General features: G+C 41.3%; 3 protein-coding genes across 3 annotated transcripts in view; 2 read left to right on the forward strand and 1 right to left on the reverse strand.

The window, feature by feature from the left end:
- cltrn (collectrin, amino acid transport regulator) overlaps positions 1-2,626 on the reverse strand; it is a gene marked incomplete at both ends in the record, with an annotated part of 5,678 nt that extends 3,052 nt beyond the window's left edge. The window contains 4 exons of the mRNA XM_079245710.1: positions 392-505; positions 621-706; positions 2,134-2,192; positions 2,560-2,626. Coding sequence (XP_079101836.1) covers positions 392-505; positions 621-706; positions 2,134-2,192; positions 2,560-2,626 — 326 coding nt within the window. The remainder of the gene's footprint in view (positions 1-391; positions 506-620; positions 707-2,133; positions 2,193-2,559) is intronic.
- Positions 2,627-10,515: 7,889 nt separating this feature from the next.
- On the forward strand, positions 10,516-42,762 carry reps2 (RALBP1 associated Eps domain containing 2; the record flags this gene model as incomplete). Its single annotated transcript, XM_079245505.1, has 19 exons — positions 10,516-10,695; positions 17,238-17,361; positions 17,779-17,954; positions 21,359-21,470; positions 21,688-21,794; positions 23,272-23,413; positions 23,491-23,554; positions 25,803-25,971; positions 26,075-26,128; positions 26,556-26,634; positions 27,019-27,093; positions 27,379-27,427; positions 27,540-27,676; positions 27,942-28,003; positions 28,439-28,528; positions 36,418-36,504; positions 36,601-36,734; positions 39,930-40,035; positions 41,717-42,762. 19 exons carry the CDS (start codon positions 10,516-10,518, stop codon positions 41,783-41,785), a joined length of 2,016 nt encoding a protein of 671 aa, XP_079101631.1. The 3' UTR covers positions 41,786-42,762.
- A 15,664-nt stretch (positions 42,763-58,426) lies between these two features.
- Positions 58,427-72,089, forward strand: part of nhsa (Nance-Horan syndrome a (congenital cataracts and dental anomalies)) — a gene marked incomplete at its 5' end in the record, with an annotated part of 80,712 nt that continues 67,049 nt past the window's right edge. Inside the window, one exon of the mRNA XM_079245439.1 lies at positions 58,427-58,706. Coding sequence (XP_079101565.1) covers positions 58,427-58,706 — 280 coding nt within the window. The remainder of the gene's footprint in view (positions 58,707-72,089) is intronic.

Raw genomic sequence — 72,089 nt, forward strand, 5'->3', positions numbered from 1 at the left:
GTATTTCTCAGGCAGTGAAGCTAAAGCTAGTATTAGCTTTAGCCAATGCTAATTAGCTAAGCTATCCATCCTATAACTAAAACCTTAGGTGATTTGGGTTAAATCAAATATATGGAAAGGTACAGGTTTTTATTTAAAGATCCAACATACATAAAATCCATGTTTAATATAATGTTTTTGCTACTAAACGAAGTCATATAATACATTTTTTGTTATCTTTGTCAGATAAAACTAAAAAGTTGTTTTCTTTTCGGAGGGAAAACATTGTAATTCAAGATATTTAGAGCAATATGGGTTTGAGAATGTAACTTTGGTCCACCTGGAGAAAAAATCTAACATACATAATTAGCATTTTCAATATAAACTCTGTGAATCATGATCATCGGTTTACCTCACGGCTTTTTCCACCTCTTCTTTCTTAATGAGTGACATGTCGAGCGGCGACGTCACCATAAACCAGAAGGACACTCTCTCAGTCTCATTACATGTGAGGATGTTTGACACACTGTTCCAGTGGACAATAAAGAACACGTCACCTTCATAAAACAGGACTCACACATCTCATCATGTGGGATGACAAAGAAAAGCAAACAGAAAGATGAAAACTGTGACAGTCTTACCTAAAGTTCTGTTCCTGGATGTGATTCCTCATGGCGTAAGCCAGAGCTGCTTGGAAAAGGAACTTTTCATTTTCATCCCACTTATACTGCAACATCAACATCAGAAGGCTGCATTTCATTAACAAAATTCCAGGTTTATAGATTACATGTCCTCACATCTGTCAGGACAATTCTGGACAATGTTCAATAGATTATTAGAACCTTTAGTTAAAAAGAGATGCGGGATGTGGAAGTAAGTTTAGAAATATTTGCTTATCTTTTCGCCTTTGCACAAGACAACATTTCAGATTCTACTAAACATTGAAAAATGTGTTTTGATATAGACTTTGACACCGGCAGCGCCTTCAGAAAGAGAAAGAAATGGACTGAGTCACATTTAACAATGTTTTGCATCAGGAGTGTCCAGCTAGAAGGCCACAGTCCTGCAGGTTTTCCATGTATCCCTGCTGCAACTCACCTGACTCAAATGAATCAGTCATAATGCAGAACTTCATTGGCTCTTGGATCTATTTAATGTAAACCAGCGGTGTTGGAGCAGGGACAACTTGAAAACCTGCAGGACAGCTGGGAGGACCAACTTTAGATATTTTACAGGAACTTTGGGACCTGAGGAGACGGGTTGCTGCAGGTTTGACAGTGAAATGTTTTCAGATTTCAACTCTTCAGATTATTAGTTCAGCATCTTTTAGACATTATTAAGCATTAATGATGCATTTTGCAGGTGTAGAAACTCTGAAACACCATGTGAACTAATGTCTCCATACGCCGGGGTTTCCAAAGTCGGTCCTGGAGGTTTCAGAGGTTCCCAACTGCAGGACAACTCAGACAGATAGGTAGGTCAACATGTTTGTGCAGAACTTGACAACAAGCTGCTAAAGAGAGACTTTTTGTTTGGATCAAGTGTTTTTAAACCAGAGAAACATCTAAAACCTGCAGGACTGCAGCTCTTGCAAACCGGAGATGGACACCCCTACATCATACTGGCATGTATGCTGGTCTTATTTCAGCTATTTTCTGTTTCAGAGGTAAATAATTCCTCTGTTTCACACGTCCCAACCTTCTATTTAAAGCATGTTGCTGGAATTATGATGCATGTTTGCACCCAACTTTATTATAAAAAAATATACTTTGGGATTTTTTACAAAGGCCCCAAGTAGTGAAGAAAATTGTCAATAATTATTTACAATTACTTAACAGCTCAAACAAAATTAAACAGGAAGTTACTGAATAAGATCAGTCGCTGCCGCATCCTGTAAACAAGACAGAAACATGATCATGGTGGTAAAATGATGACGCTGCTGGGATGAAATGGTCAGAACTAAAGGGGTTGTTGGTCCTCTACCATGGATCGAGGACGGAGGTTCACCTTCCAGTGTGAGGATGACCTCAAAATACTCCTAAACCTTCCAGAAGTGATAACAATGATGTGTTGATAAGATGGCTGAAAGGATGGGTTTGATCTCCCTCCCTTTCTTTATCTAACAAGACTCCATGTAGGATGATAAGTACGTACAGCTTGTTCTCCCAGAGCAGTTTTGATGCTGAGTCGAACTTTGTAGGCATCTGGAGCATCTAAAAGACAGAACATTTTGAAAGTTCTCCACGTACATGAACTGACTTCCTCACATTTTGTCTTAAACCATCCAACCCGAATCATCAGCACTGTTTGGTGAAGTCAGCTTCATCTCTTCTGTACAGTTTTATCCCAAACCAGCATGTGCTTCATCATTATTGATATGTCATGAAACTGGCTGTTTAGAGGCAAACATCTGAGTTATGTGTCTAATCTGACTTTGCTCCAACAACCAGATTAGAAGCTGCATTCCTGCCGCCTAACAATACTCGAGGTTTCTGATAGTGAACAAATAGAAATACAACATGTGGTAAAGTGAGAACACAAATGGTTTAACCTAAAGGTCTCTTTTATGAGGTTACTTACTTGGTTCGCAGGTTTGTGCTGCCAAAGCAGGAGCCAAACAGAGCAGGAGGAAGATATTTTCCAGCATTTTTCCAGAGAAAGAGACAAACTGAGGCTGCTAAAGCTCGAATTAAAACTCCCACAGTTCACTGATTTACGGAAGTCAGCAGAAGAACTTCACTGTCTCAAGTTTAATGGTTAATCCAGGACACACCTGAACTAACCCTCCTCTGTTAAAGAAGTGACGGGCGCTGTGCCGTAATACGTGGATACTGTGAAGTGGGTTGTGCAGTAAATGTGCGCCTGTTTGCTCAAGCTTCCTAAAAGGGGTCTGTTAATGCCAGAGAAGCCGAGCTCCAGGGGAAAGCACAAAGCACGCTTTGCCTCTGTTTACTTGCTGCAGCACCGTGTTGAGTCTCAGACTTTCTGACTTTAATAAGCTGCAATATTTTCCTTTTTCCTGAGCACGGATGCAGAAAAAAAGGCCTCATTTATCGAATACGGCTACCGTATCTGCTCAGAAATGCAGATAAGAACAGCAGCTACATTCTTTGCAGGGGAGAAAACCTTGGTTTGGCACACAGATTAGAGCAACTCGCTGTTAGTTTGTGTCAAACTAAGCATATTTATAAAATACTTTAACAAGTTGTACTGTTTTCACTCCTTGTTTCTTATAAATATCACATCTTACTTCTATTTGCTATACAATGACGAACAAAAACTTCCTGCTGTTTACTGATCTCAGCATGTTTTCTGAAAAGTAATCTCCACCAGACAGCAGAAAAACTCAGTAAATCATTAGAGTTTCTCAGATGGGACACGTTGTATGCTTAGAGTTAATAATCCATTTTACACTTGACAGATTTTTGGTTAAATTTTTAGCCACTTATATAATGAATAGTGCTCAACAGTTGTTTATGAGACACAAAGCTGATGGAGGATCTTCTTTTTGCCTTTTAAATCCTATTTCTTTAGTGTCAAATCCAAACCAGAGGTCACCACTAAACTGTGTTACTGGCAGGCAGTAAATGATCTTTTGCTCCCATAAAATGGTTTTCCGTAAAACAGACAACACCCAAGGTGACACACAGATGATGTGAGATTTAAAGTCAAAGCATTGATATGATTCATCCACCTGTTTCCGATAAACAAAACTGCTCTTTGCTCCCCCGTCTGAACTGTAATTCTGCCAGTTGAAGAAGATCTGACGCAGTTTTTACCAGATCTGATTGCAGCAAATGATACTGTTTTATTACAACCAAAAAAAGTTTGAACCTCATGTACTCTCTGATAAGCAAATCTCATGAAGACATATTTCATTCCCAACAGAAGATAAACAACATAACCCAGACATTTTATCATTTCATGGAAAATATTAATACATTTTTAACATGATGGCACCGACACATCGATGTAAAGCTGGAACAAAAAGCAACAGTAGGCTGGAAAAGTCATTTGCACAAATTAAAAACAACTGTAGGAGTGTCTCACAACTAATTATCTTACCTGGGTGAGTTTAAAGGAGCATTTCAGGGAGGCAGAGTCTTTCAGATGGAAATAAGGACAGAGGTTCACCAACACGAGTTAAACTGCATCTAAAATTTGTAGAACAATACGAAAGTTTGGATCACCAGAAAGATTATATCGACGAGTGTTTCGAGCGGGTTGTCATGGGGGAGTCCGGCGCAGCGGCATCAGATCATAGACTGTATGAAAAAAGATTTCTCTTTCCTTCTTTTGAATTCTTTTTCTGCACTGAGAGGGTTATTGTATCAAGTTTAGACTAAAGAACATTAATCACAGCTGGTCTCAGGGGTTATAAGATGGTTTTCTGTTCTTTTTTGGGAATAAATGTTTTCTTTCTTTTCTCCTATCTCTTTTATCCATCTTTCCTTTTTTTTCTTTCCAAACTTTCACCTCATCACTGCTGGTTGCAACTGTTGTTTATTTAGTATTAGTAACGTAAACATCCACAACACCTGTAATGTCCATCATGAGACAGTATTAAATTAAGATGCCTGCTACACACAACAGCCCTCATACAATTCCAAACATATACAAAATAAATAGAAAAATAAAAATGAATATCAAGGTTAGCAAAGTAAATTTGCTCAGCAGAACACGGCATCCAGATAATCATTCTGCTTGCTTAAAGGCTGGACAAGACAAAAAAAAAAAAAATTTTCTTCAATAACTGTGATGGACAGGTGACCTGTCCAGGGTGTCCCTGCCTCTCGCCCAGTGATTGCTGGGAAAGACAGCTTCCCCGCTGATCAGGCGGTCTGTCTAAACAAGGACTAATGGGTTATGAAAATGAATGAATGAATGTTTTTCAATACAGGGTTGTGAAGGCATTGAAGATTCCTCCATCTACAGTATTTAAAGAAATTTAGAGAATATGAAGGAATCTCTGTACGTAGGGGACAAACCTGATGCTGTTTTAAAACTAGACAGGATTTACAACAGAAAAACACTGCATGGACTCAAGAAGAAACCCAGAATTTATTGTCTATGAACACATTTCACCCTGAAAGCCACACATGCAGATTAAAGCTCCATCATGAAAAGAAGAAGCTAAATATGAACAGGATCCAGAAACAGCCAACGTCTTCTCTCGACCAAAAATCATTTAAAATAGTCTGAGCCAAAGTGAAAAACTGTTCTGTGGTCAGATGGATGAAGATGTGGAATTGTTTGTGGACAGCATGGACGGCGTGTCCTGCAGACTAAAGAGGAGAGGGAGCATCCAGCTTGTTATCAGCCTGCATCTCTGATGGGATGGGGTTGCATTAATGCCGATGGCGTGGGCAGCTTCCACATCTGGGAAGCTCCATCAATGCTGAAACATCTGCTCCCATCCAGACAACGTCTCTTTCAGGGAAGAACTTACAGATTTCAGCAGGACCATGCTGAATTCATCACAGCAGCATGGTGGAACTGGAGAACTGGTCTGGCTGCAGTCCACACCTATCAGCAGTACAAAACATCTGGAGCATCATGGAAGAAGGAATCCAGCAAGAAGGTCCAGCAGAGAAGCTGCATCAGACCAGAATGGGACAACATTTCTCTCCTAAAACTCCAGGAACTGGTCACCTCATTTCCCACGTGTTTACAGATGTTAAAAGAAGAGGAGATGCTACACGATGCTAAACATCTGCCTGGAACTACGTTTTACAGATGTGTTGCTGCAAACAGACTCACAATTTACAAAATATTTTACACAAGTTGACAAAATGTCTGATAAGTTGTTGATGTTTTCTTGGGAATAAAATACGGCTTGATGAGATGAAGAAAAAGTTGCATTCAGTTTTTATTTTCATTGTGAAAAAAAGTCCAAACTTCTTTTGTATTTTCAAAGAAAATTTAATCCAAAATTAAAACAGTAAATATTCCAGCTATTTAGATTTTATTGTCTTTATTGTCGTTCCCATTACAGGTGCAAATTTTCCATTAAAGTTCCCGTCATTCCAGCTTCTCATTAACCTGTGAAAACATGCAGCTTCTCATGTGACTCTGACGTCACCTGATAACACGAACCTCATTTGCCACTCCACATGAGACCCCACTGATTCCACATGGTTCCTTGTGCTTCACAAAACCATACTTCCCATTGGCAAAATGAATAAATAAAAAAAAACATTCACATGTGGAAACAACATGATCCATGTGCTTTTTTTTTGTAAGTGCTGCACATTCTTACAGGTAATAGTTGATGTAGTTACTGAACTCTGCTTATTTTCCAGCAGATCAGCATAAAACTGTGTTTTAAGACTCATTATCATGACTTCAGTCTGGCAGTTCCTGCTCTAACATAGAGGAATCCATATAAAATGGTCTTCTGCTTATTAGAGAGGCAGTGAATCGTGAACTCAAGGGGAGGATTATCCTTCACAACACTCGCTTTAAAGTACGAGCTGCTGACTGTTGGTGATAGTGCATGAAGTTCAGCCATTGTAATGGTGGAATTAACATGCTACAGAAGATTCCTGGCTCTCCTCGTTGGAAGATACGTACAGTTCTCCCTGCCTTGGAAGAGCCCAGAGCTGAAACTTGATCTCTGTGTCCAGTTTTTAATGGGATCGTTCAGTACTGGTGGAATGGGAGAAACTGTCCCCGGTTTTTTAACTGTCTCTTCTGATTACTTTCTGACGTTGCAGCTAAAAGTTTGCATTTAATTTTCACTACACCATGTACAAGGACAATATAGTTAGGGAGTCTGTTCTGTTCTGCTGATTTATGTCTTATTGTTGGCATGCAAAAAGCTGAATCTAATTTGAACTCATTGATTTACAGGCTGACCGTCTTAAGTCTTCGTCCTGACAGAGATGTCAGCGAGGTGACAATCGTTCAAACTCAACAAGATGAGCTGGCTTCAGAGGTTCATTATTTCAGCTGATGTTCATAATGTTTGACTCAGATCTGTCAAATCACCACTGCTGCAACAACTGCTCTTAATTTACGTTAATAAATATTCAATCGGTTTGATTAATACCCATTTTAACATGCTGTAACCTTACATTCACCTCATCACTCACTGGCTTATTTATTGGATATTTATTTCCCTCTAGAACTGCTTTGGTTCTTGGATTCATGGATTCAATAAAGTGGTGGAAACATTCCTCTGAGATTTTGCTCCATATTGGCATAAAGCATCACACAGCTGATGCACATCACCATGAGAATCTCCCGTTCCACCTCATCATGATGAGAATCTTGTGTTCCACCTCATCATGATGAGAATCTCCCGTTCCACCTCATCATGATGAGAATCTCCCGTTCCACCTCATCATGATGAGAATCTTGTGTTCCACCTCATCATGATGAGAATCTCCCGTTCCACCACATCATGATGAGAATCTCCCGTTCCACCACATCATGATGAGAATCTCCCGTTCCACCTCATCATGATGAGAATCTCCCGTTCCACCTCATCATGATGAGAATCTCCCGTTCCACCTCATCACGATGAGAATCTCCCGTTCCACCTCATCACCATGAGAATCTCCCGTTCCACCTCATCATGATGAGAATCTCCCGTTCCTCCTCATCCCAAAGCTGCTCTGCTGGATGTAGATCTGGTGACTGTGAAGGCCGTTGGAGGACAGTGAACTCATCGTCATGGTGGAGATGATGTGAGCTTTGTGACATGGTGCATCATCCTGCTGGAAGTTTCCATCAGAAGATGCTACACTGTGCTCAGAAAGGGATGGACATGGTCAGCAGCAGGACTCAGGTAGGCTGTGCTGGTTAAACCATGTCATGTTGGTACTAAGGGGACCAACATGGGACCAGAAAACCTCCCCCCCACCATTCCACCAGCAGCAGCCTGAAGCGTTGATCCTGACGGCAGGATGGTTGTGTGTGAAAATCCAGGCAAACACTCAGACCAACAACCATGCTGCGTTCAGTCACTTTAATCTCCTTTCTTCCTCGTCGTCTTCACCATGTCTACATGACTAGATGCAGTGAGCTGCTGCCATGTGATTAGTTAATTGAGATATACGCGTTATCCAGTCTCTAACTAATTGGACCCAATAAATTGATTGTTTATTTGAACTCAACCTCTTGTGCTGATAAATTAATATTTTTCTATCTGCTGCATGTAGATTTCAGTGTCCAATAAATAATTAAAAGGATCAAATGTTACAGATCCAAAAACACATTGTCTTTCTCAGGAGCTACCTGTCTGAGAATAAAAATATTTAAAAACCTTTAAAGGTCTCCCATATGTATATGTATATGGGAGTCCCAAGCACCACTACTGAGACACAAACTACAGTTTGAGAACTGTTAGGCAAATGTATTATGTGAGACTGTATTTTATTTTATTTTTCTGTGTGTGTGTGTGTGTGTGCGCGCGGATGTGTGTGTGTGTTTTCTTTATATATGTACACATTTTTCTTTTGTTATCGGTTTTTTATCTGTACAATTCTGTTTGTTTTTTTGTTTGTTTTGTTTTGTTCTGTTTTGTTTTTGGTTTTGTTTGTTTGTTTAAAAAAAAACAAAAAACCTTTAAAGGTTTTTGTTGCCATTGCACGTTTCTATATGATGGAATTGTCTTTGATAGCAATAAAACAGCAGAAAAGAAATAAATGTTTGGATATGGTATGACAATTAATACTTAAAACGTCAAAGACTGTAACGACAGGAGAGTTTCGGTCATTCTGTCCAACCCTCCTGACAGAGGAGCGAGGGTTTTACAGACCGTGTCCAGACTCCATCTTTTCCTCTCTGCTTCTCAGCCTGGCGGAGCAGTTGTGTTTCAGTGGTGATCTGCTGCAGGTCTTTCCTGCTGCTGGGCAGGAGTTTCTGTGGAAGACACGTTTTTCAGAGGGTCTACTGAACATTTTTGATGTTCGTTACTGCATCTGACAGACAAACATTTATTTACATGAAACCCCTCCCCTGTGCCATCTCCTCTCCACTGACCCCCAGACCCACCTGCATTGTGTACCTGTGTTTCCTGCAGTCAACAACAAGCTCCTTTGTTTTGTCTCCACACTGACAGCAGGACATGAGGGTGTGGATCCCATCATCCCCACTTCCCCACATCATCAGCAGATGCAGAAGTTTAGTTTGTGCGACAGATAGAAATGCAGTCCTGTGAAAAGTCAGAAAAGCTGGAATTAAGGCACAGCTTGTTTACTGTGCAGCACATTTCATGTACCTGACAACAAGAAGTGCTAAAAACATTACAACATGGTGCAAAAGAAACATTAAACTGAAGAATTAAAGGAACAATAAAAGAAGATGAAAGAGAAGCAGAAGCAGCTAAAGTAGAGAGCAACAGACATCAGAATGCAAAGAGTGTCGTGCATACAGACGGACGTCTGTCTTATCGTCACGTCAACGTCAATGTACAGCTTTTAGAAAATAAAAAAATATATATATATAACTTCATTTATTTAATTATTTACTTATCTATCTATCTATCTATCTATCTGTCTGTCTGTCTGTCTGTCTATTTATTTATTTATTAAAGAACTGGCAAATAAAAGAGTTCCGCATTTTGTTTATTTTTCATGTATTTGAATTTATCTTTTTATATCTTCTATGTACGGTGTGTTTATTCTTCTGTTCAGCTCTTAAGTCAAATGTGTTTGTTTTTTTAAGTCCTTATAAAGTTAGATTAGATTAGAAATACCTTTCAGATTATGAAAAAGCTTGGTTTATGTGTTTAATGTGTTTACTGAGGATATAAAGGTCTAAAAAGCTTGAAAGAACTCGGTGTCAGTTTCACTTTTAAATTTATTATTCAGGTTGTTTTTATTTATTCTTATTTAATATAATTTTCCATTCTTCTTTTGAACCTTCCTTGTAATATTCTATGTAGACTATTTTGAGTTTTCTTGTCATTTAAATTTGCTATAAACACAAACCTGCTTTGCCTTAGAGATAGTGATTTTTTTTTCAGCTTTTAAAATTTATATTATTTTTTCGTTAGAATATTATCATATTGTCATTACTTAGTTACTATTTAATAATATGTTAGTTGTTATTGATAACTCATTGTATCTATTTAATAAGTTTCCTATTTTAATATACTAATGACTCATTTAATTAATCATTTCTTGTATTTTCTTATAGTATGGCAGTTTTTTTCTTCCACTTTTAATTAAATTAACATTTTAAAAAAAACAAGCCATATGGAAAACAAATTATTTTGTTCTGTGGTGTACTCTGGATCAGGCTCTTCCCCCTCCTGTGCTCTGTCGCCCCCTGCAGGCGGTCGGAGGTACTGCAACAATCAGCTACAATAGACAGTAGGAGTGGACCAGCGAGTCTGAGCCGATCAGGCGGTCTGTCTTCACGGGGATCAGTCCTACAGGAGGTGATACGGTCCGCTGCTTTCCCAGGACCCCCTGCCTTTGCTTGTCGGAGGTGAAACAGGACACGGCCCCTGGAGCAGCATGTATTGATCTTTTTGGCTTCGGTGCTTCTCCCGAGCAGCGGATCCTCCATGCGTCAGCCCCGGGAATGGATCAGGAATCCGGTGCGGCGTCTGCAGCCAGTTTCATCTCTCTGAATGAACATGAGCAGAGGTATTACTCAGGTCTCTACGGTCTGTGCCAGCTTGACAGTTCAGGAAAACTGTCGTCCAGCAAAGTGGCAGAGCTGTTCAAGGCGTCTCAGCTCCCTCCTGAATCCCTGCATAAAGTGAGTGTATGCATGTGTGTGTTATATGTGTGTGTGTGTGTGTGTGTGTGTGTGTGTGTGTGTGTGTGTGTGTGCTGCTTGGTCATCACGTTATGAGGTGTGAGATGGGGGGGGGGGGGGGGGGGGGGGGGGGGGGGGGGGCTGTGTTTTCTGTGATAATGAGAATGAGCAGTGTGGTGTGTTGGGTCTGCTGTGACCATCCAGCCCTCAGCAGGCAGTGTGTGCAGATTTATGCTTATATATTAGGTTAGATGTGTATTCCTGATGTGTGATGGGAGGAAGTTGTAAATGTGTGAAGGGTTATTGACAAGCAGAGTTAGCACTACACACAGATTTAGCAGTGGGATAATGTGTTGTATATAACCTAAACTTTGCACCAGTCACTTGACTGAACCTGATTTGTTGTTATTGAGCTTTGTTTTCCAACTCAGCCACTGACTTCCAACCCTTTTCAGCCAGTACGACAATCATCGATCTGTTGTGTAAACCATCACAGAGGACGTCTACGATGTTCTCACAGTCACACTGCAGGCGTGATGGACTGGTAAAGATGTCTGATGAGTGACCGTACATGAGCGAATGGGTCTTACAGCTGAATGTCTGACATCCTGCATCAGAAACAAGTCTAATTCAAAACAGACAAATCAAAGCTTCCTTTGCTGTTCGTAATGTTTAAAGGCTGATTGATCCCATTCAGGAGGGAAATACCAGTGGTGGGTGATAAACAGTTATTTTGCTGACCCATCACAGGAACAAGAAGACATTTTTCCAGCTCAGATGCCACCTCGCTTTCACGCCACCCTCTCTCCCGAGGGGCCGGCGCCCGGCCATGGCAGCCTATTGTGTGTGTGTGTGGGTGTCAGGAAGTTTGGCATTGAGCTGCGCTTCCTTCCTGTCCAGCCTGGATCGCCGCCACCACACGGGGGTGACTGACACACTGCCCTCTGGGCTGTGCTCAGCCCTGCAGCAGGATGCCTGCACGATCACTCTTGAAGCCACTGCTTTCTTCTGAGGTCATCGTGTCACAGGATTACAGAGGCTGACTTCCTCTTGGCTCTGATTCACATCTCTTGTTATGATTTAGGATCCATATGTTTCACTGTAAATACCCTCTGATATTTGTCAAAACAGAGAGCAGTCTCCGCTATGAGCCGTGTACGTAATGTCTGACGAGGAGGGATCTTTTTGTCCACGCCGTGTTTACTGCTGATGAATGGAAAAGCATGACACTTCCTGCTGCAGCAACGTCATACATTTCGACGCATGTAGACGCAGAGTTGTGCTGCTATTGGCTGAGAGTATTTGTATTTCAGACTAGGAAAGCACTCCCTGTGACACTTTGTAACAAAGCCGTGATGAAAACAAGAGCAGCGAGTGTTTGTGCTGGGAGGCATGTTCAGGTACTGAAGCAGCACGGATCAGTTGGTGGATGAAGCTGCCAAACCAGTCTGACTGAGCGAGGTGTGGTCGGAGCTCTGCTGGTGTGACTTCCAGGTCTGATGATGCCACAGCTACTCATTGTGGAACAGGAAGCACTAAGATCCCTTTTAATAAGAAAAGAATGCAGAAATATTCCTGAAAAAGTATAATTATTAGTTGTGTTATTAGTACTTTACACCCTATACACTTTTGGACCATAAAAGTTTGAGAGTAGTTGCAAAGTTGCTGCACAACATAAATATCTAATGAGCAAACTACATGGCAGCTACTCAATATATGCTTTCTGAAGTTCAAACTGAGCATCAGAATGAGGAAGAAAGGAGATTTTAGTGACTTTGAACGCAGCATGGTTGTTGGTCTGAATATTTACTGGGATTTTCACACACAACCATCTCCAGTGTTTCCAGAGAAGGTCTGAAGAAGAGAAAATATCCAGCGAGCAGCAGTTGTCTGGACCAGAATGTCTGGTTGGTGTCAGAGGTCAGAGGAGAATGGACAGACTAGTTGGAGATGATGGAAAGACAACAGGAAGTCCAGTAAGCACTGGTTCCATCCAAGATCTGCAGAACATCATCTCTGAACAAACAACACGTCCAGCCTGGAAGCAGATGGTCTCCAGCAGCAGAAGACCACAGCGGGTTCCCTCCTGTCAGTAAGAACAGGAAACTGAGGCTACAATTCACACAGACTCACCAGAACTGGACAATAGAAGATGGAGTAACGTTGCTGGTCTGATGAGTCTCCAGTTCAGCTCCACATTCACATGGTAGGATCAGAATCTGCTGGAAACATCATGACAACATGGATCCATCCTGCCGTCAGGATCAACGCTTCAGGCTGCTGCTGGTGGAATGGTGGGGGGGGGGTTCTTAACCCACTTTGGTCCCCTTAGTACCTACATGACATGGTTTAACCAGCACAGCCTACCTGAGTCCTGCTGCTGACCATGTCCATCCCTTTCTGAGCACAGTGTAGCATCTTCTGATGGAAACTTCCAGCAGGATGATGCACCATGTCACAAAGCTAAGAATGAAGGCAGTTCTTATGGGAAAACAATTTTCCAACTCAGCAATGTGGCTGGTGAAGGTAGACAATATGAATAATGTGTTTAAGTAATTGTGTAAGTAAAATTTGCAGGTGTATGATCTCATGTATGACAGCAAGCATCCACATTGACTCATTATCAGATTTAAAGGTAAGAAAGATTTTTTCTAGGAGCATTTTCTACTATAGTTTTTAAAATTTTCTTCACACCCTGATTGTAAACAATTAAATAAACGTCTAACACAAGAAATAAAGCATTTAGTGACCTGTGGAACTGACAGGACTGAAAAAACACCATCCTATCATTTTAAGCGGCCCGTTCGCGATGATTGGATGGTGACTTGTCTCTCAAACTCAGCTGCCATTTGCTAGTATTGCTAGTTCTGCACTTTGGAGGCATGGCTTCAGGGGGAGGTCACAAAAAAGGGGTTTGGACCATAGACTGTATATAAAGAGATGGACGTAGTCTCCATGACGTCACCCATAGGTTTCTGAAGAGATGAATTGAAGCTCGGTGGGCGTTTCCTATTGTCGCCATCTTGGCAGCTTCGTCTCGTCTTCGTCTCGCCCGGAAAATACAAATATGGGCAAAGAGGTGGAGCTGAGAGGGGAGTCGTGAGCTTCATGGTGGATGATTGACATCGAGCGAACTCAGAGCTTTCTGTAGCTAAGGGCTAACCGAGCTAACCCCGAGATAACGGAAGCTAACCAGCTAACGGAGGTAAGCGGGCTAAAGCTAAGTCACGTTGTTCACTGGCTAAAAACCGCGGTTGTTCTACGTTCTTCTGACTTGAAGCCGGAGATTGGTACCTGTCAATCAAAAGGACACGCCCCTAAATATGCCAAACTTTGAGATTAAATTACTTTTAAACGGGCGAGTTAGAAAAAATTCACTCCCCCCACAGTTGTCATGAAGGTAAACCTGACCTACAGACCGAAAATTGATTTTTGTACCAGGCTGTAAACATGTTTATTTCTGCTGTGAAGTTGGTCTTTTTAACATGGGAGTCTATGGGGATTTGCTCTGTTTTGGAGTCCCTAGTGGATGAGGGGGGAACTGCAGTTTTATGCACTTCTGCATAGGCTTCACTTTTAACCACCAGAGGTTGCCGCTTGGTTTGGACTTGTGAGTTGTGTATAATATTTATGTAGCAAACCGGTTTTTCAGAATCTCTTACACTTCCTTTTAATGTTTGCACACAAATTCTAAACATATGATTTAATCATATACAGGAAGTGAAACCGGAGCTTGACGTTAGGATGTTGGCAATTTATCATCTCTGTTAAGCAACCTTCATTCTTAGATCCAAAGATCTGACCTGTCAGTCTGGTTCATCAAGGCCATAATCTCTTTATCATTACTTTTCCAGCGACCTTGTGCGCGCTGACTAACACAGAAGGACTGACCTCCACTGTGTGCTCAGCCTCTCATGAGATGTGCTTGTTTCTCATGTCCTGCCCCAGTAAAAGCTGCTAAATGAATACATTGCAGGTCAAGCAGAAATAATGTCTCATAAGTCAGAATGAGCTACGTGCACTCCACCAGCCCCCTCACCCTCTGTAGACAACAGGAATTAACTGCACTCCAACACACATGCCAGTAAATGCTTTCTTAAATGTGTGTTCATACAGGTTTTAGACAAGAGTACAGATAATCTAGAATCTGTTTGTGATGGTGATAAAACTCAGTTATCTTCCTGAGTTTCTAAATATGACCTATGGAGTTTGATTGTCTCGTCTCTGTGTAAACCCTGTGATGGTCGGTAACCAGTTCAACGTATACCGTGCTTCTTGGCTCGTAGCTGCTGGAGCTAAAATGGAATAAATGAAGAAGAAAATGGATGAATTAGGGAATGTTTTCATGGACAAAGACACAAATTAGATCATTTTTAAATATACAATATTAGAGATCCTTCAGTAGCAAGTTAGCTTATCCATCCAGCTTATCCACATTTTTAACATTTTCCCATTGATACTAATTACTGAAGTGATTAAACTGATTTGATCATTTGCAAACTTCTTTTGGACAGAGTTAGGAGACAGATTTCTCCAATGTTAACGTGTTTTCGTGCTATAAAGCTAACCGCTTGCTAGCTTAATAAGCCTTAGCAGAAAATGTAAGAAATGTTGCGTTCAATGGATTATTTTTTTTGCTGCAACAATGCTTATTGGCGGGAAATCTTATACCACTGGAAAGTCTGTTTTTTCCCCTTTAAATGGAGCCATGTTTGTCAGAACAATTAATCTGTGGGATGAGCAGCAGAGTTGAATTTTGGGGTTAAACCCCTATAAAACCTACCAGATCTTCACTACCAATGCTCAACAGTTAATTAACAGTTAATCTTGTATTATTTCTTGTTTTTAGCTTGCGGGACACCAGATGAGGACCATCAGGTGCCTGACTAGCAGCACCTGTGAGCTTGGATCCTGGTGTCTGCTATGACCTGGCCATTCATCTTCTTTTAACTGTTATAGGGGCTAATAGGGCATGGGTGAGGGTGGTTGTGGGTGGGTGAAAGGGGACCATGGGTGTATGTGTGTGTGTGTGTGTTTTATCTATTTTGATGTAAATTGTTTTATAATGTAAAGCACTTTGTATTGTTTTTAAGCACAAAAAGTGCTATACAAATAGAGTTTGATTTAATTGGATTTGATTTGCCACATATTACTGATCTGGATTGAGCAGAAGTTGGAAAGTTCAGTCCCAGAGAGCCGCTGTCCTGCAAGTTTCTGACATTTCGTGCTCCAATCCACCCGTTTCAAATTATATGGATAAAACAGCTTATCAAGTTTAGTCTCTGGCTACTTACAGCAGGATATCGGGTAACTGTCAATCAAAAGGATTGACCGGTTATGTTCGAGATGAAACTGGTTATAAACCGATGAGTTATGAAATAAATTCACAGTTGTCTTGAAGGTAAACCTGACCTATTAAACCGAAAATGGATTTGTGTACCAGGCTGTCAACATGTTTATTTCTGCTGTGTAGTTGGTCTTTTTTAACATGGGAGTCTATCGGGATTTGCTCTGTTTTGGAGCCCCTAGTGGATGAGAGAGGAACTGCAGTTTTATGCACTTCCATGTCGTCGTGTGCATGGTTCTCTACATGGTTCTCTACATCAGGAGTCCCCAAGTCTGGCCCTCAAGACCTACTATCCAACAACTTTTAGATGCAGGATCTAAAATGTAATAGATCTCCAACACACCCAAATCCAGTGAATGCTTCTGCAGAGCTGAATGGCGTCCAGATGAGGAGGTGCAGCTATGTGATTCAGGTGTGCTGCAGAAGAGATGCATGTAAGAGCTGCAAATCTCATGGGCCAGAATTAAGCAGCCCTGGAATAAATCATTAAACCACCAGTATTTTTTATTTTTTTATTTTTTTTTGTTCGGACTTCAATCACTGAATCCAATAAACGAATCGAAACAAGAGTCAGTTGCAGAATCAGCTGTTTTTTATGGGTTTAACCAACATACTCAGCTCTGCATTGTCCTGACAGCAAATAAACACACTTTCCAGCGGTTTAAGATTATTTCCAAGAAGCATTGTTACAACACAGAAATAATCCACCAAACACAAAATCCCTCATTTTTTCTGCTAACTTCTATACACCAGCTCTATAATCTACATGTGATTCACATGATATATTATTCCCGGACTGAATAAAACAGTTTTACTGTCTTTTCCTTCTTCCAACACTCATGTTGTTTCAGTGTATCTTTGCGATTCATTTTCTTTCCTTGATTGTCCTACAAACCCTAATCTGCTTTGCTTCCGAGCAGTTATTGTACATCTAATCAAGAAAGTGCAGGATAAACAGATCCCACTGGGCTGTTTATCCCGGGCATACGGTTTCCTCTATATTTATTCTGTAAAGGCTCATCATTTTGTACTGCACTTCATCTCGATTTGAGTCTAAAGTAATTGCATGCTTAAGCCAGCAGTGCAATTGTGTCTTTATTTTTAATTCCTCGGAGCATATTTGCTTAACGGGTTTTAATGGGCATCACTTTTCCTTTGATTTAAAATGTAATTCTATCCTTTGTTTATGTTTCAGGTGACTGAGGTGTGTGGAGCGAAGCATCTGGGTTACTTTGGTACAGCTCAGTTCTACGTGGCGCTGAAGCTGCTCGCAGCCGCCCAGTCTGGCCTGCCCATCCGCCTGGAGAGTGTAACCACCAGTAAGTCTGCAGCTCGGGGAGGAGGAGGCATCTTATGAGAGCAAACAGGGATCAGGAGATTATCTTAGCATGGCGGGATTTGGTCTAATCTGGTTGAAATGGGAGTCGCGTGGAAAGAACTAAGTGGGTTTGCCCTTATTACAAGACTGCACAACCAGTCGAACCCTGAGCAGAGAGAAAATCTGTTTCCCCGCATAGTTTGATGGATTATACGTGGAAGTGTGTTCAGAGGTTCGTACACACTGTGGTTTGCCTGTGAGGCCTGTAAGAGGCTCATCCCGCTTAATTCCTCAGTCTTATTCTCGTTGTATCAAAGGTCATCTTGCATGAGGCTCAGACACATTTGTCAATAAATAATCTGTCAGGTCAAAGCAAGAATTAAAAACAGAAAATAATCCTGATTTTGTGTCTCCGTAGCTCTACCTCTTCCCAGATTCGTTGGGCTGAAAAATGAGCCAGAGATGCGATACGTCCCCGTTCCACCTGCCGCAGATGCTCAGGGGGCTCAGTGTGGGTCTGCAGCTGGTGCTGTCACCTGGACCCCTGCAGACAGGAGCAGCTTCAGACACCTGGAGGCCAGCGCCGACCGAAAGGTGAGGCCAAAAACATCATGTGCATGGTTTTATAAGCGGTTTCTTCAGCCAGAAAAAATAGGGCTGTGACGATATGCTTTTGTCCCGATTCGATTTGATTTAGATTTTTTGGGTGCCGATTCGATTTAAATTGCGATTCTCAAAATTCTTCAATATTGATGATTTTTGTCGATTAAAAAATTTTTTTTTTTTTAAACTTCTTTTTGCTCGTAAGTTTTCTAGATTTCAGTTCGGAAAAAACAACCCAGTAGTCAGACTATCATTCTGCTTCTATAATGCCCAAGAAGACAAGTAAAAAGTTCAATAAAAAACAATGAAAACGACAAAAAATTGATAGTGGATTAATTTTATTCATTTAAAAAAAAAAAAAAAAAAAAAAAGATGTTTTTAACAAAATAAAAAATCGATTTTAAAATTGTGAAGAAAAAAAAATCCAGATTTCCGATTTTTCGATTAAATTTTCCCACCCCTTGGAAAAAACAGCCTTTTAGCCACATAGGAAGGAAAAATGTGCAGAAATGGTTTAAATCTGGATTTCAGGTTAATGTAACACACATTCACACACAGTCGGGTCGTCCCGTAACACACCTCACATCCCGTCAGTACAAACATCTCTGTTACTGACAAGAGATGTCAGTACAACATTATTATGCTCCATGAATTACAGAAAGTTCTGCACATACTCCACAACTGGTTAAACTGGTTTTGCATCAGATAGGAAATGTTCTGGGTGAATATTGTGTAAACATAGTTCAGGGGCTCCTTCTCACCGGTGACGTGGTGGATTACTTCTTCTCTGCCAGAATAACTGCGTTCCCCTCATTTAAAGCATAAATTCTCTGAACTTTACATTCAAAGCGAGAAACAGGAGTGTTGAGGTCAAAGTTCGGCAACTTGGATGGAGAAACGTTCAGTCTGTTCAGCCGTTCATGTGTTTGTGGTTTGCGTTTGAGCCAGAACACACTTTCCTCCTCGTTATATTCTCCTGCAAGTCTGCCCTCCAGGCTTGTAGCGCGTTGTGTGATTACTCGTTAGAGCGTCTAACAAACGTGTTGTAGAGCAAGGAGACATGCCCCCAGAGGAGCGCTCAGTGCACAGAGGAGGACGTCTCAGACTGTCCGACGTGCACCGTTTACTGCAGCTTCTAAATCAGGGGTGCCCAAGTCCAGTCCTGGAGATCTACCATAGATCATCTACCAGAGATCCTCTTCTGCATGTCATCCAGCTCTGCAGACGCCTGCTAACGAGACACTTATCTGATTCAGGTGTGTTGGAGAAGGGCTGCACCTAAAAACAGCAGGATGGTAGATCTCCAGGACCGGACTTGGCCATCCCTGTTCTAGACGTTCAGTGTGTTGTGCAGCTTCCCAGCATGACCATGAGGGGGGGGGGTGTGAGCGTTGGCAGAAATCACCGCTTGATGAGAGATTAAGGAAGAGCAAGCGCCGTGACGCTTAGCATCAAACCTCCATTTGATGCCAAGTTGTTCTGCGTTTGATAACGAATGAATAAAGGGTCAAAGTTGGAATAAAGGCGTCAATTTGATGTCTTAGTGTAAAAACACAGACTGATGTAAACATGTCATGGTTAAGCCGGGGGGGGGGGCAATCATTTGTCATATTTTTGCCAAACAGATTTGATCTGTCAAGGGAGACGTGTCATGTCAATGGCTGCCCTTCATATTCTAAATAATTTATCATCATTTTTATTGAAATCATCATCGGACTTGATAAGGCAGCGCTGGACCTGACAGGGGAAAAGAAAGAAAAGAAAATGAGAGGAAAGAAAGAGAAAAGAAGAAGAAAGAAGAGAAAAGAGTGTGTCTAAGCTGCTAAAAACACAAAAAAACAATAAAACTACTGCAGTATTACAGTACAACAAGATATATAACGTGCAGTTGTAATGATACGTAAAGAAAAAAAAGTAAACGCACACACACAACGGTTTGAACATTCCTGCAGAGAGACTTGACAGATAAACAGCAGCATTGAGTAGGAAGATGAACACTTTAGTGGGGGCTCTGGTTTCCATGCTGTACGAGGTCAGATGGGGGAAAAATGTATTATGCTGTTAAATAAACACACATACACTAAATAATTTATAGTTTCTTTTCTTCAAGAAGTTACAGTAAACATCATTTTAAATGTAAAAGTATGATAAAATGAAGTCTTTTAAAGGGTTTTATGTGCTGCCTGGAAGCAGCACTGGAATGTGGAACAACCCAATAATATGAAGAATCTAAGCGTCGTTTTTCGAACTTTATACAAACTACAAATGAGAGCAAAGATCCCGACCATTCACTGAACGAGTTTGATCATTATTCCTTCATTTTAATGAATATTTCCCGGCTTTCCCAACATGCGCTGCCATCATTTGTGATGCTTCTGCTCCATGAAACCTTTGTTTTCTGCCTCTTCTTCCTGGAAACGCAGAATGTGGCTGAATTCCTTCTTTAATGGAGGAAAATGTTTGGAAATGATGAGATAATAAGAACAGAATCATTGTAAGAGGAGGTTATAACCCACAAAACAGTAAATCATGTTCAAATTCATCTTAAAATTTAAAAATGAGCGCTAGAAGTACCTAAACACACACCTAAACACACGTTCTCAGACACACTCTCAGACTTCCATCCCTGCAGTATGATGTAATCAGCAGTTCCACTGAACTCAAAATAAATATTTTTATAAATATCTTTTTTATATTTTATGTCTTCATTTTTAATCTTCTGTGTGCCCATTTTCTTATTAATGTGTGTTTAAGCCAAGACGATCCTCAATATGTTGTTGTGCATAATGACAGTAAAGATCTTGAATCTTGAACCCCAACATTTCATGCAGTCATGTTGATTGCATAAAGAATCATTCATTCATTTTCCTAACCGTTTAATCCAATTCAGGGTTGAAAGGCAGGGTACACCCTGGACAGCTCGCCAGTCCATCGCAGGGCCATAAAGAATTAAACAAGTCCTTATTAATTCCCTATTAATTTGCAAATAACTTGCATTAAACTACTAAAAAGTAAAGGTTCACTTCCCTTGTAGTTGGATTGTTTTTCCAGAGAAAGGCAGCATAAAATGGTTTCTGTAGAGCTAAATAACAAAGCTGTTTCCTTTGAAGAGTTTCATGGCTTCCCAAAAGGCACGTATTCCCCATCATCATCATCTCATTTCAAAGCTATTGCGTCATCTTAAGGGATGCATTTTGGAAATGTGAACGGTGTGCTGCCTGAGGGCAACATGGTGCAGTAGAGCTGCAGAAATGCACAAGACTCGTGTCAGAATTTGAGCAGAAACGTGCATGAACGCACACTTTTTGCACAGTTTTGTTTAAGATTGCCTCCATAGAGGCTACGTTTCATTATCTGCATGAGAAATAACATGTTTTGTGTTTCCTCTGTGCTAGAAAGAGCCGTGGTCCCCGCCTCGATCCCCCTGTAGCTCGCCACCTCGCTCTCCGCTGGCCTACCGCAGCTACCCGTACGCCAAGCAGAGAAACGGGGTTGATACACACATCGGTAAGACAGTTTTCCTCTCAAACACAGAAACAATAACTTGCTTGGTTAGTGCTGCCAGCTCACTCCTACGTCTGCTGACAGCTCTTCTGCTTCGTTTGGCCTGCAGAGCGCTCGCTCTATCAGATTTTTTCAGAGGCGCAATCAGCAGGAAATCACTGCATGTCAGTTTTCAGGTCTCTCCCCTGCCTAAGCTGTGTTTTTCTCTCCTGTCCTTAAGCGTATGAAAACAAGCTTGCCTCGCGGCCGATGGTTCAGCTGGAGCAGCACTCCTCACCCAGCCACTACGGGAACAAACCCGCCATGGAGAATCCAGCTATGGCTCGGGTAACGCTGAACTTTATAAAGGGTTTTATAAACTTCAACCTTAAAGCTTCGCCAGATCGCCGGCGCTGAGTTGTTTCTCAGGAACGTTGGAGGAACTATGTGGATAAAATGGTGATCAGTAGCTCACTCTTAACCTTTTATAGGACACTCAATGAAATACCTTGAAATTAGAAATTTTAACCTAAAATTGTCCTTCTGATATGAACCAAGACCTCCGTTCTGTTGACATTTTTTTTTTATTTGTTTTATGCTGAAAATGAAAGAAAACAAAGTAATTAAAAAAATCCCTTGCCTAATAAAGGGTTAAGATGATCTACGGAGGTTTTCCAGGCATTTCTGTCCCATCCAGCAGCTTCACAATCCTGAAGACTGTATGGTAAATCCACGCTGACTGATCCATGATAACGCCAACATTTATCACATTTTTGCAATTATAAAACAATTGTTATCACTACTGTGTTGCTAAGCGACATCTATTTTAACCATAAAGTTATGATGGAGCCTCTTCCTGTCAAACTTAAATTGGTGGTAATGTCCAATCAGGAGCAGCCAAAGATCAATAAATGAGCAGAAAGTTTTATGTGTTTGAAACGAACCAAAGTAATGGTCCTCTACGGCTGGAATAAAGATGACAGGATGCAAAAACAAGCTGCACTGGAGCTGGTTTTGTAAAGATAGCAGGTAAATAGTAGCATACAGAGTAAATAGGAAAAGCCAGCTGGAGGGAGAAGTGTTAATATGTAAATAGTTTCTGTTTGTTTTCATGACAATAGTTTTTCTCCTGACAGCAAAGACTTGATAGAAGGATAAGCAGATGAGAAACGGTTTCGTCGCTGTTAATCTGTGTGTTATTTCTACAAAGTACTGTTAGTAAGAAATTCCTTTTTGTCCTTTTGGTGCCATATCTATTTATATATTCCTTTTGAATCATCTTAGCATTTAATGTCTGTTCGCTGACTTTCTCTTACAAGTGTTGATCTTCCTCTTTACAAGAAAAAACAAACAGAAGAACCAACGATAGAAAAAAAATCACCTATAAAAGTGGAGTATGTAAGATTTTCAATATTTTCAAAATAAATTAACTAATAAAATAACTACAATCGTAATTAGAAAGTTTTTTGAACATGTAGGTTCCAGTCTGTCCATATTTGATGCGTTATTAAATTACAAGTTTAATTAATGACAAATGACAAAAAGCACATTTTTTTTTACTGGTAGGCAAACATTTAAGAAGGGTCTTTGTCATTAATTAAACTTGTAGTTTAATAACACATCAAATATGGACAGACTGGAACCTACATGTTTTTAAAAAAACTATCTAATTATGATTGTAGTTATTTTTTAGTTAATTTTATTTTTTTTAAATATTGAAAATCTTACATACTCCACCTTTAAATGGTTAACAATGAGTGTTTTTTATGTCTTTGTTTGGTCAACATTAACTTGCGTGTTGTTTTGCCTGTCTGTACATGTGTAGGCCTCCTCAGTGGAGAGGCTGGAGCAGCAGGGTGCAGTGGACCACTCTAACGATGACCCCTGGAGGATCACTGAGGAACAACTGGACTATTACACAAACCAGTTCAAAAGCCTTCAACCTGACCTGGGAGCGCTCATCCTGGGTATGGAAACTCACACCACCTGTTAATGACTGCAAATCATCCCGTCCAGCTGTTTCACCGCTGTGCACTCTCCACAGGAGCTGTAGCCAAGAACTTCTTCACTAAATCCAAGCTACCGATACCAGAGCTGTCCCACATCTGGTGAGTGGTGATTCAGTGTCAGATGTTTGTTCACCGAGCGCCTCAGTGTGTCCGCTGAGGCAAACGTGGGCTGCTGAACACACCTGAAAGAAGGAGAAAGGATTTACAACAAAACACTTTGAAGTGTTTGATGATCTTCAGTTTTTTACAAAACAGATGTTTTCCTTTTCCTCCTGTTCCTTTACAGTCAGCGGACTTCTCTCTGCTCGCCGATAACTATTTATCTGTAACGATTCCACAGTCACCGCCTCTGCTGCCAGTTTTTTTTTTCAGTACTATCACAAAAGAAAGACGTGTTTTAAGATAAACTTTAGGGCTGTGACAATATGATTTTGTCACAGATTTTCAATTCAGATTTTTTGGGTGCCAATTCGATTTAAATTGCAAAATTTAAGTCAAAATGTCGAGAATAAAGTCGAAATGAGAATAAAGTTGAAAAAAAAAAGAAAAAAGACAGTGACCGCATGCCGTGTAGGCTACAACGTGTGTGCATGCAACTTCTTGACGTCAAAGTGCGTAGGTTACACACAAGGCATTGTGTTTTAAAGCTGTTCAAATTCATATTGAAAACTCGACTTTATTATTAGTATTTTGGCTTTGTTCTCGTCATTTCCACTTTATTCTCATAATTTCGACTTTATTCTTTAAACTATGTTTCACCTTTATTCTGGTCATCTCGACTTTATTCTCGTCATTTCGACTTTATTCTCTAGTGAAGCAGAGGAAAAAATAATAATCCGACACTATTTATTTTTCTCATTGTGGCCCTAATACTCCATCGTACAAAAAGGAGTGGGTAGAAGTAAATAAGTTCATGATACTAATAATGCACTAATACTCTTCCTTTGTGCAAATACATATAATTCAATATTATTCTAACGATGACCACTCGTTCACCAGTTTTATCCCATGACAGTCATTCTTCTCACTGCAGAAACACCTCCTTTCTCATTGAGTAGAAGCATCAGTGCACTCTTGTTCTGGTTTAGTGGGAAAAGGTTGAGAAGTAGCTGCTTTCCCAGCTCCCAGCACACCGACTTCTACTTGTTTGGATGATTGTGTCAAATGATGAAGCTTTTGTGAGAGCAGAGCTCATGGTTGAACATATGTAGACTACTTTTCAATGTGGAATTTGCACTACCAGTAAATTTTAGCACAAATAGCACAATTGAGCCTAAATTAACAGTTTTGCCATTATAATGCTAATTAGCGCTAATTAGCAAATGTTTCAGCTGTAGCGCCTTTCCACTGGAAATACAAGCTACTTTAGATCTACTAAGATCCCAGTGCGAGTAGTGTGTGTGTGAGATAGAATTTTGTGCGTGTGGCCGAACCACGGTTTGTGGGTGATTTACTAAGGGTTATTGTGTAAATGATCAGCTGTTAGTAAATCACTTGGGAATGTTTCGTGTGTGCAATGAGTTGAACACGTTTTAGCACACACAAACCTTTAGCAGATCTGGGTCATGGAGTATTTATTTGTGATTTAAAATAGTTTATCTTTTTTCATAATGTGTTCATGGCCACTTTCACACACCCATTATGAGTTAGATGAATGTTTCCTGAAAAACACGACACCACTCAAGTGTCAGTGTGAAACACAAAGTTACAGCTAGCTTGTTTTACAACAAAATGCTAGCTAACTACCTTAGCTTGGCAAACTTATCAATAATTATCTTATAGCTTTATAATTTAGGAATATATTTGTTATGTATGTTATGATTTAATGTGCTTTGTAAATCAATAATGGATAAAACAGTAAAATGTTTAATTTCACTGAGATTTCCTTCTCCAGATGCTCACGGCTAATACAGTATTTCTTCATTTTTCTTGTCTGTCATTTAGACTAATTCAATTTTTAGGTAATTCTAATAAAACTCCTGCAAAGAACAAAATATTATAGAATAAATTATATAAAAATGAGTGAGATTGGGGTCATTGCCAGCTGCAGGTGTTATCAAGTCAGTGCACAGCATATCAACTTAAGGTGGAAATATTTTGAAAAAAGTGAAAATTTATGGTAATGTAGTAAATTTTATGTTGAAATAATTTTTCTCTTCTCTCTGCTGCTCTTCTGTAATCAGCAGAACATGTTTAAAACAAAATGGTAACAAAGGAACAAACAGGCTTGTGTTGTTTTGAGACTATTTTTTCTTTGTTTTTGTTTTGTTTTGTTTGGATTTTCAGCTCCACCTTAAACAGACGTTCTTCATCTTGTAAATTGATGGGCTTCTTTTTGTTTTTTAAGGGAGCTGAGTGATGTGGATAGAGATGGAGCGCTCACCTTCTCTGAGTTCTGCATAGCCTTTCACTTGATTGTTGCACGCAAAAATGGTTACCCCCTCCCAGAGAGCCTTCCTCCAACCCTGCAGCCGGGGTTTGTGCAGCATGAAGAGCGCATACCTGATACCCCTGAAGTAAGAGACAAACCTTCAACTCTGTTCTTTTTTTTTTTTTTATTTAAGCTTGAATATATCTCTTAATTCAGACTTAATTGCTAATAACGGGTCTTTTCTGCAGAGTGCAGAGGCTTTAATTGTGTTTGATCATGCAGAGCCAAGACCCGGTCAGATGGTAAGACTAATCCTCAGCCAGTCATTTAAAGATATTGACGTGTAGTCATTTTTTACTACCTGCAGAGGGCACTAACAGGTTAATCATGACACAGATCTCACTCTAAAGCAGGGGTGTCAAACTCCAGTTCTCGAGGGCCGGTATCCTGCAGGTTTTTGTTGTTTCTCTCCACCAACACAGCTGATTCAAATCAAATGGATCCAGCAGCTTCTCGTCAACCTATTTATGAGTGTTGGTCAGGCGTGTTGGAGGATGGAGACAACAAAAACCTGCAGGAAACCGGCCCTTGAGGACTGGAGTTTGACACCTGTGCTCTAAAGCCACCCGAGCAGCAGCTTTAGCTTCCTTTAAATGCGCAGAACGCTTATGTCAGTCTCTGCAGGTTGTGATGGTGTGTCTTGCTGCACTGTATATTCCTTTTTTTTAGGATCAAAGCATCATAGAAAGGCTTCAACCCAGCTTTGTCACAGTACAACACGATTTAGAAGAAGAATCCAGCAAACAAGGTAAAAGTTTAGGTTAAAAAAAAACACTTTTATTAAGATTCTTACATATTTAATTAAATGGTTTTTAAGAGAGCTTGTCGCTTCTGTTATATCATAACTATATATTATCTGATGTTTTATAAGTGAAAAGTGTTTCACTTGAATTTTAAAAGTTTGCAAAAACAAAATATTGGGAAAAGAAGCTGATTCAGTGTGAGTTTCTGATTTTTCTGCTGCTGAAATCACACTTATAACATGATATTATAGAATATAATAGACACACCTGCGATCCATCTGGAAACTGAAAGGAAGAAAGTAACTTTTTTCAGGCTTGAAACAGATAAATACAGTTCTAAAATAAAGAAGCTTTATGCATCGTAATGTTGTTTCCTTCTGTTTGTGTAGAGGCGGCTGTGAAAAGTTTGACCACATCTCAAGAGAAACGAGTTCTACAGCTGGGACCTTTTCCCGACCGACCAGGTGACTGAAACTCCTACTAAACGGGGAAAAACTCAAGCGCTTTCTCTGTTCCTGCACGTCTCGTGATGCAAGTTTCAGAATTAGTGGGGTCTTTTACACTTCCAGCTTCTGAAAGTCTGAAGTCTAGGCGCATTTTTCAAGCAGCTGTATGATGGTAATTTACGACGAGCCATAATTCACATAAATTCTCAGCTCGCGGAAAAGGGGAAGTAGTTACTTCTCATTTACAACCACTTGAACTGGACTAAAAGTCTCTGTTTGCTTAATGCTAATCCTTTCTCACAGAGCCACCTCAGGATCTGGATCCACAGATGAAGACAAAGACCAGACCCAGGTGAAAATGACCCCATTCCTCCCCAGGACTGGATTAAACCATGTCTGCTGGTTCCATGCTGCTGATTAACCAGAGATTCTTTGTCCTGCCGCCTGCGTGGCTTCACCTCCAGGTCCTACTCCAGTACTTCCATCGAAGATGCCATGAAGAAGGCAGAGGAGCCCCCCACCCCTCCACCTCGACCTCAGAAAACCCACTCCAGGGCCTCCTCGCTGGACCTCAACAAGCTCTTCCAGCAGGGCGCTCCAGGTACGAGCCTCACATCCACGGCTGCATTCAGCTTCTCCCCCAGTCACTGTTTACTGCACCTGGGCAGGTGAGAGCGGTTGCAGCTCTTTGTGTAACAGAGCGATCAGGTTGTGTGTAGGACACTTCTTCTTTAAAAAGCAGAAATGAAAAAGGGGGGGGGTCATTGTTTGGAAGCGAAGCTGAAAGGAGTGAAGTTCGGGCTCTGATGATGACAGCATGCTAGGATGTTTTACTTCACGTAAACTTAGTTTTTCTTGGATTTTAGGAGTAAAAAGTGGATGGCTGCCGCCTCCTCCAGCCCTCCCTCCGAGACCGCTGACTTCACAGGTAAGTCTGTCGAAGTCTGACGTGCACAAAGACTTCATCACAACAAAAGCTTTAAAGGTGGAGTATGTAAGATTTTCTATATTTTCTAAATAAATTAACTAATAAAATAACTACAATCATAATTAGAAAGTTTTTTGAACATGTAGGTTCCAGTCTGTTCATATTTGATGCGTTATTAAATTACAAGTTTAATTAGTGACAAATGGCAAAAAGCACTTCTTTTATACTGGTAGGCAAACATTTAAGAAGGGTCTTTGTCATCAATTAAACTTGTATTTTAATAACACATCAAATATGGACAGACTAGAACCTACATGTTTTAAAAGAAATATCTAATTATGATTGTAGTTATTTTTTAGTTAATTTTTTTTAAAACATTGAAAATCTTACATACTCCACCTTTAAGTAAACACTTCTTTAAACCTCTCTTCCCAGGTGACTCATTTCATCAGTGTTTCAGAGAAAATGCCCCAAAATAAAGTCCAGCAGCCGAACTTTGCCGACTTCAGCCACTTCAGGGAAGAGGTGAGAGCAAAACCAGTAGTCAGACCTCTCATATCTGACCCAAGAAGTCTGTTTGAGTCAGCCGGTCTGTCGAAAGCTGCAACAGGAACTAATCCTGCTAAATAATAAGAAAAACATGCAGTGTTTTCTGCAGATACGTTCTCATCGCAGGTGTTGCTCTGTAAATGTGCCGGCAGGTTGTTTTGCTCAGATATACATGTCTGCATATCAAAGTTTGCATCTGTAGCCTGGAAGCAAATGAAGAAATGAAGGATTTATTTCTGGCTTCAGAGAAATATGCATGTAGTCCAGGCTTTGTGATAATCCACTGAATGAAATATGAACTCAGGTCTCATCTGCAAAAACCTCACGTTTAGCGTCTCATATCTTTTCAACCAACCAGAGCAGTTCCTTTTTCTCTTTCTGTTTATATTTCTACACATGGGAACCTTTTAATATTTCCTCTTCCGCTACAAAGGAGTCTAATCTTGGAAACACAGGCGATCGCCATATTAGGACTCGCAAAGAGGCTGCAGGAGCCGAGCTGCCTAAAAATCCCCGTAGTAAACTTAATTTCTGCCAACTGATAAATTATGCTGATTACTGCACAAGATTTGTAGCTTTTTACTCCATTTAGGTTTATTTAAATCAGCTGTTTGCCTGCCAGGCAAAAGTAAACAACATGTTAAGATCGCTAAATGTTGTATTTATTGGACTCAATTAATTGCACGCTTTGTTTTCCTTGCAAGGCTTGTATTTACACAGCTTTGTTTGGTATTTGTCCTCATGGGAGTGAAACTTTGAGACTTTATCTTGATTGCATCCAATTCTTTCTTTCATTTAGATGTAGACTTGGGGTTAAACGGCACAGCTGTATCTTTTTTATTTATTAATTTTTTACATTGTTTCCGTCTCTAAAACCACAGAAAAAAGTGCAATTGGCACATTTTACCAACAAAAATGGAAATGAATAAACATAAACTAACTAGAAACAAAGTGCAAACACTCAGTGATCACATTCATTCTGCTAGTACCGAGTTAGACCATCTTTTTCCATCAGAACTCATTTAATTCTTTGTGTCATGGATTCAAGAAAGTTTGGAAAACGTTCCTTTTTGAAGATTTTGCTTCATGTTGACGTGAAGCATCACACAGTAGCTGCTCCCGTTCCACCTCATCATGATGAGAATCTCCCGTTCCACCTCATCATGATGAGAATTTCCCGTTCCACCTCATCATGATGAGAATTTCCCGTTCCACCTCATCACCATGAGAATCTTCCGTTCCACCTCATCACCATGAGAATCTTCCGTTCCACCTCATCACCATGAGAATCTCCCGTTCCACCTCATCACCATGAGAATCTTCCGTTCCACCTCATCACCATGAGAATCTTCCGTTCCACCTCATCACCATGAGAATCTCCCGTTCCACCTCATCACCATGAGAATCTCCCGTTCCACCTCATCACCATGAGAATCTCCCGTTCCACCTCATCACCATGAGAATCTCCCGTTCCACCTCATCACCATGAGAATCTCCCGTTCCACCTCATCACCATGAGAATCTCCCGTTCCACCTCATCACCATGAGAATCTCCCGTTCCACCTCATCACCATGAGAATCTCCCGTTCCACCTCATCACCATGAGAATCTCCCGTTCCACCTCATCACCATGAGAATCTCCCGTTCCACCTCATCACCATGAGAATCTCCCGTTCCACCTCATCACCATGAGAATCTCCCGTTCCACCTCATCATGATGAGAATCTCCCGTTCCACCACATCACCATGAGAATCTCCCGTTCCACCTCATCACCATGAGAATCTCCCGTTCCACCACATCACCATGAGAATCTTCCGTTCCACCACATCACCATGAGAATCTCCCGTTCCACCTCATCACCATGAGAATCTCCCGTTCCACCACATCAATGAGAATCTCCCGTTCCACCACATCATGATGAGAATCTCCCGTTCCACCTCATCACCATGAGAATCTCCCGTTCCACCTCTTCACCATGAGACTCTTCCGTTCCACCTCATCATGATGAGACTCTCCCGTTCCACCACATCATGATGAGACTCTCCCGTTCCACCACATCATGATGAGACTCTCCCATTCCACCTCATCACCATGAGACTCTCCCATTCCACCTCATCATATGAGACTCTCCCGTTCCACCTCATCATGATGAGACTCTCCCATTCCACCTCATCATGATGAGACTCTCCCGTTCCACCTCATCATGATGAGACTCTCCCGTTCCACCACATCATGATGAGACTCTCCCGTTCCACCACATCATGATGAGAGTCTCTAGTTCCACCTCATCACCATGAGACTCTCCCGTTACACCACATCATGATGAGACTCTCCCGTTCCACCTCATCATGATGAGAGTCTCTAGTTCCACCTCATCACCATGAGAATCTCCCATTCCACCTCATCACCATGAGAATCTCCCGTTCCACCTCATCATGATGAGAATCTCCCGTTCCACCTCATCATGATGAGAATCTCCCGTTCCACCTCATCATGATGAGAATCTCCCGTTCCACCTCATCACCATGAGAATCTCCCGTTCCACCTCATCATGATGAGAATCTCCCGTTCCACCTCATCACCATGAGAATCTTCCGTTCCACCTCATCACCATGAGAATCTTCCGTTCCACCACATCATGATGAGAATCTCCAGTTCCACCACATCACCATGAGAATCTCCCGTTCCACCACATCAATGAGAATCTCCCGTTCCACCACATCATGATGAGAATCTCCCGTTCCACCTCATCACCATGAGAATCTCCCGTTCCACCACATCATGATGAGAATCTCCCGTTCCACCTCATCACCATGAGAATCTCCCGTTCCACCACATCAGTGAGAATCTCCCGTTCCACCACATCATGATGAGAATCTCCAGTTCCACCACATCACCATGAGAATCTCCCGTTCCACCTCATCACCATGAGAATCTCCCGTTCCACCTCATCACCATGAGAATCTCCCGTTCCACCTCATCACCATGAGAATCTCCCGTTCCACCACATCAATGAGAATCTCCCGTTCCACCACATCATGATGAGAATCTCCCGTTCCACCTCATCACCATGAGAATCTCCCGTTCCACCTCATCACCATGAGAATCTCCCGTTCCACCTCATCACCATGAGAATCTCCCGTTCCACCTCATCACCATGAGAATCTCCCGTTCCACCTCATCACCATGAGAATCTCCCGTTCCACCTCATCATGATGAGAGTCTCTAGTTCCACCTCATCACCATGAGAATCTCCCGTTCCACCTCATCACCATGAGAATCTCCCGTTCCACCTCATCATGATGAGAATCTCCCGTTCCACCTCATCATGATGAGAATCTCCCGTTCCACCTCATCACCATGAGAATCTCCCGTTCCACCTCATCATGATGAGAATCTCCCGTTCCACCTCATCACCATGAGAGTCTTCCGTTCCACCTCATCACCATGAGAATCTCCCGTTCCACCTCATCACCATGAGAGTCTTCCGTTCCACCTCATCACCATGAGAATCTTCCGTTCCACCACATCACCATGAGAGTCTTCCGTTCCACCTCATCACCATGAGAATCTTCCGTTCCACCACATCACCATGAGAATCTCCCGTTCCACCACATCAATGAGAATCTCCCGTTCCACCACATCATGATGAGAATCTCCCGTTCCACCTCATCACCATGAGAATCTCCCGTTCCACCACATCATGATGAGAATCTCCCGTTCCACCTCATCACCATGAGAATCTCCCGTTCCACCACATCAATGAGAATCTCCCGTTCCACCACATCATGATGAGAATCTCCAGTTCCACGACATCACCATGAGAATCTCCCGTTCCACCTCATCACCATGAGAATCTCCCGTTCCACCTCATCACCATGAGAATCTCCCGTTCCACCTCATCACCATGAGAATCTCCCGTTCCACCACATCAATGAGAATCTCCCGTTCCACCACATCATGATGAGACTCTCCCGTTCCACCTCATCATGATGAGAGTCTCTAGTTCCACCTCATCACCATGAGACTCTTCCGTTCCACCTCATCATGATGAGACTCTCCCGTTCCACCTCATCATGATGAGACTCTCCCGTTCCACCACATCATGATGAGAGTCTCTAGTTCCACCTCATCACCATGAGACTCTCCCGTTCCACCTCATCATGATGAGACTCTCCCGTTCCACCACATCATGATGAGAGTCTCTAGTTCCACCTCATCACCATGAGAATCTTCCGTTCCACCACATCATGATGAGACTCTCCCGTTCCACCTCATCATGATGAGAGTCTCCCGTTCCACCTCATCATGATGAGAGTCTCCCGTTCCACCTCATCATGATGAGAGTCTCCCGTTCCACCTCATCATGATGAGAGTCTCTAGTTCCACCTCATCATGATGAGAATCTCCCGTTCCACCTCATCATGATGAGAATCTCCCGTTCTACCTCATCATGATGAGAATCTCCCGTTCCACCTCATCATGATGAGAATCTCCCGTTCCACCTCATCACAAAGCTGCTCTGTTGGATGTAGATTTGGTGACTGTGGAGGGCATTAGAAGTTGTAAAAAGCATTAACAGAGAATAAAAATCCACACAAACATTGTCTTAACCGCATAGTCCAGTTCAGGATCACGGGGAACCAGGAGCCTCTCAGCAGACTTTGGATGAGAGACAGGTACACTCTTGACAGGTCGCCAGTCCATCAGGATCGAGCATAAAAGATGTCAAAGAAAAAAAATGGTAAATGTACTTGTACTTATACAGTGCTTTTCTAGTCATGCAGACCACTCAAAGCGCTTCACGTTCACCCATTCACATTCATACAACACACTTATACCCCGATAGGCACATTGGAGGGCAGCTTGGGGTTCAGTGTCTTCCCCCAGGACACTTTTTTGGCATTTTAGCCAGGGGAAGCCTGGAATCGACCTTCCACCTTTCCAGTTGAAAGACAGCTGCTCTTCCTCCTGAGCTAAAGCCTCCCAGATAGTACCAAAAAATGTTGAGAAAAACCTGAGGCGGACGAACAGTGAGGGTTAAACCCTCCTTCGTCCTCATTCTGGTGCTCAGTCTGACCATGTGACCACACACATTAACATGCTGTCATGTTACATTTATGTCAATAAGCAGTTGAGCAAGTGGAACTAATAAAGTGGCCAGTTAGTGTTTATGGATGGAAGGATTCATAATAATCCTTCTGATTGGAGGCACGGTGGTTGCTAAACATAAAAACTTCAGGAAACCTCTTGAAGGTGTGAGTTTAGTATGTTTTACCACCTTATTCAGAGTGTAACTCCATCTCAGCTCCAAATCCTCAGTTTTCCCATCAATTTCCAATATTTTACCATAATAAACACCGTCTGTTCTCTCCTTGGTTCCCATGGAAAATGTTTGACTACATCATCTCCAGTTTAATGAAAGCCAGCCACACCAGAGGACCCCATGGATATGCCGCATGTACATTTCTCTCTATGTAAGAGAAACTGTAAGCGACACCAGGCCTGCTTCCTCAGGGAGGCGTCCTGTACATACGTGAATTGTACATGTCGTTATAAATGGCTTCCCTGACATATTTCAAAACCTGCGGGGAGTAGCTGAGTTCACAGCCTCACATCTGCAGCTTCAAATTTATTTCAACTGGGGTTTTTTTAACCTTTTTTCAATAAAAAAAGAAAATAAGTCATTTAATTAAATTTCACATATTTTTCTTCATCACCTTACACACTTTATCTCAGCGCTTCTCTTTTTGTTTTGTTTTTTTTACATTGTAGAATAATTTTTCAGCACAGGAAACCTTAAACCAGTGGTGTCCATTTACATTCTAGTCCATGGGGCCACATTCAACAGAATCTGACCTCCAGTGGGCCGAACAAGGCAGATAACAGCATATAAACTCCATATTTTTCCTTTATTTCATGCAAAAGAATTGTCAAGATGTCTATGTTTAATGAATTATCAAGTTAGGTGAGCAACCTGACATTTCTGGAGAAAACGTGAAGTTTCAACAATGTTTTGCCCCCATTTATACTTTTTTTTTTTTTTTTTTTTTTTTTTTTACTTATTTGATTCATTTTACTTGATATTTTATCATATATATTTTTATATCTAAAAAAAAATATAATCTATATTATAAAATGTCATTAAATAGTATTATTTATTTTAATTGTTCTTTATTTAAGATTTTGTGCCCTTTTTATTAATTTATTAAATGCATGTACATTAAATATGTTTTATATTTTTATTATATCATTTTTAAACTATTTTAAAAAATATTTTTTGGGGTGGAGGGGGGTTTCTAACATATTTAATTTATTTATTTAATATATTTGCACATTTTTATACATATTTAGTTATTTACACATGCATTACAGTTCACAACTGATCTTCTAAATCACAAAATATTCAATCACAGGCATCTGGAACTGAAAAAATCTAGTATTTTACATTATGATCAGGGTAACGTTTTAAGATCTAGAAGTTTTTCTAGATTTTAGTAATTCCCATTTGTTTCTTTTGTCATTTAGTTCCTGAAGTGTCTCCAAACAACCCAAAACATACCTGTGTCCTCTTTTGAGACACTCAAACTTAGATCGATTCTCCTCTTCCATCGGTTATTAGTTTTATATCTTTTTACCTTTACTTATTTGATTCACTTAATACTTTCCTTTTTACGTTGTACTTAACTGATCCTTATTCTGCTTTACTTATTTTATTTCACTAATTTGTATTTTCTGAGCTCCCTTTGCTTTATTCTCAAACCTTTCAGTTTGCCTCCCTTTATCTTATTTTTATTCACTTTTCTAATTCAAAAACACTTAAAAGAGCTAAAGTAGAGTGAGAATAAAGACACTACAGTTCTGTTTAGTCTGACGCTACTGCAGCTGCCATTAAAGCACTCTTTACTTCTCCAAAGTACATCAGGAATTAATGGATGCTGCTGAGCTTTCATCCATACTTTACCTGGACTTTACACCGTCCTCCTGAGACGGAGACAGCATTGATCCTAATCTAAATTAGGCCAGCTGTAAAATGCCATTCCCCAAAAAGTGACAGTGATGGCACTCCTTTAGAGATCCCAGCCTTCACAATGCCAGAGTGAAACACAACCTGCAGCTGATGTGACCACACATGCTGCCTCCAGGGCTCCTGTGGTTTACTGCCACTGCAGCAAACTACTACAGTGCCTTTAAATGTTTCCATGCTGCGGTTGTGCTTCACATCCAATAGTGCAATGAATAGAAGAACCATTAATCTGCGAGCCTAAGCCAAATGCATTTTTAGGTGGAGTGCATTTAACAGCCGGAGCCTGTTTAAGCCATCGGGACAGCCCAGATATTTCTACTGCCACCATTATGGGGCCTTCAGCAGCTCCAAGAAATTAGCCGAATAAATTCACTACATCCTGTATTAACATCTGGAAAACATCAATGACAACTTCCACAGTGTGCTGCCCTGTAAAAAATGCTTCCAATCTGAGGTATTATTACTACGTCCTCACACTTTTGCACCATTAACCTCTGCTGAATGAAAGGAGGTGATGATTTATTAAACATCATGTCCAGAGACGAAGAATGGCTGGAATGCAGCAATCAGATGTAGTAAATGCACGTTAATCCATCATGGTCACCTCAGCAGGGAAGAAGCAGAGTCTGGAGAGCACTAGATCATGGTCCCTGCAGGGAAGGTGCTGATTTATCCACAGTCAGGCAGATGCATTTCATCCTGCCTCTTTATACACATTCCCTTGTGTCATTTCACCCCACCGGGACATCAACACTCTTCTCTTGCAGGAAGATCCCTTCTATGCACATCTATGTTTTTCAAGGTTTTTTTTTTCCCCCTTTTTTGTTTATTTTGCAGGAGGAGAGCAGTGTGAAACCTGAAGAACAGGGAACTTACTCTAGATTTGGACCAACTTCTGAGGATATAACAAATACTCCAGAACAGGTGAGATTTACTGACAACAAGAAAACTACTTTTTTTTTTTCTGGTGTATTTATCTGTGTTCCAGTGAGATCATTTCTGTTTCTGGTGACATTTCAGGACGTCTCTGCCACTTCTCACGGTCAGCCACCACAGAAGCCAATCCGTAGGAAATACCATCCCGAGAGCCAAAACCTGGAGACGGTTCCTGAGCCAGCCATCCCGTTCCCCCCCACAGCCAAACCTAGCCAAAAGTTAGTTAAATATTCTAATTACCTCTACCAATGGGTTATGTTTTCACCTGAGTTTGTTTGTTTGTCTGTTAGCAACATTACTCTAAAAGTTATGGATGGATTTTGATTAAATCTTGGGGATAGGTCGGTGGTGTCACGAGGAACAAATGATGAAATTTTGGTGGAGATCCGGAAGAAATCCTGAATTCTGTTTCTTAAATAAAAAGTTCAAAGCAGATGCCGCGTCACTGACCACCACGTCATCGTATGCAAAATCCGCGTAACTTTGGCTATGATTGGCCGATCGTTATGACCGACCCCTCTTTCTAATTGTAGAATCACGCTGATGTCATCATGTTTACATAAATGTGATCAATTGGCACCGACAAAGCAGGAAATGTTGTGACGCTGGATGACTGACACCTGTTGTCTTCCAATCAAACTGATGTTATCACAAAATTGTGATTTTGTCCGCCTAACTACTCCCGAAGCACAGTGGGAAACGTCGCTTTACTGAATGCAGTTTTATGTCAGTGGATTAAAGTTTTGGAGACAAAACAGCAAAGGTACGACAGAATATTTAATGATGGTTTTCAAACATAATGCATAAACTCAGCCTCCTTTCGACTCTTGGTTGAGTGAATCTTGACCATAGCGACATTAAACTGGTATGTTTGGAATCTATGGGATGTGTGCTTTCAGTAGAGGTGCTGTTTGTTCGTTTCCATGCCACTGGGTCAACACGAGGGTCCAATATTTTTGTTCACGTATTTCTGCAGACTTTGTTTACTTGGTCTTTAAATTACCTCCGCCAAGGAGGTTATGTTTTCGCCAGAGTTTGTTTGTTTGTTTGGTTGTCTGTTAGCAACATTACTCAAAAAGTTATGGATGGATTTTGATTAAATTTTCAGGATATGTTGGCGGTCTCACAAGGAACAAATGATTACGTTTTGGTGGAGATCCTGGATTCTGGATCCCTTTAAAGTTATGTTGGCTGTTAATAACAAAATCTTTGGTGGAGGTCTGCGCTCTCCTTTTTTTTTCCTAGTTATTACCTTTATGTCACATTAGATTAAAAAAAAAGTGATTTAATTTTTATTCATTCCATTAATTAAATGGCAGCTGGCTAAAGCTAGCTTAGCTACAAGCTACAATTTAGCCCCAGCTGCCAGTGAAAAGGTTATTTATTCTAAAACTGTTGTAAACATTGGTTTGTCCAATGCTGCTTTGAAATGCTACTTTGTTTTTAATTAAAACAATTACAAGCCTTGTTCAACACCAGAGGCCGATAGATTAATTAGGTTATGGTAACCTGCTAATTTAGCTATTAGCTAAAGTCTTGGTAACAAAGAACTAAGCATCTAAACTGACAAAATTCCTCCCTAACAAGTTGCAAGCAGCAAAATGTGAAAATATTCTGTTAATACTTAATAAGTTGGCCAAAGCATTGATTGATTAATAAAATAGCTGCTAGTTGCTAGGAAGCTAAGCAGATAAACGTCATAATGATAGCAGATTAGCTTTTACAGATTATTATACTGCCCTCTAATGGTGAAAGACATAAGTCAAAAACATCTGAGGTCTATTTTAAAACTTTCTTAGAAATTAACTTGATAATGGTGTATGGATTAATACTGAAATATCAGTACCAAATATCTACATGTTCTAGACTCATGTCAACATAGTAATTTGTCTTATAGTTAATCACTAACAGGAATACGAGGGAAAATAATGGTACTGTCAGGATCTTGTCTAAAATAAAACCCTGTTGGTGTTTGAAATATACTTGTTTTTATATTTTGGTTTTTCGAACACATTTTGTCCAAAATTTTAAACAAAAAATGGTCAGATATTCATTAGTCTTCCACAAACAGCATCTAAACATTGAGCAATAATTTCAGAAAAATGTTCATCAACGACAAATTACTAAAACCATCTACAGTGTTTAATATTGTATACAAGACAATCAGGAGGAATCTCTGTATGCAGAGGGACAAGGGGAAAGGTCCCGACTGGATGCTTGTAATATTCAGGCCTTCAGGCACCATTGTGTTAAAAACAGACATGAACCTCGACTGAAGATCACTCCATGGGCTCAGGAACACGTCCAGGATCAAGTGTCTGTGAATGTTTACTGTGCATAAAGTTTATTTGGTTATTGGATTGAAAAGGAAGTATTGCATGTAATCACAGGCTTTAAACTTCTCTGAGATTATCTGATAATGTTCTAACCTTTGCTGGAAGAAGGACTGTGGCCAAGGCAGACTATAGATGCACTTATACTTTTCTGGTATCCACCAATGTATCATGTAAGTAGTTTAAATTACGGGTTAGATTTATATCTGCCAGTCATGGATCCACACACATGGCATTTGTGCCATATTTTTTACTACAGTGTCTCTGAATGGACAAACTTTGCATGTGAAGTTAGAGCTTTTAAACTGCAGTACCAGCCAAGTTTAATAGGTGGAAAAGCAGTTTGAGATTAGTCATGCATTTAAAGGACCATAAAAGAAGACAGTGTACATGTACACAATGCTAACTGAGTTACCTGTGGTGCAATGATTGTTGCACATGAAGCCACTAGACTCGTAGATAAAAACATGTTTATGCCTGAAACAATTATTGGCCACTGTCCATTTAGAACTTGCAATTCCCGTTTTTACCACTAGATGTCAGTAGTTCACATACAGTGTACCTTTAAAGTTCCTTATAAAGAGTAGCCAACAACGGGACTTGATAATGTTGACTTACCTCTTTTTATTACATAAACTGTTTGAGTTTTTTGTTTTAATGTGCATTTATGTGAAAATACTGCTTTTTGGCATCAGTTACCATGGTTTTGTGAGAAGCCTTGCATCATTTGGGCGACCTGTAAAATGTACTGTAAAATGTCAGGAAAACCCATGAAACCCACCCAGTATGGGGAATTCAACAGAGAGTGGGGTACACACTAATTCACCATAATGACTTTAGCATGTGTGTGTCTGTCTTTTTATAAACCAGACAGCTCAGTGAAACTGTCACTGAAGTAGAAGGTGACCATCAATAACAGCAGTGGCTCCCAACAATGGATTTTTGACGGAGTCACAGTGTCTTATCTGGAGATCTGCTCTTTGATCTGCACTGCCTTTTTAGCCCCAAAAATGTTGATTATATAAAATACACTGTGTTAACTAACTAGCTCCACAGCTAATGAATGTGATCTCCTGTTAGGCTGCTGTCCAGACAGAAAAGGGAAATCCAGATGGCAATCCGTAAAAACAAGGAAACCAATGCTGTGCTGATGCGCCTCAACAGTGAGCTCCAGCAGCAACTTAAGGTCAGTCCATTTCATAGTTCTTAAAGCACAATTTGTGGATATGAGTACAGTGCATCGCTCCCAATGTGTGTGAACTTTATGGCATTCTCTACTCTCCACCTCCTTTGGGAAACTAAAATGGGAAAACCAGGTCTTGGAGAGAGACATCTGAGGGTGCATGCTTGACACACAAAGTTAGCATTTAAATCTGACAGTGCAATCAAACAACAGGGACTTGAGTGTACATTGCATTTTAACCGCAGCCACAAGAGTATGGTATTGTTTGTGTTAACACTGTTTCAAAAAGCTCTCGGTTGTGTGTGGGAAGTTTGATTCTACTCATTTGCAACTGACAGCAAATACTCCCACTGGCCCAACTTGGTGAAAAGCCCCAAGCTCAACTGTCTGCCCCCCTGCCCATCAGTCATAGCTGAACTAATGGCTAAGACTTGGCTGTTTGCATTGGGGATCTGGCCGTGGCACACACACTCACATTACGAACACATGCTGCATGCCTGTCATTCTCCTGTAAGGGATCCCAGAGTGAAACCTTTACGCTCACATGCAGGGTTTTTATAGCTTTCATACATCAGAGGCTGAAGTATTAAAAAGAGATGAGGGCTAGCAGCAGATGGCCTGGTTTGTGCCAAGCTCAAGTATAATGCAATTTCATTTCTAAAGTTTGTAATCATGCTCTTTCATTTGATAAAGGTCAGCAGGGATGTAAAAAAAAATCATTTTATGTCCTGAAAGCATCTGTGGAATTCTGCAGAGAAAGGCATATGTGTCTTTAAATAGACCCGGGCCTTGTTGAAATACCAAACAGCCACTGGCACTCACAACTGTCTTCTTCCAAAATAGAGGCTGGGCTGGTCAGGCATCCAACTACAACAGGGTGTGTGAGCAAAGAAAGGAGTGCTTGATGGAGAGGAAGCCCTCTCCTGACTTTTCACTAAAACCAGGAAAAACAGGCAGCTTTGTCTCACGATCAGCTTAGGTTTTTAATTATCCCAAAAAGGGGAATATTTACAGTACATTAAGACTTTTCAGAGACACCTTCTCCAGGTACACCTCCTCATTTCACCACATGTGTAGTGATGTACAAACTCTTTACTGGTGCTGTGAATGCAGCACATTTACAACACAGTGATCTATTCCAGGTAAGGATGAATCTGACCTCTTTCCTCTGTTGTGCTCCCTCTGGTAAAGTTCTGAGAATAAGATGTGTTCAGCGCACGCCTCCATTTTTCAGGGTATCATTAGGATTACAAGGCCTCTTTAGGGGATTATTCTTGTTACTGTAGCAAACAGGTACTTTAGTCACATGGTAGTGTTCCTCCTCACTGAGGGAAGGAGTTGTCATACCTCCCCACTGTGCTCAGCTTTGCTCCTTCTTGAGGGGAGTAACAAGGTCAGGACCTTGATTCCACATATTAATGCTACATTCATGCAATCTGGTCCACGTTTTGGCCTGCGGCTGACCCCGCAGCTTCTCCTCTTGTGCTACTTTTAGGACAAATTATATATTTTGTGGTGCTGTGAACATTGCAGGTTTTTTTGTGGGGGTTGGCGTTGGCTTGGGCGTGTTCTTGGCTATCGTCACCATGGCAAACAAAGCAAACAATGTAGTTAGCGCCTGCAGCACGTCTCTTGCTCTGGCTGCAGCAATCAGAGGTCATGTTTTCTTTGTGGTGTGCTGCAGGTGGTTCACCAGGAGAGGGTCACCTTGGAGTCCCAGCTGGAGCTCCTGCGGCCTCTGGCCTCGACGTGACCGAGCCTGGAGGTCTGGTCAGGGTCACGTTGCCAGATCTTCACTGGAGCGCACCAGTTTATCAGAAAGCTGTTAAGTCATGAGCGCAGAGTGAAATGTTAAAGGGCTGTAAACAGAAGCAAACATGCATTGTTGACTCGACAAACGGATGTAATTTTTCCTTAATCAGGAACTCCTCTTCTGTGTTTTTATGTTACTGTTTCAGGATTAAACCACATATTTTTAAAAACTTATTGTAAAATATCCTTTTTTTAATTTTTTTATTGTGACGTTCTAACTTATTTTTGATCTTTAGATTTCCTGTTAGTGTCACCATATAAATCTTAACCTGTTTACAGTCCGTGTAATAGTTTGCACACATCGACATAAATCTGGTGTGTGTTTATGTTGTGTGGTAATCATGGGAACTTAAAACCTCTGTTTTTATGTACAGTGCATTTTTTAACGTGTTCCCACGCCCATGTTCTAAGGAAGGTTGATGGTGCTACAGATTCTTATAACAATCACAAACTGTTTGCACTTATAGAAAAACAAAAATGCACATCTTTAATGTTGGGATTATTGTTCCCCAAATCAATGACAGTCATCAGAATAATCTGAACTGGCTATATATTTAGCTATACTGAAGAATGTTGATACGTTTGACTCAAGATTTGAATGAAGTGTGATGATTTTACCTGATATGTTGCTGCTTTTTTCATTTAGATGTTTGAGACAATGTTTTAAAATCCATCCATGTCCTGAACTGCAGCCCTGCTGTCGTTATGATTTACCTGATACTGTAGTTAGATAAAAAAAAAAAGTAAAGAGCACAATATCCCGTGATGTGCTGGATAAATGTGGGTTTGAAACTTGCTGCCAATATGGTTGGCTTTAGACCTTTTATTCCACACAGCTGATGGGATTGAAGTGATGAACTCATGATGGCATGTCTGATACTGCATGTTTGCTGAAATGTTGTAAATGAAACTGAAATCGTGCCCTACTGAGCTCTAGACTAAAGATGCAAATCAAACCAGTCAATAAAGTTGTCTATTTTTATTGCTTGAGGTGTCCTTTGTTTGTCAGCTGTTGCAAGGTTGAGTTTTTTTTCCAACCTTTTACAGGAAAACTCTTATTTTCTGGGGAAAAAAAAGAAGCAGCAGATATTATTTTCACATCATCATTTAAGATTGCACAAGCTTGAGTCGTGACCCTGCAGGCATAACAAAGCAGCTGCACTCACCAACACTGAGGGTCGATCGGATCACCACTGATGGCTCCACTCCCAGATGCTCGGCTGCCGCCACCCAAAAATATCTGCTGACACATTTGGCTCTTATTTAAGACACCTTACACTCTGATTGGCCCAGCTTCACTCGCTCCTCTACTCATGACAAGGACTGTGATTTATTATGGATATTGTTGCTGCTAAAACATGCAATTATTTTATAAAAAGGTAAACAAAACTTCTTTGTAATTCATGCATACATCACTCGTGCATGTTTGTAACTACCAAGGACAGGCAGAAAAGTTTGTATTTTCTTAGTTTTTTTTTTTTTTTTTTTTAAATTCTGGTGAAATGGCTTAGGTAGAAGCTGAAGAAAAGCAAATAATTAGAATCATGATGTTCAAGACATTAAGACTTTCTGAGTATGGGAACACAATTCCCCATGCAGACTAAAGAGCAGAGGGAGCATCCAGTGGTCATTAAAAGCCTGCATGTCTGATGGGATCAGGTAGCATTAGCGCGGATGTGGGCAGCTTCCACATCTGTGAAGCTTGATGCTGAAAAGTACATGGAGGTTTGAGAGCCACATCTGCTCCCATCCATACCGCATCTCTTTCAGCGAAGACCTTGCAGATTTCAGCAAGACAGTGCTGAACCACCATCACAGCAGCATGGTTGAACAGGAGAACTGGTCTGCTGCAGTCCAGACCTTTCACCAGTACAAAACATCTGGAGCATCATGGAAGCAGGGATCCAGCAACAAGTTCCAGGACTGGATAGCAGCTAGAATCCTGCATCAGACCAGAATGGGACAACATTCCTCTTCTTACTGGTCTCCCCACTTCCCAGATGTTTACAGATGTTTGAAAGAAGAGGATGCCACACAATGGCCACACAATGGCCACACATAATGCTGCTTCTATTTACCTTCAAATTAGCAGAAAACCTGCTTAAAATCTTTACCATTTTCTTCAATGTTGTTGAAAAACAACTTTAAAGGTGCAGAACTGATCAAAAACTACTTAATTACACACTAGCATAATGGTTAGCATTGCTAATCTTAGCATGTTTATTCTAATCTTAGCATTTTGCTCAAATTAGTTCAGGTAACAAGTATGCCAAATTCTCTTGTAAAGTCATATTTTATTACTGTTTTGTCTTAGAAACAGCAGAAAGCTAAACATTTTTGAGAATGTGAACTTTTTTTAAAAGGCTAAACTGAGTTAAAAGACTGAATGAGTCTCTTCAGGGAATTAAAATCACAGGTTGCGGGGGGCAAAGTGAAAGCACTTCTGATTCCAACGAAAGCCACTGAGAGTGTTCAGGCTTGTATGAGGGCAGACTGGAGCAAGACATTTCTCCCACATCTGAGGAAACGAATGGAGAGAATAAATGAGCCGGAGTGAAGGCGTTCAGGCTGGGGATGAGCTCACTCAGGATGACAGACAACATCAAGGCACTTGAAATTCCTCTGTGCCGTACCGACATTTGGCACCATCCTGTGCTTGTTCATACTTGCTGGATCCACTTCTAGTGTCTCTCCCCATGTTGCAGGTTTTCTTTCATCTTATACATCAGTAGCAGGGTGTGCATATACTTTGAATAAGCAGTTAAACTCTGAGCTATTCTCGCCAATCTATAAATACCGGCTAAAAGTAGTGGTTTGCAATGCTGGATGACAGCTGCACTTGATGAGGAAAGTACTATATGCTGCTCATGCTGTTTTGAGGTACATGTCAGCTTAATATACAGCAGGGCAACTTAATTCAGTCCTGCAAAAGCTGCAATCCAGCAGGTTTCAGCATATTCTTGCTCCCATATCGAACTTAAGTGAACAAGTCCTTGTGAAGCACCTGATAGGCTGTTAGATTCATTTAATAGAAGCTGGAATAAATGAAAAACTTGCTGGATTGCAGCTCTCATAGGACCGAAATAAAAACCGTTATTGCCATGTAGCCATGTCCTTCTTATCCTGCATGTGTTTGTTTATCATGTGTGATATTACTCTTAATGTAGCTGACAATGTAGCTGACAATAAATAATGCAACCCAGATGTAACCAGATGAAGTGAACTATATTTTGACACTTTATGAAGTTCAGATGTATCCATATCATCCCTTGTGGTTACATGATAAAGCCAACCATTCTCACTACAAAGATTATGAGCTATTATCCGTTCAAGTTAGCCCTTTTGTTGCAGCAACATTACTCAAAGATGACGGCATACGCCGCTCCTCTCGTCTCTCCTTTGTCTGCAGCCGGGCTTTGCAAAGGTTGCACTTCTGGTGTGGACATTAGTTAGGCCACAGGATGAGCTTTCAGACCGTCACCTCTGTTGATTCTGGCCCTGTCAGCTGGTGGGATTTAGCTAAACACTCACTCAGCAAATGTGAATGAAGCTCAGCCCTGGCTGTCAGGTCTACACACCGAGGTGAAAGCAAACTTCACCTTGATGGAGATACAAATAAAAAACAGAAAGAGTTCTTGTTACTTTTCATGTAGCTGCAACAACTTAATTAACTTGTATTGTTGAACCATACAACCTCCAAAAATGTGTTTATGAAAGTTGTAACATCTTCAAGTCTTTGTCACAGCAGCTCCTGTCTGGAGAGAAGGGAATGTCCCAAACAAATCATGAAATTCTTGATAAGATATTTATTATATCTATTGAAAAAACTTATAATTTCATCATATGATCAAATGTTTGATAAAAATGATGAAAGAAAATTCTTATAATCAGTGGAAATAATCACCCAAAGGAAAAACATGATGCAAAGCTGTGACATTTAAGGTGACATCAATTAATAGTCTTGTAGCTAGTTCATAAAACAATTATCATGTATCTCCTCAATGATTTGTTGGTACATATTCTGTTCAGACAAACCTGAAACTGGTGGATGGAGATGCCTTCACTGGACTGTGTTGTAGATTCAACAAGAGAATTTGCTCCATATTGACAAGAAACATCACAGTTCAAGAAGTTGCTGAACATCCATGAGGAGAACCTCCCGTTCCACCACGTCACGATGAGAATCTCCCGTTCCACCTAAGCAGCAACCTCCGGCAGTTAAAAGTGAAGCCTATGTGGAAGTGCATAAAACTGCAGTTCCCGCTTCATCCACTAGGGGCTGCAAAACAGAGCAAATCCCCATAGACTCCCATGTTAAAAAGACCAAATTCACGGCAGAAATAAACATGTTTACAGCCTGGTTCAAAAATCCATTTTCGGTTTAATAGGTCAGGTTTACCTTCATGACAACTGTGGAGGGAGTGAATTTTTTTTCTAACTCGCCCGTTTAAAAGTAATTTAATCTCAAAGTTCGGCATATTTAGGGGCGTGTCCTTTTGATTGACAGGTTCCAATCTCCTGTTCCAAGTCAGAAGAACGTAGAACAACCGCGGTTTTTACCGCTAGCAACGTGACTTAGCTTTAGCCCGCTTACCTCTGTTAGCTGGTTAGCTCCTGTTAGCTTCGGGTTAGCTCGGTTAGCTTTTAGCTACAGAAAGGTCGCTTGATGTCAATTATCCACCATGACACTCATAGCCCCCCTCTCAGCTTCACCTCTTTGCCCATATTTGTATTTTCCGGGCGAGACAACACGCATATCGCTGCCAAGATGGCGACGGTAGGAATCGCCCACCGAGCTTCGATACAGCTCTTCAGAAACCTCCGTCCATCTCTTTATATGCAGTCTATGGTTCCACCACATCATGATGAGAATCTCCCGTTCCACCACGTCCCAAAGCTGCTCTGTTGGATGTAGATCTGGTGACTGTGGAGGCCGTTGGAGGACAGTGAACTCATCGTCATGGTGGAGATGATGTGAGCTTTGTGACATGGTGCATCATCCTGCTGGAAGTTTCCATCAGAAGATGCTACACAGGTGTCAAACTCCAGTCCTCGAGGGCCGTATCCTGCAGGTTTTTGTTGTCTCCATGCTCCAACACACCTCACAAATTCATAAATAGATTGACAAGAAGCTGCTGGATCCATTTGATTTAAATCAACCATGTTGATGAGGGAAACAACAAAAACCTGCCGTCCCTCGAGGACTGGAATTCGACACCCCTGCAAAGGATGGACATGATCAGCAGTAATACTCAGGTAGGCTGTGTTGACATAATACTATGTCATGTTGGTACTAAGGGGACCAAAGTGGGACCAGAAAACCTCCCCCCACCATTCCACCAGCAGCAGCCTGAAGCGTTGATCCTGACGGCAGGATGGATCCATGTTGTCATGATGTTTCCAGCAGATTCTGATCCTACCATGTGAATGTGGAGCTGAACTGGAGACTCATCAGACCAGCAACGTTTCTCCATCTTCTATTGTCCAGTTCTGGTGAGTCTGTGTGAATTGTAGCCTCAGTTTCCTGTTCTTACTGACAGGAGGGAACCCGCTGTGGTCTTCTGCTGCTGGAGACCATCTGCTTCCAGGCTGGACGTGTTGTTTGTTCAGAGATGATGTTCTGCAGATCTTGGCTGGAACCAGTGCTTACTGGCCTTCCTGTTGTCTTTCTGGTTGAAACGATGGCGCCTGTCCTCCACTGCCAGGTTTTGGTTTCCCCTTGCTCTGCTTTTTTTGTTTCTGTTTGCCCCCCTCTGCTGGTTTTAAAGAAAGAAGGTCGTAGAGGGGCTTCGCTATGCAAGAGAAGTTTGGGATGTAACTGCGATAGTATGACATAAACCCCAGTAATGTTCTTAGTTCTCCCACTGTAGAGGGGGTCTTCTCCCTCAAAGCCTGTACAGGAGCAATGTCTGCAGGGTCCATTGTATATCCATCTCTTGTAACCAGCCTTCCAAGAAATCTTACTTGATTCTTGAAGATGTCACATTTTCTTGGTGTTAGCTTTACACCATGTTTCTGATAACATTGTAATACACTTCGCAGGTGATTCAGATGGTCCTCAAATGACTTAGAGTGAACCAGGTTGTCATCAAGATAAGGCAAACATACCTCATCCCGCAGTCCCGCCAAGCACTCCTCCATTGACCTCTGAAATTCTGCAGGGGCTGAAGATAACCCAAAAGGGATTCTCACACATTCGTACAGGCCCCAGGGTGTAATAAATGCAGTCAGTGGGCGACTCGATTCTTCCAGGAAGCCCTGGTGATAGGCCTTTCCTTGATCGAGGACTGAGAACCAGGCACTCCCCATCAGGCTGTTCAACATGTCCTGTATGCGGGGAATCGGATGACGATCTGGCAGAGACTTCCTGTTCAACTCTCTGTAATCACAACAGAGATGAAGGCCACCATCTTTTTTCCGCACACACACAACAGGACTAGAATAGGAGGACTTCGACTTCACTATCCAGCCCCTGTTTAACAGATCCTCTAAATATTCTTTTACCTCTTTGTGGAGTGGTTTGGGAATGGAGATGTATGTCCTTGTTACTGGTGTTGGGTCGCTCAGTCGGATTTTGAGTTGCAGTGAGGGGATGGTTCCTACATCATAATCATCTCGGGAGAAGGCCGCACACTCCTCTCGCAGCAGTTGTTTCACCTTTTGTTGCTGTGCTGGGGGCAGATGACTGATGGGAACTGGAGGATCCCAAGCACTGTCTATTTCAACTTTTCTTTTGTTATCTGTTCCACTTTCTCCATTCCCTAACATAGATTGATTTTGCTTTTCACCACTGTTTACAAATATCTCAGTTTGGGCCATTTCTGGTGATTCAGTTAATGCTGGATATACAGTCTTCACTGGTTGGGTCTGTCCTAATACAGTTTTGGGGGGAACTCTGATGTCATGAGCAGTATCATTAGAGACCGGGATTGTGAGGCGGGACCAGGGACCTCGTTTCAGACACACTACTCCTTCTTTGACCCTTAACCCTTCTGGCAATAGTGATGGTGAAACAGGTTCAAACAGGACTTCATGCTGATCTATGAGCAGGCCTGTTCTCACACTGCATTTGACCATCCTCATTTGTCCAGCTGGAATGACGCTGTTTTCTTTCCCTGCTTTCACAGTGCCATTGCCTTGTACATCATTAGCATTTTTCATAACTTTCAGGAATACTTCTGCTTTCTTACATTTGATAGAAAATGCTGTGCTGACAGCCTCTGTGACAATGGATGGAGGGTCCATCCCCATCTTTAACAGATATTCAATGACATTAAACCCAATGATCGGTTCTTCCCCCACTCCGTCTTCTTCAGCCACCAAAACAGGCACTAAGAGCTCTAGGTGTGTGGGATTAGCTGATGGCAACTTGAACTTGACTTCAACCCACCCAATAAAAGGGATTGGCGTCTTGTTTACTGCTCTCCCATCTAATATTCCAGGCCCAATAATTTCAGTGAGGCTTCTGACAGTGGCATGGGGAATATTACGTTGCCTCCATTCTTCACTCATGAGACACACCTGTGAGCCCGTGTCCCACAGTGCCTTGGTTTCCACCCCATCCAGCGGGCAGGTGATAGTACACTTTTTTCCTATCAGGCTGAGCAGTTGATTTCTTTGCGTTGGGCAGAGGAGGTTGACCTGGACCCTCTCATTTATGCTGGGTACTGCATCTGTAGTTTTCTCCCTCATTTTTGCCTCTAAGTGGTGTATGCTCTCAGTGATTAGCTTGTGAACACTTCTGGTTGACTGACTCTCATTTTTGTTTTCAGCTAATGTTGGTACTGATGTTACAGTGCTGACCGACATACCCACACCTCCATGGCTCTCTGACGAGTTCTTTCTGCCTCTGCATCCACGAGATAGATGACCGCTTTGTCCACATTTGAAGCAATGGTCGCACATTTCTCCTGTATTGTTATCTTGACAGTTTTTACAGCCCCGCTTCCTACTCTGCCTTTGCTTGAAAGAAGGTCTGGATCTGTCATTAACCAGTTTTTTTATCTCTTGCATTTCACCTTTCAATTGTCTGATGGCATCCAGGAGCTCAGCTTCAGTCTGAGAGGCTGGTGGTTGAGTTTCCATAGTTTTAACTTTCATGCCTGAAGAAAATGGTCGTTCTTGTCTCCTAATTGTTCCAGTTGTCACTTCAGGAGTTGACTGTGCTTCCGCTCTCACTTCCCTGACTTTCAGGTCCTTACTGCTCCTCCTAAACTTTTGTTGCCTCTCCCATTCTATGCTGGCTGCTTCATTTGTTTTTGCTATGAGAATATCATCAGTTACTGTTGGATCATCCAGAATGTTTTTTAGCTGATGTTTTACATTATCGCTCAAAAGCCCCGTCCCCACAGCTCTCAGAAACTTCCTTTGAATAAGCTCAGGACTGTAATGCTCATCTGTGCCAGGTTCTCTGGATGCAGCCAACAATCTTTCTTTAAGTTCTATTGCCTGAAATAGGAAGTTCTGTGGCGATTCCCCATTATCCTGTGTAATGTTTATCAGGCGATGATACAAATCAGTGGAGCTATCTTCCTTGTAATGTCCCTTTAATATGGTGCGCAGTTGTGACAGAGTGAGATCTGTTTTTATCTCAAGCATATCACGAAGGGGCAACCCTGGACTGACAGCTCTAACCACAGCTTCAATGATTTCCACTTCACTGTGTTTCTTTTTCTGTCCCATATCAATCTGATGCATCAGGTTAGAATGCGAGAGCTTGTCTCTCTGACCTCTCTCTCCAATCTGTCCATTAATTTTAAACTCCCTTCTTATGGTGACTTCTGGTAGGTTAACAGCAAAGGGGTTCTCAGGTTGTGTTGGCAGGTGTGCGGGCCCCTGTTTCATCACTTTATTTGCTAATTTAGCCATTTCCTCCTCCAGTTTCTTAGTTGAGGCTTGAAAGCTTAACTGCAACGCTGCATATTGCTCTCAATCTTGCTAGCTCTGCAGCATCTTTTTCAGCACTATTGTCAACCACTTGTGGTATCTCATTTTCCTTTACTTCTTCTGCTTTCGATATTAGCCTGATGAGGAATTCACGAGCCACTTCTTCCTCTTCATCTTCAACAGCTTTCTCTGCGCTTTCACTTATTAGTCTGATCAGTGTGTGCTTTCTAGTCTGATTTTCAGCAGGAATCTTTGCATGTAAACATACCTCATGCAACATGTCCACTTTTAACTGCACAAGGATCTCACTGAGCCGGTCCTGCAGTTGCTCCAGTTCCATTGCTGATGTGATAACAGAGGTTTAGCTTGTCTTCATGAAAGCCACGCTGATCCCCGTACGGGCCACCAAATTTTGTTGCACACTTGAATCATGAGTCAGTGTGTGGTCTTTGCGGGTTTTATTATGATCGACTGTTAGAAACAGAAATGAGGGGACAGTAAGTATAATGATCCACCATTTTCAACAGCCGACACAGCACTGAATACTGTCTTTTTAAGTTTACACAAAACACTACTAACTCCTTTCTAACAACGAATGATATGCCTCCTGTTATTTACAGATTCTATTTTGTTACAGGTAACTGCATACACATTACAAGTACTCACATCTAAACTTAAGTCCCGATAACACTGACAGAGTTAGCTTGAAGATATCAGCTAAGCTAACACGAAGTCAGACTCTGTTCACTCTACACATCCAGGGAATAATCGGCCATCTTTCCCACTCTTTGGACTTATTTCCTATCCTATACAAATACATGCATGCATTCATTGTGAATATTTACCTGTTAGAAACAGAAATGAGGGGACAGTAAGTATAATGATCCACCATTTTCAACAGCCGACACAGCACTGAATACTGTGGCGCGCGCTCAGAGTGCTCATTGTATGAGACACTCCCTCTTGTGGCCAATTGGAGCAATTACACACTGTTTAAAGTCTATGAGAACAAAATAAAATAAATAACCCCATAACCAATAACCAAGTGTGGGGGGGGTAGCTTGTGTCAGTCCCCTATATTCCCACATTTCCATCAACTCCAACCAGTCTGTCCATTCTCCTCTGACCTCTGACATCAACAAGACATTCTGGTCCAGACAACTGCTGCTCGCTGGATATTTTCTCTTCTTCAGACCATGAAGCCCTAAAGATGGTTGTGTGTAAAAAAATCCCAGTAGATCAGCAGTTTCAGAAATGTTCAGCCAAACAACCATGCCACGTTCAGTCACTAAAATCTTCTTTCTTCCTCATTCTAATGCTCAGTTTGAACTTCGTTATTCTGTCTTCACCTTGTCTACACCTTGTCACCTTGTCTTTACTAAACCTAAATGCATGATATTGCTGCAATGTGATTGGCTGATTAAATATTGTGTGAAAGCAGCATCACAAAACTTTTCAATGACACACTCTTGACCTGATTTTGACTTGTTTTGATGCAGCAGTGAAACTGAAAGTTGTTGTCCTGCATAATGTTAAAGTTGTGCTTTGCTTCACAACGCGGTGTCACATGCTAACAACCAGGTCGTAACACACTGACTGGAAGAGGATATTATGGGAAGAAAGTAAAAAAGTGACAAAAGTCACCATGTGACTGACTTTTACTGGCTGGATAGGTCTCGGAGAAGAGATGGAAAGCAAACTGGATGCTGAATCGGCTACTAAAATGTGAAAATCTGCCATGTTTTTGTTTTTTTTTTGGCTCCCCCAACGACAGTTTATTCAGCATCCATCTTGCATCCTGGCTCTTCTCTGAGCTATCCTCAGCCAGTAAAAGTCAATTTGATGTTGTCTCTTGTCGTATTTCTTGCTCTATCACTCTATGGAATCAGATTTGTTTCAGCAAAACTTTTTAAAACTCAAGCAAAAACCAACAATTAAAAACAAAAATTTCTAAAACTCAAGTAAAATAAATTATTTCAAAATTCAAAATTGTTAATCATCATGAAAACAATTAGGCTTTTATTTGGTTAAATTGAGTAGTTTTGTTTATAGTTTCCTTTTCCTCTTTCTCTCTTGTTGCTATTTTGGTTTCACTTCACAGTCTTTGGTTTTGATTCATGATTGTTTGGTTTCATGACACAAACCTTCCATGGGTGGGCTCTTTTCAGGGGCGCATTCTGATTGGCTGGTGAGTTTTGTGAAGCGCAACCAAAATAGTGAGAAGAGAGAAAGAGGAATAGGAAACTACAAACAAAACGACTCAATTTAACCAAATAAAAGCCCAATAGTTTTCATGATAATTAATAATTTTTGATTTTGAGATCATTTATTTTACTTAAGTTTTAGAAAGTTTTGTTTTTAATTGTTGTTTTTTGCTTGAGTTTTAAAAAGTTTTACTTAGAGATTCTGAAACAAATCTGATTCCATAATCACTCTTTCTCTTTCTTTTCCTCTCTTTGTCCAGTAATGTCCTCTTAATATCTTTGTTTAGTGAGCCATTGAGTTTGTTCAAAGTGGCCACTGTGTTGATTTCCAGTTGTTGTTGTGTCAGAGTGCCACAAAGCAAAACCGTTCGGTTAAATGAAGCAAAATCCTGAGAGAAAAAGTTGTGAAGTGCAGATTTTCAGATTCAGGATGCGTCAGTGACATGGTAGTTCTAGGAATGTGCATGATGATTGTCAGTGTATTGTTAAGATGAGTCGGAAACACTGAGTTTTAAATTGATATGGTTAACAAACAGCTCAAAAGTTATACCTAAGAAAACGGCCAGTGGGTATATAGAAATTAAGACGTTGGACTTTTCAGAGTCGGTCTTCATGAAAATTATTGTATTTAGTTCTGTTTTTCTATTTTTCTTGGCTAAAACAATCAAGCTCATCTACACTGACTGGAGAATGCGAGTGCATGGCCTTCTTAAGGTTTCCTCCAGATCCTCCTCCTGGGTTTATGATCAGACTCCAGCTGAGTCTCTTCAACACTTTCACAGAATTTAGCAGCCACTCCTGTGGTGTCTCCACAGGTTGCCTGGGGTCATTCTGCTGCTGAAATGTAAACTTTTGCCCCCAGGCTGAGGCGATTAACATTCTGGGAATGGTTTTCACTCAGGTTTATGAAATAGTATACGCATATTCCTTTTCACTCTGTTATCATCAAGTTTTCATGTCTCTGCAGAAAAATGTTCCCACAGAATGATACCATCATCATGTTTTACTGTAGACATGCTCAGTGGCTGGAATTTCTTCACACACTGTGGAGAACAGCAGCCCTGATGCTTTTTATAAACTAATGTTGGTACATTTTAACAAACTTTTGTGTGGTTGATAATCTATCAATTGGGCTGATGAGGAAACAAACTTTTACAATTCAGAAAAATCAAATAACTCATTTTATGTTGTTTTTTATTAAATTGATTGGCATTAAAAGGTTGAAATAATTTAAATATTAGAAAAAATAGAAAATAGAAAATAATAAATAAAAGAAAATCACCTGAAAGCAGGGGCGGAGCTAGAGGGGTGACAAGGGAGGCCGTGGCCACCTCTGAAATCTGGCTGGTACCTTGGTACCATCTCAGGTGATCATCAACATGGATCACTAGTGTCTACACCAGTTTGAGGTGAATTTTGAAGAAGTTTCTTGGCTACCCATTCCCAGAAGAGATTTTGTCCCTGTTACAGTAAAACTACTAATATTATGCAAGATTATTAGCATGATGTTAGCATGAAGTTACATAGCAGTGCTAATCTGGTTATATGGCAGTACCAGAGGTGCTGCTTTCCGATAGGCAAACCAGATAAATGCTTGTGGGCCCAAGCCAGAAGGGGGCCACTAATGGCCAACAATCCGAATCAAGACAGATCAGTTATAATGTGTAGAGTTTGCAATGATAGAAGCCAACCACAACAGAACTCCTGCCTCAACTCCTCGGTGTATGTCAAATGTAAAAAAAACAAAAAACAGGATAGATCAAGTTTATAAAAATAAGAAGAGTTTTATCTGGCTGCTTCAAAAGAAAGAGAGAAAAAACAGGAAGAGTAAAGAAGAGACACTGGTGTAGATAATGCCTAAAAAAATACAACCAGCTGAACCAAGTGACTACAGACCAGTTGCCCTGACATCTCATGAAAGTCCTGGAGAGACTCTTACTGGCTCACCTCAACAAGCAAGTAAACACCTTTCAGGACCCATTACAGTTTGCATATGATAATGGACTTGGGGTTGAAGACGCCATCATATACCTGCTCCAGAGAGCACATTCTCATCTGGACCATTCAGGCAGCACTCTGAGGGTCATGTTCTTTGATTTCTCAAGTGCTTTTTAATACCATTCAGCCTGCTTTGTTACTTTACTGATTGTCCAAAGAAGAATGCTGCACAAGCTGATGAAGATGATGGAGGATTCTTCACACCCTCTCCACAACACAGTGATGAAACAACAAAGTGTGTTCAGTGAGAGGCTTCTTCAGGTCTGATGCAAGACTGAAAGATACAAAAGATCATTCCTGCCAGCAGCCATCAGCCTCCGGAACAAGACCTCCTCAAGTTAATTATTATATACTACAATGTTGAATTTCCCTTTCTGGATTAATAAAGTATTTTCATTTCATTTCATAATCCAGAAGCTAATTTACCTCCGAGCAGCTCAGGCTGTCCGTCTGTTTGATGCCTGCTGATGTGTCAGGAGGCCGAAAACAAAAACAGATAACTTGGATTACCCCAAATTCAAAATGTCTACATCAGCTTCAGCATACAGCTAGGAAAGTGAATTCAGAGGCAAAAATCTGTGTACTGCTGAAGAGCATGGATAAAAGTTATTGTGAGTAAGCAGTGTTTTATTTTCCATGTGGGCTTCATGCTTCTGGAAATTACTCGTGTGTGTGTGTGTGTGTGTGTGTGTGTGTGTGTGTGTGTGTGTGTGTGTGTGTGTGTGCTGTTAATGAAATCCTAGAGCGTCACAAGGCGGTTTTGGCCACATACTTTCATATTCTGTATTGGAACAACATTAAATCATATTGCCCTTTAATTAAACTGAAACAGTAAATAATGAAGTAGAAGTCAATAGAAGTAGTGAAAGCTGTCAGAGAACATTTAATAGTTGAAATGAAATAATGTGATGCTGTAACTGTTGTGGTTCCTGCTGTGACCTGTGCTGCAGTGGGTGTGCCTGTTTCCCTGGCAATCAAGTCCACACCAGGTTCTCATCGGGTAATCAGCAGCAGCAGCAAGATAAAAGGCCAGCTCAGTTCACCAGTCATCGCCTGATTGTTGTGTCATCTGCGGTAACAGCTCTCGGCCATTGCAGCATTTCAGCTTAAGAATTTAAACTGCTTGTTTCACAACTGTCTGTTCTGTCACCAGTGCATGATTCTTGCCTGCCTGCCCGTCAACCTGCCTGCCTGCCCGCCAACCTGCCTGCCTGCCCGCCAACCTGCCTGCCTGGCCACCTACCATTCTGCCCAGGAGAACAATAAACCTGTCCTAGTATCCACATCCAATCTGCACTTGGGTCCTTGTTTGTCCTACACTACAACAGTAACGCCTTTAAAGAGAATATTATTAACAACTTGTTGTCATTGCTATAAGTATATAATATCATAATAAAATGGCCATGAATGCTGGTTGGAGGGGGCTGCAGAGATCCATGAATCCCCTCTGGGTACGACTAGATTAGTTTTAAGACAATGTGGGGAAACCATGTCCTATTTAGCTTTCTGTGTGTGTGTGCTAACTCAGGCAGGTTTTTCCACAGTGGAGCTAAAAAAAAAACTACAATGATGCTCAAAGAGCAGCACAGGATGCACATTATGTTGAGCTAAATAAACTAGTTCCATGACCCAGGCTCATTTAAACATGGGACTAGAAGTGTGTGAGTTGCTGTGTTTTCTTTACAGGTTTTTGCAAAATAAAAGCAACATTTCTAAAATTAAAAAAAAAAAAAGACCATTTTGATTTGCAGATGTTTTCTTTGAATGATGTTTAGCATATAAACCACAATAATTGTAAAGTCTAATCTGCGGGACAAGATTTTAAATGAATTATGCCAGGTAGCCAGGTAACCAGATAGTCGGGCAGCGTTGTCTCAGTTTTCCACTTGCTGGAAATGGTTTTCCACAGCTTTTCAAAGCCCTTCTTCTTCATTCGGATTTCTAATTCCTTGTTAAACTCTGCATTTGGCTGTTTTTTGCTATCAAGATGGCAGTTATATTTTTTCTCTTTAATAATATGTAAAAAGATTTCCATCAACTCTTCCGTCTATCCATACCATGCACCATTACCTGAAATAAACCAGTCGTGCGACCCCTTATGTCACGTCCAGGGACTTGTAAATGTGGAAAAAGTGTTTCTATTACACTTTTGCAATATACTCTATATTGACACATCTAAAAAAAAAAAAATTTTACAGGCTGTTCTTGAGTTACATGGTTTTCAATTTATGTTTGTTTTTTGTTTTTTTTACTTTATGACACCCATTAAATAAATAATACATAAAAAATAAAAAAAAGAGCAAGTTTCAAGGTTAAAGTTACAAGGTTCTGTATTAGTTCCTACAACGCGTTTTGTGGAGGCTGAGACAACACCGCTGTGCTTGTATATTTGTTTTACTGTTTTTCCAGTAATGTATTTAGATCGTCGTTAGGTAATTAAAGGAATATTTAGGGGTCATTTAAGGGTAAAAGTTCAACTTACGTAGAATTTCAGGTTATTGTGCGACGTAGGAAACTGAGGGCTGCCTATGTAACCGGTCTGCTTCTGCGTTGTGCTGAATAACAGATTGTGGCAACACAGCGATATCTTTGGAGGAAACCTCCATTTAATTACCCTCCAGAAGGCTGAAGGAAACAAAATAAAACAGATCACAAATCACGTGAATGTGTCCACTCCAATTCCTCTCCAACAGGAAGATTGTACAAAAGAGGAGGGGTACTGGGGATTTAAGGAATTTATAGAGGAATCAAAAGAAGAAGAAATCAAGCAGGTGCTTCTATCTTAAAGTGAACTGCAATGATTTGTAAGATCCCTTCAGGTATATTAGCTAAGATTCAGATTTAGTGAAATTCTAAATCAAGGTTCAGCCATGACCTGTTTTTATTGTGATATTTAGGTTTTACACTATTCTAGGTGTGTTTGAACTGCAGCTACAGTCTGTGTAAAAGAAAGAAAAACAATAACTTTAACTACAATAACTAATCTACATTAGATCCCCTGATAAAATCTTGCCACCATCAGCCCCCCCCCCCCCCCCCCCCCCCCCTGCCTGAAAGGACAAGAAAGTCAATAATCCTCTACAAGGGTTAAAACTTGGATGAACATTTAGTTGATTTTATTTTCTGGGGTATTTTTCAGTGTTATATAATCTAATAACACATTAATAGCTGTTGCTTTGCGCTTATAGTCGGTGGCTTTAAAGGCAGGGAGTCCTGGTCCGTAAACCGCTGAAACTCCAGTCCAGGTCTTCCAACATCCTGGTTTTTTAAAAACCACCTCTAGTTTGGAGCAGTGAAAAAGACACAGCACAGGGCAGCAGATGACCCCGGCACCGCAACGAGGAGCACAACAGTCCTCTCCAACAGATGAAAGGATGGGGGGCATCAGCAGCAGCTGAATTCAGTCGAGCAGGATCCGGGACCGAGGGGAGACCACAGCTTTCTGCTCACTCCTGGGTGACTTTTCCTGGATTTATTCCCCAGTGCACAAAAACATGCCATTTGCCAAACGGCTCGTGGAACCTCAGTTACTGTGCAGGTATCAAATCCCAAACGAGGAGGGTTTGGTTTTCGAGGATCTGGTCTCCATCAGTAATGTGGCTCTATCTCGGACCCTGCGGCAGCTGTCGGACCTGGCCAGACATGCCTGCTCCATCTTCCAGGAGCTGGAGGGCGAGCTCACATCCACCAGCCAGCGGGTCAGGGGGCTGCAGGGCAAAATTAACCAACTTCAGCTGACATCTTCCCAACTGGACCCCAAACAGGAGGCAGTGCGTGAGTACCAGACTCTCCGCCGGAGCCGCCGGGCGCGCGACTCTTCCAGAGAACCGCGCGCGGAGGCAACGCTTGCTGCGACCTTTCCCCATAAAATAATGACGTAGCAGGATAAAGTTTGTTCAGTTTGGGTCTCCCAGTGCGTCAAAAGTGTTAGGTTCATTACAGAAACAACAGTTGTGTTAAAACGGAACATTTTATTTCTTTTTCTAAAAGTAACTTTCATTAAGGAGCCATGTGTGTCCATGTCTCCGTTCTTCCCACGCAGACGGGCGTGTTACCGTCTGTCTGTCCCGACCTCATGCCAGCAGCCTCTTAAAGCAAAGCCAGCTCTCTTACCTCGCTGTTACTCGCCTCGCGAGCTGCCTTTAGACGACTTTCACGCGCACACTTCCACTTCCAGTCGTCTGAACTTTGAAGTCATTCAGCAAACTAGTAAAAACCACTTTCCCCGGGCTCTCCACTTCTCTGGGAAGCCCTTTCAAAACTTAAAATGTGTTGAACTGTTCTCGGCCGCCACAGCAAAGAATTCATTGGCTGATAACCCAGCATGCGGCCATCGCCTGCTTCTTCTAATCTCTGCGCCGCCTCCCTCGCCCTGGGGGGTCCGAGTGATATTTATGCGCGTAAACCTGCTTCAGAAAGCTGTGTACCTTTCTCCACCCCTGCCCATGTCTGCAGCTCGGACATGCCCCCCCCCCCGCGGATTTAACCCTTTTAGTTGAGGTTCAGCAAGTCCTTGCATGTTCCCCAGAGCCTTCCTGCCTCCTGTGCGCTGTAAATGGGTCATTTTGCCCAAAGGTATTTATGTGCGTAATGGACAGTTGCTTTCCACAAAGAAGGGGGGGAAATGGGCCAAAATAGCATGGCATGTTGTGATATACAGTGGAGTTATCAAAAGGTCGTATTGGTTAATAATCAGAGGGTCAAAAGCAGCTGAATTTAGCTGCTTTGGAGATCACATCAGTTGCTGTTTGGAGGTTTATTTCTTTGTTGTAAAAATGCTTATTTGCTATAAATCTTGCACAGTTGGAAAGACTGTTGCAAGAAAGATGCATCTGTGGGATGAGCTTTAGAGTTGAGTATGTTTGTAGCGCACATGACAAACTCACAAACTTTCTCTGCCAAAGCCAAGCAGCTGATTCTGCTTCTCACTCCGGTCATTTATTGGATTTGATGCCTGAAGAAATAAGACATATTTGTTAATTAATCACTTAGCTGTTTATGAAACATGGCTCTCAACAGGATATGGAACAGCCTTACGCTGCTGCTCACCTCACAAATGCCTTTTCCTTACAGATGTGACTCCATTTTAAAGAGAAACAAGCTTTTTATAGCCGAAAACCATTAAAGAAATCATCCACCAAAGCTTCAGACGTATGAACACACAGACAGGAATATGAAATGATGAGTTATTACAGTAGATCCTGCGTTCAGGGTTTCTTGTTAACTCCTTTTGCCTCAAAAAGCCTAATTACTCTTAATTGTACTTTTCTTATTAATGGTGTCAGGCGTGGCCTCCAACAACAGTAACCTCTCTCTCATCTGAATGACAATTGGTGTAAATGGAGCAGGTCGGGGCGAGGAGACCTCAGTGTGCAGTGGAGGGGGGGTTGTGGTCCTGGATGATGCAGAGGAGCACACTGCTGCAGATGCTGAATAATGCAGGAGCAGATGTTGACCAGCTTCTGTGCCCTGCGGTAGGATAAACATTCCAGCGGTGGCACCCTCTGGGGTAAAACCTGTATGCAGGCATGTTGGGTTTGTTTTTGTTTTTTTTTTAAATCCAGGATGAGAAGCTGACTCATGCGGGTTAAAAATACTTCACTTGCTGTTGCGTTTGTTTCGTCTCACGTTGAGCTTCTTGTTGTCTCTCAGCTGATTTAAGGGGTTGAATTCGTGCTGTAGGAGGAAAAAATACTTTTGGTAAGCCAGATATAAAAATCCGTCCTCGCTTTTATCCCCCTGTCTGAACTTACAGAAACACAGCAGGCGCCTGGCATATATCCCTCAGACGTGTGTTTGGACAGCTCTCTGGTGACACCTCATCAGTGTCTGCGCTGGACTCCCATCAGAGCTCTGCAGGCAGACCAGGCTCTGTAGTGCAGGACTGTGTTGGAGCACTCTGCCGGGTGTTAAGTTACACTGGCGCACCGTGCAAGGGGAGCAGTGATACTGTTGTGGCAAGTGGCCCTCCTGTTTTCTGGTCTAAGGGCGCATTGCTAGCAGTTTATATGCATTCTTTGTGCAGATTGCACTGGAGACCACTCACAATACCAGACTGGGAAACTGTTCCCCACCCCTCCTCAAACGAAGTAAACCTCAGCAGCAAACAAGACAGTAATGATCAGGATTCCTCTGTCTGGTATCCTGGTGTATCTATCGCAGTAGCGGTGCTGCAAACTGCAAAAGCGCTGTTCCTCATATTGGCTTCGGTTACGTGACGTTTTTTAATTCAGAATTAATAAATCAGAATTAAATAATTCGGAATTAACATATTCTCCTATGAGTTTACATGAACATAATAATTCTGAATGAAGGTTTACTTAAAACACGTCCTCACTTTATTCCTCTTTAGAGCGGCGGGGTGGGAAGGGTTCTGATTGGACAGAGGGTGACGTGACGTATGACGTATACCAGATATAAACAAAGTTGGCTCCCTGCTTCTCGTCTTTTCACTTGTGACTTGTAAAAACTACATAATAAGTACCAGTTTCACTGCTATTTTTATTATAAAATTGAAGTAGCAGCTCAACACGAGCATACTACTTCACTTTTTGCAACAACTGAGAAGGAGAAGAAAGATAGACCACCGAACACGGGAGGTGAAACAACGCGCGTCATCGGGACAGGACAAGGTAACGAGCATGCTCAGAACGACCAGAATTAACTTAGAGCGGAATGAAGGTTTACATGACAGAGGAATTGAATAGATCAAAATTAAAAGGTGAATAAACCAGCAGCTTACATCGGAGTTAAGTTTAATTCTGAATATAAATTAGCATTAGGAACTAAGTGTCATGGTCGTTTTTCATCAGTTTAAAGCGGAAATAACTTTTTTAAAGATTAAAGAGGAATTAAAACTCCAGTGTAAACGCACAGAATTTTACAATCCAGCTATAAAATGTCGTGTTTATTCTGAGAATCTATAGTAAATCCACAATGAGTGATTCATGATAACGCCACTATTTATCGCCGGTTCGTAATAAAGATCTCCATGACGACGATGTTGCTAGGAGACGTTTAGTTTGACCTGGAAAGTGTGATGAAGACACTTCCAGTCAAACTTTCCACCAATCAGGGAGCTTAAATTGACAGTTCAGTCAGGAGCAGCCAAAGAGCAACAAGTGAGCAGAAAGTTCTGTGTGTCTGAGAAGAAGAAAACTTTAACGGTCCTCCATGGCCGGAATAATCCACGGAAGATGGTGCCGAAAAACTGGCTGGGAAGGAGTTGGTGTGTGAGGATAGCGGGTCAATAGTCGTATAAATAAGTGTTAAAAAAGGATAAAGTGAAAATATGTGAATAGTTTCTGTTGTTTATTTCAATATGTGTTTTTTTAGGGTGTGAGAGGATGATGTGCAGAGGGAGAAAAGGCTTGTTCACTGCCGATCTGTGTGTTACGTTTCTACAAAGTTCTGTTCGTAAGAAATTCTTGTTTTATGCTGGACTGGTATTTTAAGGGTTAAACTGTCAAATGCAAATAACACACGTGAAAGATGTCGCTGCTTTTCGAAATGAGTGCAAACAGGATCTCCAGAAAGATAAATACGGCGCAGTTTTACAAGAAAACAATCGACACGGCATAAACAAAGCAGACAGGATTGATGTGTTATCTGATAGATAAGCTGTCTTCACTCATATCGCCGCTTGCAGAGACGGCTCCTGTTAACGTTTACTTAAAAAGCTTCGCCTTGCACTGTAAATGTCTGAATAAATGGTCCTAAAATCACTTTTTTCTTCGTTTGGACACATCAGATGTTTCCTCTAACAGGGATCAGGTCATAAAGTCAGCATGCTTTCTATGTTTTAAGACATGTAAGACAAGGTCACGCTCATGCAGCGAGCAGGATCCGTTTGTCATCGTGGACATCAGTAGCAAATCACCTGGAGCAGCTTAGAGCAGGAAACTGCACGTAGCTTGTTGACAGTCTTTCCCTCCTGCCTCTCATTGACCTGCTCCGTCCATTACTGTGACTCTGATGTACTAAGTGAAGCCGCATTGACGAGTCAGCGTGCGCTGCATCCCCGGTCAATACCTGTCAATGCTGGAATTTACCATCGGGCTTCAGATAATGTATGTTGTCAGTGATTGGAATCAGATTTAACAATCACGCGCTGTCGTGCTGTTCAGGTTTTATTTGTTCAGTTGTTGATTTACCCTTCATGAAGCCTAGTTTTTCAGCCTGTTTGGAATAACATAACCTAAATAAATGAAGTATATCTTCACAGCTACAATGGTTGTTTGTATGATCATGGCGTCAATGTAAATGTAAATGTTATGTACTCCTAATAGAAAACCACAAAGCCTAGTGTAAACCAGAAGATAGCAGTCCAGTTCATCCAGAGCCCCATTCTGCCAGGATTAGTTTTACCCAGAGACCACATGGAATAAACTAGAAAAACACTCGGAGAGCGAACCTCCACCAAGGGCCACAGTTCTCCCCATACTGTAATTATGTCTTCTCGTCCTATGATGAAAATTACGAAGGCCCCCTATTTTTGCATGTTCTGGATCATAGCAGAATGATTCCTATACCTGGATCAGTCTTCAGTATATTTTACAGCCTGTTGGAAGCTTGTCCTGTATTTTTTTCCCCTAAGTGCTCCGACCAGCTTTATTGGAGTTACGTGAACAAATGTAGAAACTAGCCCTATCTCACAATGTTAAAGAATCCTTTAAAAAGTTCCTGAATCCAAACGGTGATCTGAAACACCACCAAAATTAAATCAGTTCTTCCGTTTCACATTTCCAACAAGTCCGGAAAATTTCATGAAAATCCGTCCAAAACTTTTTGAGTTAAATTGAACACAAACAAAGAAACAGATAAACACCGGGACCCAGAAAACTGTCAGAACCCTCCAATGCAGCCTCTGTTGTTCCCCTAAACGGAAATATCTGATCTGCCCATTTCTGGCCGAATCACAGAGATGTCTGTTCATTAGGGCTGTGACGATATGCTTTTGTCCCGATTCGATTCGATTCCAATTTTTTTGGGTGCTGATTCGATTCAAATTGCGATTCTCACAATTCTCAGATATTGCTGATTTTTGTAGATTAAAAACAAAATAAATGTATAAAACCTTTTTTTTGCTCGTCATTTTTCTTAATTTCAATGAGGAAAAAATAACACAGTAGCCAGACCATCATTCTGCTGCTATAATGCCCAATATTACAAGTAAAAAAGATCAATAAAAACTATAAAAATGACAAAAATTTTATAGTGCATTAATTTTATTTATTTGAAAAAAAAATTGTGAAGAAAAAAATCCAGATATCCGATTTTTCGATTCGATTTTCCCACGCCTACTGTTCATATTGGGTTAGTTTTATCTCAAGACCTTGGGGTTCAGCAAAATATAGCAGGTGATTTACGGGGGAATTATTAGTTCATAGATGAGCAACATGACCGGTTCACATGGGATTAACATCACAGACCTGTTATTATGACAAATGACATCCGGTCCCTACAGGTAAAACTGATCCTGTCAGAATGGGGCTTAGGATGAAGAACTGTGCAGAAAAACAAAAACAAAACATAGACCATAGATGGAGGTGTCCATTATCAACGACCACTGATGGCTTCCTGAGTTGCTTACCTGCGTAACACCTACGGGTCAAATCCAAAAAATCATGACGTGGAAAAAAAAGTTTTCTACATTTATTTGTTTTTTTAGTCTACAAAAATCTGCAATATCAAAGAATTGTGAAAATTGCAATTTAAATCGAATCGGCACCCAAAAAATCTAAATGAATCGAAAAGCAAAAGGATATGGTCACAGCCGTAGTGACACCTCTATCGGTGGTCGGAGTCAGCAGAGTCGCTGCTATCATATGAAGTTGAGTGGACGGTTGTGTTGTTGTGTGTTTGTTACATTCCCATACAACTACATAGGTGGAGAGTTTCTCCCTGTTGCTTTGGTTTGTGTCATGTTAGTGTTGCTGCTTCCTTGTATGTGCGGACATCTTCTGTCTGCTCCATGAAGAGGTGAAAGGAACGTAGAGGACGAGATGAATCGAGACTTCACACAAAGACAGGGAATATATCGTTGTAACTCGGATCAAGAGCTTCCAGCTTTCTTTTCTCTTTCATTACCAGAACTACGGGCATACTTGTGCAGGTCCAGACAACCTGATATACAACCCCGGCTAATTATAGTGCAGATTTCAAAGACTTTGCTCACTCATTCCTGCAACCACCTCCTTTTCCCAGACCGGCACTGAAGTAACCTTCACAGCCTTGATGCTGCTACTCGCTTGCATTCACTTATCATATATTTGATGTGGCTTCTGTCTGCTTCCATGGTATGTAAATGAAAGCTTCAAACACACCAGCTTTCACCGTGTTAATAATGTGGCATGGGAACTAAGTATCTCTGCACCTCCGTCTCTGGTGAGCTGTCTGGCCTGGATCCAAAGTGGTTTTCCTGCTGAAGCGTACGATCAAGTGAAGCATTCCAGAAAACCAGGAAACCACACTTCTGGGATGTAGCGCACTCCTTCAATTGGTCGGTGTCATTCAGGGCAGAAACCGGACGCTTTATTTGTTTATAAAGAGGAGGTGTTTCTTAGCTTTAGCTTGAGGGAAATGTGTGACTTATTACACCTTACATTTTTGTGGTTGGACCCTCCACAAGAGCAAGGGCTCCTTGTGTGAGTGTGTCCAGCCGTCTCACATCTCTGCTGCGTTTCTGTGTACTTTCAGCTTTGTAAGGTGACATTCATTCCACTTTTCTGACACATATATGTGAAAATAAGCAAGACGTATTCGTTTTTTTATGCTGTAGAAATCAGGCTCCATGATAAGATACGTTCCCGCGCTGAGGCGTGTCTGAATGTCAGGCCCCCTCCCTGCACACACACTTATTAAAGAAATTTCCTCAGCAGTCATTCCTCTTTATGGACTTCTGATTGTCGAGCTGGGACAGCAGGAACACAATTAAAGCCTGTCTTGAAATAGAGGTGGGGGCCAAAGTCGTCCACCCCATGACCTCAAAAGCCTGCTGACCTCTCCTACCCCCCCCCCCCCCCCCCCCCCCCCCCCCCCACCACCACCACCACCACCACCACCACACACACAAAAGAGCAAACACACCCGCCCCCCATTTTGTTTATCACTTGCCTTTTAAAGACTTGACTGGCCAATTAGAGTGGATTTAACGTTTGACATGATAGCGGATTTCCGCAGGTCAGCAGACCTGGTCTGGCCTGGTTGAACTGTCAGAGTCGACTCAATAAAGCAAACAAAGACTTCAGTCTGATGGCTGAAGAGAAACTGAGGCATGAACCTGCTTACTGGTGTTGTCTAGTCCCTCTCTTCCTCCAGTTTATGATTACTGACTCAGAGCTGTCTGCAGCGAGATCGCCTCGCATACAATGGCCGTTGTTTTGTTATCAACATGACACTCCCTTCATCAAAAAATCCATAGCAAGGAAGAAGTTGGCTGTTCTTTATTTTTCAACATGTCCAGCCTTCTGTCTGCACCCACATGCAGACACCAAGAGCTGCACAGATCAAACAAATACCTGCCCGAGTCAAGTTAAGCCAACTTTACTGCATTTTACAACACTTGGCTGCGTTTTTTTCCATGGTAAGCTGGGGAAATATTGACAGCTCAGAGGGCTGTAAAGCCATTGTCGGCTGCTCTTTGTCTCGCTGCTATTTCAGCCCACTTGGGTCAGTTTCCTATCTTCATTCCAGAGGTGTATAAAGTAGAAGTCCTGCCGTGTTTTTGGATCTACTGATGCTTTTAGAACAGGTGTTTTCCCTAACAGGCTCCATTCCCTAACAGAGCTGACTAAATTCACCTGGTTTAGTGACTGGTTGGAAAGGACTTCCGCTTTCTACACCTCTGCTTTAGATTACATGATGTCCCACATGTGTCACAAAGACAGGTTTAAATGTTACGCAACAGCATGCATCTCTGGATCAGAAAACGTCAGATGAGCGGTGCTGTTGTAGTCCACGTGTCTGGTGATGGATCTGGGATGTTGAGTCACATCTTCAGGAATATAAAAGCTTCATTGCTTTTCAATAGTTAGCGCTACATTGTGAATATTTCTTCTCATGGAACGTTGAATAAAGAGGATAAAGGCATAAAATGTGAGTTAGAGAGACTTTCTGCTTAAAAGCTGGGGTAGGTAATCCTGCTCAGAGATGTTTATTATGTTTATTATGTATTGCACAGTGCATGTGGCACAGATAGCAACAGAGGTTAGCATGCTAACTAGCTAGCACATGACTAGCTAGCAAATTATTTATCCTTAACGCATAAAAGCCTTTCTCATGCTGCAGACATACTGAAGGTGCATATAGAAGTTGAGAGACCATGCCTGGAGTTATTTATTTGTAATGACAGTATCTTGAGACGTCTAGTTGATTTTTTTGCTGTCTCACAAAGCCATTTTTTCCATCGACACATTTTCCTTAGTCGCCTGAGAAATCAGCCTTTTCTTTACTTAAACCTGAGGTAGGTAATATTGCTCAGAGATATTTATTTTACTCTTGAACTCGTAAATTCGTGAACTGGTTCCTCGTCCTGATAATAGTCTATACATTTTGTAATCATGAACAATAAGAAATATAGTTACACCCCTCAGTTTGCTGTAAATCTGTAAAAACTGTGACCAATTCAAACGTTCGGACCGAAATGAAGTTGTTCATTTTTTATACTTCGTAAGCTTCTTCTCCCTGTTCCCCCCCCCCGCAGCGCATACCTGATAGCCACACCCTGCATATAAATAGTTAGGATGAACATACAAAGTAGTGAAGAAGAAACTCGGAAGGTAAACAGGGCTGAGAAAATGCAGGAAGGGATTTCCCGACCCGGCTCGGTTTATTTGCCTCCTGCATAACAGCCGAGAAAGAGAAAATCGTTGGTGGAAAAAGCTGCAAATAAAAAAGCCTTGGATCATGCAGGGAGCAAAACCAGAGGGGGAGGAGCCAAGACAGGGCGCCACTTTCACATCTTGCTAGTTCCTAAACATTACCTACCCCAGCTTTAAGAGGAAGGAAACGTGAATATGGAGTCTTTGCCATGCAGGTGTTTAGACTGGGATCTGACAGGAATGTGACCTCCCTTCACCTTGCCTCTGTGTACAAGCTCATATACCAGCCAGGTTGAGTAAAAACAGCCTTTCCATCCATCATCTCACCATCATCTAAGTGGTGGAGCATTAGGAAGCACCTGTTGGACATGAGGGTGTTTGGAAAAGGGGGTAAATGTGAGGTAGTGGATTCACAGAGTTTTTTGTCGTTTCCATATTTGCTTGTTGCAAATCTTTTTAAATCTTTTAAAATACTCAAGAAAACCACACAGAGATCTGCTGCAGCTACAGCACACTGTATGTTAGTCGTAAGTCTATAAACATCAGGCCATTTGTGGTCCATCTGTTTTTTGTTGTTGTTGTTTTTTTGCTTTTTTTATGTGAAAGTGCAAGTAGAAGCTAAACCCTTTTATTCCCAGTCAGCATGTTGATATTATGTTTTCAGGACAGCCTCAGTTGTCAAATTGTGAAGCTACAATGATGTAAAATGAATGTAATAAATGAATACAGCACAATAACAGCCGACCAAAACCACAAAATGGGACTTTGTAGAAATAACAAACCTAATATCCTCAGAAAAAGGAACTCCAAAGTAGCTGGTTTTTTGTGCCTCTGTGCATCAAAAACATCTTCATTCCAGCCATAGAGGACCATTATTTTTACTTATTTTCAGAGAAACGTAGAACTTTCTGCTATCCTGTTGATCTTTGGCTGCTTCTGATTGGACATTACTGTTAATTTAAGCTCTCTGATGGGTGGAAAGTTTGACTGGAAGGCTCTTCATCATCATTTTTGGGTTAAAATAGATGTTGCTTCACAACACAGTCAGGGTTTTTCCTTAAATTATGTAAATGTGATAAATAAGGGTAATCATGGATCTCTCATTATGGATTTACCATATAGAGTCTCCGAATCAACACTACTGTGATGGACTGGCGACCTGTGACTTGATTGCTGGGATAGGCTTCAGCTTCCTTGCGATCCTGAATCGGACTAAGCGGGATAGTAAATGAATGAATTAATAAACCCTACATTTGGTGGCAAGAAGGATATAAACGCCTGGGAAACGTCTATTGTTCACCATAACAGAGTCACACACGAACATCCTAAGATGCTTACGTTGGTGTCAGCCATAGTTCTCAGTAGAACTCCTGTTTTGGTGAAGTTCTTAGGGTTAAAGAAGTTTCAGTCTGAAAATATCACCAATTTTTCCTTTTTCTGTCCCGCTGACGGCAAGAGACTTTCTGATAAGCTCTCTTCTGATCTCCTCAGAAGACTTGTGTCATTTCAGTCCACACTCCCTCCTCGTGGTCTTATCTGCTTCCTGCTTCCTCAACCATCCTTTAGGCCTTCTCTTGTCACACTGGATTTTAGCTCAGGAAAGCAGCCTGTGACAGTGAAGGAGTGTTATACGAGCGTGCATCGCTAACCTGGAGACCGAAGTCTTGATCATTTTTGTTTCGCCAACATTTCATCACTTAGGAAGCAGGTTGCTTTAGTCCAGTAACCCGATGGACACATGGGACACATACACTCACCGGCCGCTTTGTCAGGTCCACCTTACTAGTACCAGGTAGGAACCCCTTTTCCTGCAGAACATCCTTCATTCTTGGTGATTCAACAAAGTGTTGGATACATTTTGCTCCATATTGATGTGAGGCATCACACAGTTGCTGCACATTTAACCTGTAAAACTAAACAATTTCTCAGGAACACAAGCGTGTAACTCTGTGGAGTAAATGGTCATCGACAGCTCATCCTTTAAATGATTAATAGAGATTTTCCAGGCTTTTGTATCCCGTCCAGGAGGTTATCAATCCAGTCAGAAAATGCAGCATTTATTCAGAGACTCTTTATGGTAAATCCACCATGAACGATCCATTATAACACCGAGAACTGCTTGGAGTTTAAGGGTTAATAAGACCAGTCTGCTGTAGTTGTAGCAGATCTGTGTGTAGTTTGATGGGTTAATAAAGTGTCTAGTCAGAACTGGACCCAACTGGTCCCATGCCAACACTAATGTCAGCCCTCTCAGGTCTCTGGACAGAAGGATGTCCGCTCTATGACTATCCTGGTTAAAGAAATAAAAAAGAGAAAGTATGTTTCAGCCTGATCCTTTGCTAACCCTGACCAGGCTGGTTTGTTGTGTAAACAGACTAAACTATGAGTGAAAGTAAAAATTTTAAATGAATAAATAAAAGACAGAATATGAGTCTCAACCATGGAGGTCAGATGACTTTTAAGCCACTTCCAGCTCATCGCTCTGACTTTTCCCTCTCCCTTCTTTACACGCTGCTCTTCTGGGACGATTCTCCACCATCTTGCCAGTACTTTCTGTGCCTCTACTCCCTCAGGCAGTTTTTATACTTTCTGCCTCTCGTCCGACTCCAAGTTCTCTCTCTCTCTCCGAGTCTCTCTCTATCACCCTTCTCAGTATCCCAGTTTCTTATTTTGGGATTCAGCCAGTCCTGCTCCCAGCAGCCCCACTGGGAAAAGACCATCCTGCTACAGCAGCAAAAAAGTGCTGTGCCATAAAAATGGATGACCTTCATTATGTGCTTTTTTTCAGTTCACAGTTCTAGGAATTAATCATTTTCTGACCGCCAATCACCCCCCTCCTCCCCCGGAGGACTGAAGCTTTGTACTCAAACTAAATCTGTTTGGTTTCGTTTCTGCTTCGTTTTTTTGCGAGACTATAATCCAAGCTTATGTTCTCCCAGTCTGCAGAACCTCCCAGCAGTGAAATGAGCAACCAAGCATCCCTTGGCTCAGTTTATTTATCAGTAAATCCTTTTGGTTTCATTCTGATTGTTGCTGCTTCAGATTTCCACTCTGTCCACAGCTTTGCTTCATCATGTCTAATAGTGACTAAAACAGGAAACTCTATCAATGCGTCCACCCTGATTCCCAGAAATGGATTCTCACCCTGAAAAAAGGCTCCAGTTACCAACATGAAAGCTGCAGCTCGCTGCTCACTGGGGAGATCTGATTTGCAGGGAACTTCCACTGATATCCGAGCACTGAAAGCACTGAATGAGGTGGTGTTTTGTTGCAGCTGAAACTCTCAGACTCCACCTGTTTAGATCTCAGCATCTAGCACTGCAGCGCAGGGCTCAAATATTCCCACACCACGCCAGATCTCCAGCAAGACATTTAACGACTTGATGTGTGCTCTAATGTGGATTTCGTCACTGTTAGGAGGCATTCGATCCTTAGGTTTAAAAACAAGAGGTGCCACTTATGTCTACCAATCATTCTGTTTGTTTGTACTTTTAGTAATATCGATCAATCCCCTTCGAAATGTCTCGTCCGAAATATCTTTTTAAAATCTGGTCAGCCGGACAAGATTTTTTGAGAACTGAAGCTTGTGGGTTAAACAATGTTCAATGGAAACAAACAGCTGTAGTTTGTTTAAACTTACAAATATCTCTTTCATTTTACGAAAGGCAGCTTACGACCACATGAGTCCAGGTCCTGCTGAAAAACTAAATGACTTCGTAAGATGTTTAAATCTGGACTGAATGATTCTGCAGAGCATGAAGATTAATTAACACAGTTTATGATTCATGATACCTTTGTTTTATTGATGAACATGTATTCAGGGCTCATTTAATTTATTTACATATCGTTTGCATCTAGAGCACATCAGACCTGGGGTCAGGTCCAGAAAGTAGCCCACACCTACCATTCATTCATTTATTAATTATCCTAACTGCTTAATCCATTTCAGGGTCGCAGGGAAGCTGGAGCCTATCCCAGCAGTCTTTGGGCGATTATTTTTCAAATGAATAAAAACATTTCATATTAAAATTTTTGTCATTTTTATAGTTTTTTTTTATACTTTTCTTCTTGGGCATTATAGCAGCAGAATGATGGTCTGGCTACTGTGTTGTTTTTTTCCTGATTGAAATCAAGAAAAATGACGAGCAACAAAAAAAGTTTTATACATTTTTTTTGTTTCTAATTTACAAAAATCAGTAATATTGAAGAATTGTGAGAATCGCAATTTATATCAAATCGGCACCAAAAAAATCAGAAATGAATCGGGACCAAAGCGTATCGTCACAGCCCTAGTGAAACTCTACCATAGCAATCTATGTTTACTGTACACACAAGA

The sequence above is a fragment of the Telmatherina bonti genome (genome assembly GCF_933228915.1).
Source record: "Telmatherina bonti genome assembly, chromosome: 8".
NCBI classification, from domain to species: Eukaryota; Metazoa; Chordata; class Actinopteri; order Atheriniformes; family Telmatherinidae; genus Telmatherina; species Telmatherina bonti.